We start from the raw sequence: 69,214 nt of genomic DNA on the forward strand, positions 1-69,214 counted from the left end.
TAAATAGTATGTGGGCTATCTCATTTTCAAGTTGTCATTTCGAATAACGTCATGGACTCATAGGAACAATGGATTGTGTGTAGATTGTTTTTAATTTCGAATACGGACTATATCCAATGATATCGTGACTGTATGTTATGTCTCTCATTACTGCGATATGACATTCAGCAAGATTTGAAGCTATTGTTTACAAGAATCAAAGTTCCCGGACTAAAACATAAATATTGATTATATTTGTTAACAGAATAATGGATATGGAACTTTTGGTATCTCGAACCGTATACGAATCAATGATTGCGAGTCATAAATAACGCAATGTTTGATTACCCTGCTTAATAATTTCCTAGTTTTAATACACTCTTGCCCATGAAGTTGGAATGTTTCTATCTTACCTCTTTCTCTGAAATAGTTGTGACAACGTATTGAAGTCTTGATAGATAAAGTTACATATAATTATTGAAAGAGGCTCAGAGCTTTAATCAATAAAGAATTCTGATCAATAAAGTAAACCATAATGTCACAGTCCTTCATAAAAAGAGGTAACAACAGCTTTGTTACCTCTTTTTACAAAATCAACTTTTTGATCAACAGTGTATTATAATTGTTTCGTGAATGTGTGTTCATAAGAAAGGGACTTGGCATTACGTGCAATAAAACCAATACATGTTATGAACACTGGTTGAACATATTGGTCGTAAACTACTCGCACACCAAAACGCGGGATAGACGAGTCGACAAAAATATTCCTCTTCGACGATCTACATCGTATGTGTAAATATAACTTTTAGTTGGTACTTATAGGTATGAAATGAGTTTCAAGTGAAGGTCAAGACTTATTTCCGTTGTGGAGTTCATTCTACCACTACAAACCCCTTCAATTTCTTGTTTATCGATGTGTACACAGCGGGCATTCCTATGAGGAGATGAAGATCCCTCTAATTTTGGTTGAACACACGCCATTACATCCAAATGCACAATGACATTATATTACAAATATTGGTCGATGATAACTAAAATATTGGCAATTCAGGCAAATATCCCCCATTGGATGTTCGTAGTTTATTAAGGATAATGACCCATAACAGAAAGCTATAAACCCAGATAAATGTACATGTACACTGTTCTAGGATATGTACAACGAAGCTTAACATAATTAAACTATGTAAGAAAATGTTAGCCTACAATGAAATGATGATAAGAAGCGTATAAGGCAGATGAAGAAAGTGAAAGTTGTAAATGAAAAACCAGTACTCGACCTTGTTGGCGAAACATCAGGTGCGAAATTACTGGATCGAAGACCTGCAAGCAAGGTGCCCTGGGCGCTGAGCCCCATTTCACAAAGCTTGTCATCAGTGACAAATGACAGTTTTTGTTATAAGCTAGTGAAATCCTTGCTTCTGATTGGTTATCAGCAGATTTGTCCCCGATTTATGTCATTTATCTTTGAAAAAGGTTTTGTGAAACGGGTCCCAGGATTGCTTTTGCAAGACGAAGATTTTCAGTAATCAGAACTTGGGATCCTCATCATACAAGCCAATCAGGGCGTTGATTGGTAAAACGTGATGAATAACATCTGCTATCTCTCATGAACAGTTAAAAATGGTTACGATGGTTGGAATCAGATCAACATATACCGAATTTTATATGGTACACTTTATGAGATGTTGATTCAGTTCTTCTATAATTGGAAAGGCGATGAAAGATGTGTGTGGTGATGAAAGTATAGTTGTCAGCATCTGACGAGGTATGTCAGATGATGAAAGTAGCGTAACTTGAATATTTGTTCTTCTTCTTTAATAAAAAAAAACAAAACGATTTAGTTACAGTAAAAGTAAGCAAGTTAAATGCATGGATGTTATTTGTCTCTCCGTATTCTGCCCTTTCCGTGATGACTTTTCATCATCAGAAGAAAAAAAATAGAATGTCACATACCTGACACTCCGGTTTTGATGTACATTGTTATAGCTATTAGGATTTCCCGGCCAAATTCGCGTGTTTGTCATTCGAATTCATTTACTTTGCATTTAAGTTAGCGCAGATCGGCTTTGCCATGCCAATTATCATTCAATTTTCCAGTTTTTGTATTTAATTTAGGATTTTGGTCGAAGGGTTTCATAGATCTGTCATTCAATTTAAAAACTGCTCAACTAGCATTCAAATTAATATTCACTTGTCGAAGCGTAATTTTTATCATTCAAATTAACACCTGTCATTCGTATTCTTAATATTTTTATTCAAGTTATGAATGTTAGGGGGAAGAATTGCAACAAACTTTTACAGTTTTTAAATAATGCAGTTAAAATGCATGATTTGCTATTAGGGTCTAAGCTGTTATTCCATTTATTTATTTTCAGGACAAAGCAGATGGGTGTAGTCAGACATAAAGTAAAGAAGGGGCGAAATCAAGGGATATGGCATTTCTGCACGGACATATACCCGGGAAAGGTGGGGGTACCCTCAATCGCCCCTTTTTACTACAGACTCGGAATTTTACAACAGTAATTCACATCGTCTCTTATACCCAGCACACCCCTCTGTTTTTCTTAAAGAGTTTCATAGTTTACTTGCCCGCCAGCAGATCGATGGCTAAAGACATGGCTAAATAATGAATCATGTTCAAATTGTTGACTCTAGACCCTACCCCAGTCACAATATTGTACCCTTCTTCCATAATGAAATTATGATGAAATTATGATAAATTTATGACGAAACATGAGACAAACAACTCTCTTACATAAACATTTACAAATATACTGAGACCATCAGGTCCGTAGATGCAAGTCGTTTTTTTCTTCAAACAATCAAACTTAAATGCTGATGAATATCAGATAAATCTAATAAGTATAAGTGTATAAATGCAAGAAAATGAAATATGATGAAATACACATGAAAAAACAATCTTGGAAGAAAAATAATGAGCTATAAAAAGTGTGTAATAGACGAGAAATGTATATTGACCATCAATTTAAGTGCACAAAGTGCTACTTTCAATGCTACAAATGAATTAGAATGCTAGAAGTACCCCGTCGCGTTGTCAGAAAATCGTGTTGCGCCAAATCGAATGACCAAATAGCGAAAGAAGCACATTGTTCATTAATTTGAATGAAACATACGTAGATTCTAAACAAAATTCCATAGATTTGAACACTAGAAAAGGGAATATAAATCCGAGATATACATGACTGCACTAAAACCGTCGAATTTGAACGCAAGACAAATTAATTTGAATGACAAACTCGCGAATTTGGCCGGGAAATCCTATACTAAGATGACATGTTGTATGACCGATTATTTATTTCTTTTGATCACTTACGTACACGCCTCAGCTGTTGCTAGTACCACCTGTATATTCCCCAGGACAATGCTGTCGGATGAAGCTGTTGTTTGTATGACGATTTTGCTTGTTTTTAATGATATGTACCTGCTGTCTATTTTAGAATTGTAGTACTTCGTTATTTTTATGATGCAATCGCAGACACATGCACAGCCCAATTGAGTTAACTTTCTCTTTATAAGTGAACATGCATTCCTATACTTAATTCTCTCCTCATTTTTTTCCTTCTCTCTTCCATTTACTATTTTTTTCTTCCCTATCAACTTTCTGTTATATAAAATGTAATTTTCATAATAATATCTATAATGTTCTCTCGGTAACTTTGTTAACTTATTATGGGCGTTCCCAACTCACGCTATGCTTTCCGGGTTTTCGCCTCCTTCCGTATCTGAATTATTTACTGTATACTCTATGTTGAAATAATTATTACATATATCATTTATATACATTGTGTTTCATATTGTACTGTTGAGAAGGAAATAAATGTTAATAAATACAAATACAATACAAAGAGTATAAAATAACAAGATAACAAAAATATCAAAAATTATGTGTTATTTTGTCCTCATTTCTGCTCTTTCCATGTTAAATTTTTATCACTAGAAACAAAATATTGTCACATACTTGACGCTCCAGTATTCATGACTTATTATAACTATCACTTAGCGTGTAAATAACAAGAAAACATTATCGATACTACTTGTATTGGCAATCTTTTTTTATAGACCCTGAAGAGCGCAAGGGCTAACGTCATGCAGCGGGTGCTTTCAACAAGACTCCTACAAATGCCCCCGTTGACCAAATCTCCTCCCTCCACTGAACGATTGCGACATGAAAGATCCCCGGAGATCCGAAATGGGATGATTACCCTTTCCTTAATCAACCCATTAATTCAATAAACAAATACAATATGTCCTACGTAGGATTACAATATCAGTTAGCGCATATGTCACGAAATGACCCTCGCTCGATGATACCTCGTATAAATATATGAGCAGTGGTCCGTCTCCAAATATCATCTCCCCGGCAGACAATAATAAGATTAGGCAGTCAAGTGGACTATGACGGGTCATTTATTTTCTTTCGTTACGAAGAGCCGAACCCAACCCCCCCCCCCCCCCCACCCCCTCCCCCCCCCCCCCCTCCTCATCCCATGTATTAGCTTATCTTTAATATCGTGTCAAACATTATACCATCATTTCATAAATGGGTTGCTCTTGAATCATCGCGCCAGTGCGTCGTTGACGTTTTTCTTTCACTTTGTAATAGTAATGGCACATAAAAGCTCTTACGTTCTGCTTCTCCATGGCCATGACTTTCAAGTTCAAGAGCATTCACTTGTGTCGGAATGTTCGAACAGTGTGTATGAACTTGTCAAAGAGAGAGAATCCTTTGAAGGTCACATGTACTTTGGAAACTTTTCAACCATCTATTTTTCTGTATTTTCGTATTACACAAGAGTCACAACAACGAGACCAACGCCATATCGCAAAGCAGACCGAATGAAGAATTACACTAACCCTTAAAGCCAACATAAAAAATGGGTCGGTATGGAGTCGGTGTCAAAAATTACAAGGATTTTATACAAAAAACATAAATATTTTCACTTATAAAAGTAATACATCTGACTCAGGTTTACCATGCGAGAGCCAAGTAGTGTACAAACGTTTACCATGTGCTACTGCGGTCAAATTCAGAGTATACAGTCAATGATTTATAAAGAGAAGGTCATCAGAAGCTGACCCCTCCGCCAACGAGACAACATCGCAGAGATCAGTCAGTCTGGTACTTCATCTGATGTTCTCTGCTCTCATCACTCATCGAGATGATCAGATCATCGGTGTATGTATCATCCACCCCGCATCACCCCTTCTTTCTCTTCCTCATCTCTCACGGCTAAGTCAAACTAATAAACATTAACCTTAACATTGGCAGCGTGTAACATGCACCGCGGGATGCGATGCATGTAGACCGCTGTGTTTATTACATCAAGAATTTGGGCGGTTCAGTGAGCATCAAGTACTTTGTTGGTTGCTAGTCAGGTCTTATGGAAGTCGGATGTAATTTGGGTTACGGTGATGTCGGAGTGGATAAGTGGGGTATGTGTGTGGTGGTGTGTGGGGGAGTGTATGTGGGTGTGGCAGGGTGTGTGGAAGTGTGGATGATGGTCAGGGGAGGGGGTTGTGAAATATAAATATTTGTTAGCTGAAGTCGTGAATAATTGTCCAGAAGATTTTGAATATGGCTGAGATGCAGATTAAGATGATAGGGCTGATAATGGTAGGAACTGGTAATCATGCTAACTAGCCATCATAGACCATGATTGTAGAAATTAAGGGGAAACGAAATACTAGAAGGTTGTATATGGCAAGGCAGTTCATGGAAACATCTCTGTGGATGATTATGAACTGGATGAAAAATTTAAGTACACCAAACTAAATATTTAACCCTCGAACCTTCGAACCTTCGAATCAAATTTCTACTAATCAATATAGAAAGCACCAAATGTACAAAGCACGACGTAACATCTAATAACTTTAACAAATCAAACACCTTTTAAGCGACCAATTTCACTGGAAGATGAAAGGAAAGTTTATCTAGTATCTGCCAATATCGGTTCATCATTAGCAAGATTTGTAAACAGCAAGCATATCTTCAGGTGAGATAGACTTGTGTAATTTCCTTAACCATCTCTACACCCAAGGGTCTTGCGCTAAATGTCAACACTAGACGCCAACCGGTCCCTCCCACACATACACACACACACACACACACACACACAAACACCCACACCCACACGCACACACACACGCACACACATACCCACCCACACCAATACCAATCTCTGATCATGCTCTGATAAGAACGCGCCAGAGCATGTATAATATATCTCAAACTCCCAATGGAGAGTCGCTCAGGGAGTCTTATACTTTCATAATTAGACTTCTAAAGGGGGCTATATGAATTAAAAACAAACACTAAGTGCCGAAAAACATGATCGGAAAAATTTCCAAAAATTAACTCTAAGGGTAATCCTATTGTTTAATCCCATAGAAATAATGATAGGGTCACGTTAGCCGTCATTATAATGTTCGTATATTGCAATGGAGGACGGACAAGACTATTTGTAAGTGATTTTTCCAAACGTCATTTCCGATATTTTCAGATCCGATTTAAAATAAATCAGACGAAGCATAGGGAAGTTACGAACCAACGATTGAAAACCTCTAGTTGTGATAACAGGCATAGTAATTATGTAATGGCACCTAGTTGGACTACTTGATCACTTTCTTGTGAATAGAACATCACTGGGATGAGATGGGAATAAGAGTCCATTGCGACGTTCCATCCGTTCAGATTATGTAACTGCTATCATGCTATGCCTACTTTTGTCCTCACAAAGTCACATTGCCTTAGTAGATAAGGCGCTTGAAAAAAATTCTTCATAATTATCCGATGGAACCTTTGGAAGCGTCTTGACCCCTCCCCCCCCCCCCAACAAAAACACACACACACACACACACACACACACACACACAACAACAACAACAACAAACAAACATAATAATTCGTGTAACCAGCCGAGAGACATCGTGCGTATAGAGTTAATATTGCTTTTTTTTTAATCTAGTAGTAGTACGTTCATTAAATGTGTTTCAAAACTCCATCTTCATCACATCTGTCTTCATTTCCTTTATCGTCTCTTTTTTGTAATCATCGTCGTTTCGATATTACTGTCGCCAAAATTAGGTTTAACTTTGCACTTTATCTCTCTTGACTTTGTTCAATATTTACTCCAAGTAAAGGCGTTAAGTATTTGGGGAGGCTAAGAACTGGGGACTGGGGGCTAGACCCCCTTCAAGAATTTGAATTTACCAGTAATCATGCAACTGCCACGGTCTGTTCAGTCGTCTCCGTTAAAACGTTTACTTTCTTAATTACCTGGTTACATATTGGTTTACATATTATATTCGTTATGTTAGAAACACTCTTGTCCATGCTATTAAATTTGTGATTAAAGAAAAATAAACAGACAATGAAATTTTAAAAAATTAAGTCCATTGAATGTAAAATCGTAAACCGCTAGGGCATTGACCTCTGAATGTATTAACCCCAAATGGCCTTTCGACCGTTTTATCAGAACAGACGAATCTGTCACAGATCGCTGCGAAAATATAAGATACAAACGAAAACTTCATTAAAGAATTGATGGCCAGATCATATTAATAGGGCATATATCCTGTTCCAAATTTGAAGTCACTGACTTAACAGTCGAGACGATAGGTGGTATTCTTCAAGGCTCAGTAGACCTACACAGGGGCGTCGCTATAGGGTTTGGAATTTGGGGAGAGGGTTTCGGACAAAAAATTGCCGACAGGTTTAATACTCGGAATTCACCCAAAAGAAAAGTAGAAGTCATCAATTTCGGCAATTTTCCAATAAAGAAATTGCAGACGAAAATATTAGAATAGAGGCTGTTAACCCCCCCCCCCCCCCCCCCTTTCCCTGGCAACACCATCAGGGGCTCCGTCTCATAAAGAGATGATTTTTTTATACTATCCTTCAATCTTTTGGATAGTGCATTGACTTGTTTGGGACTCAATTTTTTGTTAAATATTCATTTCAGTCTATATTATATGACTGAATATCAAGACTGTTTTTGTTGTTTCTTTATTTAAGACTTCATCTGCATTTTATTTTCTTTCGGTACAATAAAAAGATTTTGGGAGAGCATTTACATGTATATTGAAAAAATGGACGTAAGGTTTACAAAATACCGCTGCGGTATCCCTTTAAAAGAGTTCTTTTGCCTTAAACATCCGCGAAATTAAATATGGATTCTGTTTTGGGAGTATTTGATAATTCAGCGTACATATTTTCAACCTCATTTCAAATTTCTCCTCGAAAAGCAGTAAATATTTGTAAATTACCAAGAGTCCTCTTTAAAGAGCTACAATAGAGTACTTGGAATTTACATTTCAAGTTGAATGGAATTTAATTCCGTAAAAATCCAATTGTTTTCTGCAAAATAGAAAATATAGAGATCGTGAAACTGTCATGCGTTACACTTTTCTACACGTGACAAGAGTAAAAAAAAAAAAAAAAAGAGTCCTTTTCCAAGTTATTGCGAATTGACGGTAATGGTTTGTGGTGATTGGGTAAAGAAATTTTCTGTTCAAATTCCAAAGTGATGCTGTTTCCTTTGAGGTAGGAGAAATAGATGCAGACGACTGGAGAGCACCAAAGCAAAAAGGAAACAGAAAAAGACGGGAAATGGAAAGTGGGGAATGAAGATAGAAAAGAGCGAATAGGGAGAGAAGTGTCAGAGAGAGGGGAAGACAGGGAAGAAGAGAAAAAAGGGGGAAAGGAAGAGAAGAGACACAGAGAAAGTAAGAGAGAGAGATAGTGAGAGGGAATAGAGAAGAAAGAAAGAATTGAGAAGAGAGAAAGAATTGAGAAGAGACAAAGAATTAAGAGAGAAGAAAGGAAAAACAGGGTGGAAAGAGAGAGAAGAGGAAGAGAGAAAGGGAGAGAAAAGTGAAAGGAAATAGAAAAGAAAGAAAGAATTGAGAAGAAAGAAGAAATTGAGGGAAAAGAGAGTGAGAGGGCGTAGAAGAGAGAAGGAGAGAGAAGAGAGAGAAAAGAGAAAAAAGAAGGAAGATAAAAACAGAGAGAGGAGTAACGGGAGAGAGAAAATTGGAAAGAAGAGAGAGAGAGAGAGCAGGGGAACGGAGGGATGAGAGAGAAATAGAAGAGAGAGAGAAAGAAGGAGAGACTGATATCGAGAAACATCTCAATATGAAAGCGATATAGGAAGAAATCTCTCTCAGACTTAAACGAAAATCATATCACTTTCAGACGAGACGGATTCATTTCTACTTCTCCTTTTCCGTTTAGCGTCGCCATACTAAATTAACTGCTGCGAAAATATTATCGCGTTCGGATAATTTAAAACCATTCCAGTATCCATAATGATTTTTCTTTTGCTTGATTCGATTTCGCTTCGATTTCGCTTTGAGCAAACTTATAAACCCATCTGCAGAATAATCGCTTTGCAGCATGATTTTGATATGATGTTTATTGAATCATTATTGCAGACCTAGATAAAGTGGTCAATGACACATTCGAGTTTGTTTGTTTCCTTGATTTTGTTCGGGTTTGTTTTGTTATTGTATTTTGTCTATTTGTCTTCTCTTCATTTTTCTTGGGGGGGGGGTCGTTTTTGTTTCGTATGTTTATTTCTTTATCTCTTTGTCGTTGTTTTTACAACGCCTATTGCTGCTGATAGAATACACGTATAAGATTTTGTCTGTGGCTTTCACATTTGTTTGGAGGGGTCAGCTCATTACAGGGGTTCATGTTTAAAATTTGGCGTGAGAAGAGTGCCCCTCCCCCTCCTTCATCACGATTGTTTTTAAATTCTGGATACACCTCTGAGTGCTCTGACGATAGATAATGACACCGTGAGCCTAGACTTAAGGGCATGACGAAAACCAATTGCCCGACGCTTGTGCATTGCATGAACGCGTCGATATGAAGTCGTTGACTTATGCACTTTGAAAATAGACGGTTTATACAGAGGAAGATAGTAAAAAAACAATCACTTTTCTAATATAATTATCCTCTATAGTTTATTTATCTATTCATTTAAGAATTGGTTTCCAAAGGGGGTGAAGTTTATTCCATATATGAAAGAGAATAATAAAAGTACATAATATCGACTGAATAGCGAGTTCAAGTTTTAAAAAATTGATATATATATATATATATATATATAAATGATACATACATTAAGTTGAAGTAATTATAGAATATTAGTTCTGAATGTACTGCTGTTATCTGCTATTATCATCGAATACACAGGCAGGTGATATAGGCCTTTTTTATTATTATTTCAGTATGAAGAGCTATAAGCCTAAGTAAATTTTTAAAAATCCATTATTAGGAGGGATAAATTCACGTCCAAACCATTTACTTCCCTGATCGCTGGAATGAAATCGAACAGTTTATGAAATAATTAAAAAAAGCTATCTGAACACTATGGAAAATAATAGTGTCATTTCTTTCCGCGTGTAAAACTCAAACTTACAGACACTAATGGTGTTTGGCAGGCATTTTAGACTCGAATAACCTCAAAGGCGTGGGGCATGATTTTGCTGAAGGGGGGGGGGGGGGGGTGTAACGTTTCGAATATCAGATCTGCTACAAAAGAAAACTATCGAGAACATTTGACACTCCTAAATAGAGTCACAGCACACAAGGCACCAACTTTTACTGCTGATGCACTGTTTTTCCTTATAACATTTAGTTGTCACTGACATTTACTAAACAAGACGGGAATGTAGCCATACGATCATCATGCTGCCTAAATATTAATTATATATATTTGCCCAAATATTAGTAGTTTTCTAATTCTCGGGAGCTGTATCCGCCCGTTCCCGGGTCCCCACCTCGTATATACATCAATAAATAAAATAACAAATGGGTTGCTTCCAAAGTAGAATACTATTGTCCAACTCCTACCAGTGCCACCCATCAATTTCTTCACCATTTGTCAAACGAGCTTCGGGTTTCCTCGTTAATTTAGACGGTGTAACCCGTGCCACATCTCGTTACAGTGGTGTTTACCCCGCCGCATCCTTCTCAACAAGAGGAGATTGGCTGTTTGGTGTATCAATAAGAGAGGGTGATCTTTCACAGTGGCGGCTAACCTTGCATGTGTGCTTAGAATATGAGCGGTCTCGCCCCAAATACCACTGTCACTTTCGGTGATATTATTCACAGGCGGATTTAAAAATGATAGTGATGACGTTGGTAATAATAATGATATCAATATCAATGATAATAATTATGATAATAACACTAATAACATAATAATAATAATAATAATATGATCGTAATAATAATAATAATAATAGCGATAATAATAATAATAATAATAATAATAATAATAATAATAATAATAATAATAATAATAATAATACTAATAATAATAGCAATAATAATAATAATAATAATAATAAATAATAGCAATAATAATGATAATAATAATATAATAATAATATAATAATAGTAATGATAAAGATAAAAAATAAAGATGATAATAAAAGCGCCAGCGTATGCATTTAAATCGCAAGGGATGAACCAGGCGCCTACAAAGTACAGTTATTGCACTGCTTTTAGCTAAAATGCCCCAAGGGATTGACGAAACATTCAGGGAATTCAGTAGTTTGTCTTTACTAGGAGACGATATTCTTGCTGCTGTCCACTCGACCACGACATTGACGATACGACCAGTGGCGTATAACTTGGGTCCAATCATTGTGGGGGCACCAGCCTCAGTTGGAGGTGAAATGCGAAGTTTAAACAGTACCACTTATTAGGGAAATTTGTAGTTACCAGCGGTGTGGAAACAGTAGACACGGGGCACTTGCCCCAAAATGGTAAGGTGAAAGAAAAAATAAACATAAATTAAAACCAAGAAAAGAAAAAGGGAGAGGGGAAAGGGAAAAGGACGAGGAAAAAAAAATTAAGTCTGGACGACCAGCTACACCCTCCTCTTAGCAGTAGCCTTGTAAATTTGCATTTCACTTCCAAGTAAGACCGGTGCCCCCCCCCCCCCCACCTCCCCTTCCTCCCCATTGTTCCAGTACCCCATCGGTGGGTCCCCGCTACGCCACTAAGGGTGAAGGGTTAAGGGTGTGTGGCTATTTGTCTGTGTGGGTTGCAAGGCTTTCATCTTGCTGCTTCAAAATGCGATTTTCACAATAATTTACGATGCTCATTACGATATTGGCGTATATGTTCTTGACCCAGAAACTTAAACACATTTTTCATACATAACTCTCTGACAAATTGGCCCAATAAAATGCCATAATTATTAGCTATCAGTACCCATTAATTTCTTCTAGAGAGATAGCGATAGAACCCATTGATTGGAAGGGGATTTACGTGCGGGAGAGGTTAAATAATTGAAAATACCAAGGATAATTATTCATATATAAATTTTCAACATTGCATCAATTTGCCACCCCCCCCCCCCCCTCTAACATGAAAAGAAGAAAGGAAGACTGTAAAACAGCGCATTAGCATTTTCAAGAAGGCTCGGGTATCTAAGAAGCCTAATTTTCGTGTTTCGAGGAGATTCATAGAGGTTGAAACCTCCCTAATTGTTATTATAACACAATTCTTGTTCTTTTAAATACTCCTATTTTCATAAACGCGGATCTTGGCACATTCGGATCCCTTATTAAACATTACCGCGGTCAGCGAAACACCGATCTGCCTAAAGAAATACCCTTTTGCTGGATTCTGGAACAGTAATGCATACACAACTTGAGGTTGAGTGAACTTCCCTTGACTGGAGTTTGTTTTGCTTTTCAGAACGCCTACACATAATGACTCGCGGTAAAGGCCCGGTCACACAGCCCTTTACGGGCGTATCGCGGCCGAATCACGGCCAAAAATTTCTGCCCGTGAAGCAGACGCTGTTGGACGCTTTGAGGTCGCGATAAAGACGCGATACAGCCGTACTTTACCCGTCGTTACACGCGGTAAGAAATTCACACGCGGTTGGCCGCGCGAAAAAGTTTTGGGCTGCCCAAAAATTTAGACCGCGGGTAATCGCGGGCGGTACACGTGGTACACACGCGGTAAAGACGCGGTACAGACGCGGAACGAACGTGCTAGGACGTGCTACGGCCGCGGTTAAGACGTGGTTACACGCGGAATTGGACGCGAAATTTTAGCGGGTAATCGCGGGTGGAGCACGGTCATAGCACGTTTGTTCCGCGTCTGTACCGCGTTGTTATCACGTGCATTAGCGTGTGTACCGCGTGTAAGCGTGGTAGGCCGCGGTACCGCCGCGCTTCACCCGCGATAAGGACGCGGAACAGTCGCCGGCGTCTGTTCCGCGGGCATACCACGGGTAAACCGCGGGTAAGCCAATTTTGCACATTTTTCCACCACGGGCAACCGCGGGCAAAAAAAAATCGCGAAATTTTACCCGCGATACAGACGCGAAAGGCTGTGTGACCGGGCCTTAAGAGCAAATCAGAGGCGACACACTTCTGAATGAATAGATTTAGGTTCTACCGGAGAACGAGAGCTAATTTCAGGCCGGACTTTGAACGAAAAAGCACGGCCGATGTCAGATAAAGTTCCCGACGAATTATCGGTGACAAGAAGCTATCAAGCCATATCCTCGAGAAGTCATTCTGAAGTAGTTCTCAAATAAGAGGATAATGAACATACCCTCATTGTTTCAAAGGTCAAGGGTTGTACTTTCGTCACCAGCAAAATTAAAGGTAATTCCTAGAGTGGGAGATCGTTTTGTGAAATTGTAGCAATTAAAAAGGCGCCCAGTGTTTTAAACGAAAGTTGATTAAAACTCATCGACATGCTAAAACATGTGTTTTCTTCGAATTCGAATCCAGCACTGCCAGTTCCATTCACTTTTACTTCAGATGAATTTGTCATATGGCGCGTTTTGATAGCTATGCAAATGGATTTTTTTTTATATAATTGAATGATTTACTGTAGCACGCATGGCTTGAATATTCAATTCTAAGACCATATTGATATATTCGTCCTTGTTATCATAATTTAAATATATGTGTGTCCATTTTAATCAGCATTTTTTAAAATCCCGAGTAATTCACATTGCAAATACTACGACATCCCAAGACTGTTCACATTAGATTATAATCATCAGGTCCTATTCTGCCGTCATATCCCTACTTTTAACTCAATCAAGTCAAGTAACGAAAAAGAAAAGAAAAGAGGAAATAAATTCAAATGAATATCAATAAATTCTATAATAGTTTTCTTTATATTTCTATTATTATTATATAAATTTACATGTTTTTTTGCAGAGATTCGAGCCCTTTCAATCACTCTGGAGTCATGTGAATGAAATAGTATGCCACGAGTCCACGACACCTCCATATCTTGGTAAAAAGTTTACAATTTGATGGAGGACCCCAGAATGAGTATCCTATATGCTGGGTCTAGGATAATTTAGTTGATGGTACGATGTATTGTTGTTTAAATGTTCAATCATTAATGAAAACCAGAATCAGAATTACTTCAGGTTATGCCAGAGAAGACGACCTAACCTCTTGTGTGCAAAATATCAAATTAATAGTATAATTGCTACAAAATGTATTACTGGGTAATATGCAATCCTGAATAGTCGCAATGAAAGTATTTATACCTGTCTGCATTAATTGCATCTCTGGAGTGCGCCAAACGATGAGATGATCAAAGGAATATGATCGGTAACAGTCTTGCTCGGATCATCCCAATGTAAGATGACAGGTCGGGATATTAGTCAGCCCATGACACTAAGGCGGATCTTCAGGGTAGTATGGCCGTAGCTTTGACCAAGCCATATACATGATTTAACTTTGTTATTTCCCATCGGGTTTTTTTTTCCTTCTTTCTTTTTTTTTTTTCATTTTAAACCAGGGGCACATACGATTCAACGGTGATTAGTCAGGGGTTGTTAACATTTGATCCGTAATTATTTCTTTTTTGATCAAACTATTTTTTCTCTTTTTACTTCTAACCAATGAACACATAGTGATTCAACGGTGATTGGCAAGTTATGAGCTCTTTTAATAGCATTTTGATCCACAATCACTTCATCGCTTTCTCCCTGACTTTTCTTTTTATTCTAAGCTGGGAAAACATAATTGTAATTCAAGATTAGCTAGCCATGAGGTCGTGAACATTAAATTTTCAATTTATCTAATGATAAATCAGGATGGTTTTTAATTCTTAAAAGGTCCGTTCTTCAGGATACAATCCCTTTCCCATGTTTCCACTGAGGTATTTAATTAAGGTCCCACTCGTTGCTCAAATGAATGCATGAAGAACTACATGTATTTTTTTCCTAAATGGTTACATCCGAAGCCTATTTCGAAATCTAAATATACTTAAAATAGATATTAAGCATTAAATACATTCGTCCATCCATTTTTGTAAAGCAGTTAACGTTAAGGAAGGGAGGAAAAGGAGACAATCGGGCTCCCCCCCCCCCCCTCCTATCGTGGGCGCCATTTGTGTCTTGATTGTAAATTTCAAAGTACCTCTACGCAGGAAGCGACTATGGCTGAGGCTAGGTCAGGTAAAGTGACATCTAATCAGAATATTAATGTTGGTGTAACTCCATCTGTTTACTTCATCTCATCAGTGACACGCAATCATCATTACATGTACCACACCGTGACCGCCCTAGTTTCCAAACACAAACCCTTGCCAGTGGTAACGCGTAATACAATGTCTGAACTTTAAGACTGGAGAGGGAACCACCGTACATAGCATATATACTCTAGCTGCTCATTTTACCCCCAAAAACCTATGCAGAGGCTGAAAGGGTAAAGCTAGGCTCACGAATATGTATACTTTTTGTAAGAGTATAAAGTGAAGTATATGGCTGTAGACTATGACTAGCCTATATCATCAGCTAGGACACGTGTCCAAAGTACTTACATCAGCAATGCATATACACATTGAATACACGCAGCAAGATGGCATGCAATAAGGGGCATGAGACAGGATGGAGATATGAGATGGGGAAAATATGGATAGATGACAAGAGAGGCGAACGGGGAAGAAAGAGGGGCAGAGAGAAAGAATTAAAGGCTTTCTGTTCTATAACTTGAGGGAATGGAATTTAGGTGAAACAAAATATTGAAATATGCTTTGTTTTTAGCCATTTGGAGGTAACTGAGCATCTCTCAGGCCATATAATAACACTATTGAGAGATAATTACAAATGTACAAAGAATCGATTATAAGTATAAAAAAAGGATGGTTATCAAAACATGCGATGACATACATTTTACTTTACTTTATAAATATAAATGCAAATAAAGCCATGAAACCTTGATCATTAAGGACATAAAGAAATGATAACCAAAAACTAAACGAATATTTGCCTAGCTGCCTCATCAGACAAACATTGTCATTAATAGCAATTAATATATATAGATATATACATGTATATATATACATTATTTTAGGGGGTTTGACAATAACATTCATACTTGGTTACAAGATTATTTTATAAAATTGCTTGGGTAACAATATTAGAATGGAATACATCACATCAATTTAAAAAAAAGGACCAATGAGAAAGGTTGATAAGACTACTACCGAATGTTGGCAAAATGACTTCGGGTACATGATTGGAAACAAACCAAAAATAATACAATCATAACGATGGTGAAAACGGTGATCAATTGAACAATAAAGCAATGTCTTTTGGCTATTTTTATTGTGTTCGTTTGTTTTTGACAAATATATAGCCAGTCATTGACATTAATTCATTGACCATTCAAATCATACACGATATAAGAAAATATAAGCCCTTTTCTAACTGCTTTCAACCCTCAAGACGTTGTTCTCTTGAGTTGCAGCCTCTGTGAAAACACGTGAGTAATCCTCCACTGTTCACCCTCAACTTTATAGGGTAGCATTTTATTCGGCTGCCCCCCCCCCCCCGATTATCAAAATTGCTATTTAATCCTGAGGACCTAATCGGTTTTCCTCTGTTCCTTTAGGTTAAGTGAGAAAAGGGCTTAGCACTAAATAAAAAGATACTTCATTAAGTTCATACAAAAATGTGGTTAACTGAAATTTTGTAGACAAAGAGATATACACAAAAAGGTTCGTTTTTTTACCATTACAAGGAGATATACACAGAAAAAGTTCGCTGCTTTTAACGTTACAAGAATATATACACAAAAAAGGTTCGTTGCTTTTTACCGTTACAAGGAGATACACACAGAAACGGTTTGTTGTTTTTATACTGTTACAAGGAGATATACACATAAAAAAAGGTTCTTTGTTTTACCGTTACAAGGAGATATTTTTTATACACAGAAAGGTTGGTTGAATTTACCGTTACAAGGAGATATACGCAGAAAAGATGGGTTTTTTTAACCGTTACGAGATCTACACAGAAAAGTTTTTTTGCGTTTACCGTTACAAGGATAAATACAAAGGAAAGGTTCGGGTTTGTTTACCGTTACAAGGTGATATACCAAGAAAAGGTTCGTTGTTTTTACTATTACCACAACTTAACCTTTGGTAGAAAACAATACACAGGAATAAATAAAATTGCGGTATGCCACGACTCCACTGAAATATTTCAAGTGACTCACTCTATCAGGGAAGACAATGGGTTATTTTTGTGCTCTATGGAGGGTAAAATAAAGCACCCGTGTTTCACTCAACACCAGTGTGCCGTTTCTAAAAGGAAAGATCCTAAAAAGGAGATTAATATATGGTGTGGGGTTCGTGCGGCTGAAAGGATTTAAAAAAAGAAGGTGAGCTATGGAAAAATAAAAACACAGACTACCAACAATCCTCAGTCAGGACCGATACCGACTTTCCACCACCGCGAAAAATTGCGCTTAGTCGCTACTAGTGTCTCGAACATACACAATTTTGTATACAACGAAGTTGACTGATCCGAATATGATATTTAGTCCAAAATATGACACATAGTTTATCATATGCACCATGTGCCACCACGAGGGGGTGAAATCCACTTGATAGAACACACATTCTTCGTTGGAAATGTTATTGCTTGATCCGTAAAATATCAAAATATTTAAAAACCCGCGTAATGATATTAAATCTTCTCTTTTCTTACTGCAGGTGAAAATACGCGACGAGGATGCGCCCCCTTTTTGCAGTGTTCTTCCAATTGCGGTAAAACACTTAAAAAAAAAAAATTGTCGATGGTGGAATGTGGATATTGGTCCTACCTGATCATTTGGAGGACGGATGAATTTTCAATTCCCCCTGCGGTGAGTGAAAAGGGACCGGGGTACTCACTATCCCGAAGGTTCATTGATGTCTCGAACATACATAATTGTGTTTACAACGAAGTTGACTAATCCGAATATTATATATTATAGTCCAAAATATGACACATAGTTTTTCAACCCAAACAATTGATACATTGATCTCAATTTTGTTTTACCCATTAATTTGAATCATCCATTTATTATTAGCTTTTTGGAAAAGAACTAGCATTCGCATTCTCGAACCTTCTGAACGAGAAACCTTATACTGAACCTTCGCAATAATGTCCTGCATACCCACAGGCTAAGCACTCAATATCGTTGGTCTAAGAATGCATCCATACAATTTGTGTTGTTGTTCATTATTTTTTTGTTTACATTATTTTCTTTCACTGGTTCGAGTTTCCTCATTTAATTAGGAATTAAAAAATCATGGTGCTTTATTTCGAGCAAAGCAAGGATTCTAAGTTCGTTTGGAAAAATACATTTTAAACCTAGGAATATAGAAGTGTAATATTCAAGCTTATGTCTTCCTTGATACACTCATGAACAATAAAAGGTCAGAAATCTCTCGTTTTATGGAAAAGGTGTATGTGTTCTAACACCTGATTAACGATTGTGTTAACTATTGACATATTTGCTTCAGAACTGTTGGAACGTTTCCTCAAAGTACCCCCAGATAATGGATTAAGTCTCAGAGTCACATAGACTTACTTCTTTGGTTTGCTTCCTTGTTTTGAGTAAGGAATTCTGATAATAACAAATTAGGATATATCTTTATTCGGACAAAAAAAAATCTTTACTTTTCCCTACTAAATTAGAATTGACGCTGTTTTATTATTGCATCGTTTTACATCATTTAGGACCCCCGTGGAAGAACAGCTGTTTATTTTAACTACAGCCGAAATGGGCGATCTAATATCTTTTTAGTACAGAAAAATAATCAAACAAACAAAGCACCTATGTTGTCCTTACTAAAATATATTCACTATTTGTATTTGAAATACCAATTCACTTAACAGAACCAGGACGAAAAAACCGTATGGATGCACTCTTACAGTATTCTTCAAACAACTTACGGATCACAGATATTTCCGGTGAGCATTTGCTCAACCACTCGATTCCTGAGAGATATGGCAGGAGAGAACAAGAGATAGTAATCATATCATTCGGTTAATTAGGTCATGATGTTATATTCATAACTAATATACATACAATATTTTGTTCTATGCTCATGTGGAATGAAGGCAATATGTTGCATATACATCATTCAATAATACAAAATGTGAAACCGATAATTAGTCACGTATAATGCAATGATATATGAAATACAAAAAAAATATATTTTCATGAAAATTTGTTGCTGAACAGTACACTTTCTACGTAGTGATTATCGGATTAACACATTCATTCATGATCATAGGTAAATTTTTGAAAGAATATCGTAAAGGCCTGTTTAGGGAAATTTGAATTTCATCATAACAGTTATCAGGTAATTATTCATAGTCATGTAATTACCAATTCAAAATTTTCGAACGGAAACAATGATAACTAGATGGAATTCGACTGCGCGCAGTCGAAAATGATGCCTCCGTCATAGAGCAATTTTACAAACCGAAACGGAAGAAATTTTTCAAATTCAAGTTCAATTGTAATCCATTAACATGTTCTCAGAATATCGTGATTACAAGCAATTTCTCATAAACATATATGACCCTTTGATCTTTGACCTCATGACCCTAAAATCTACTCAGTTCATTGGCTCTGCAAGATTTCCTGAGTTAAATAGTAATCCATCTGTCAGTTCTAATGAGAATGCGTCCACAAGCTATTTTTGCATACATAATGAGCCCATGACCTTTGATCTTATGAACCATTCATTGGCTCTGCAAGATACATAAATGATCTAAGTTTGGCAGGAATCCATCAATCTGTTCTAATGATAATACGATCACAAGCTATTTTTGCATACATAATGAGCCGCATGACCTTGACCTTTACCTCATGACCCCAAAATCTAATCAGTTCATCAGCTCTGCAAGTAACATACATGACCAAAGTTTGGCAGGAATCCATCAATCGGTTGTTCAGATAACGCGATCACGAGCTGTTTTTGCATACATAATGCGCGCTGTGACCTTTGACCTCGTGACCCCAAAATCTAATCAGTTCATTGGCTTTGCAAGATACATACATGACCAAAGTTTGGCAGGAATCCATCAATCGGTTCTTCAGATAACGCGATCACAAGCTGTTTTTGCATACATAATGAGCCCTGTGACCTTTGACCTTTGACCTCGTGACCCCAAAATCTAATCAGTTCATCAGCTCTGCAAGATACATACATGACCAAAGTTTGGCAGGAATCCATCAATCGGTTGTTCAGATAACGTGATCACAAGCTGTTTTTGCATACATAATGAGCCCTGTGACCTTTGACCTTTGACCTATGTGCTCCAAAATGTAATCAGATTGTTTTCCTATAGTGATACACACTATCATTAAGTTTGAAGTTTAAATCTCCAGTGGTTCTTGAGATATCATGATAACAATCTCAATGTATGGAATTTCATAAGTTGACCTCTGTGACCCTTGACCTTTGACATACGTGCTCCAAAATCTAATCAGATCGTCTTCCTATGGTGATACATACTATCCTTAAGTTTTAAGTTTAAATCTCAAATGGTTCTTGAGATATCGCGCTAACAAACTCAATACAAGGAATTTCATAAGTTGACCTCTGTGACCTGTGACCTTTGACCTACGTACTCCAAAATCTAATCAGATCGTCTTCCTATGGTGATAAATACTATTCCCGAGTCTTAAGTTTAAATCTTAAATGGTTCTTGAGATATTGTGATAACGGTCAAACGGGACGGACGTACGGACGTACGGACGGACGTACGGACGGACGTACGGACGTACGGACGGACAACCCGAAAACATGATGCCTCCGGCACCACCTTCGGTGGCGGAGGCATAAAAAATAATAATGACAAACAAGGGGGACATTAATGAAATAAAATTGGAAGAGAGATAGAAGAGAAGATTTTACGATATTGGATAAAGTTTAAATTCATTTAATTGTAATCAACTAATTAACTATATGCAGCTACAGAATGTTACCACATGACACATGTGTGATGATTCCACAGCACCAAGCTAAGCTACGGTGTCTTTAATGCACACACCCCATCTTGAGCTATGACGTCATTCCAAGGCAGTGTAAAACAATTCGAAACATTCTGCCAAAGGCAAACTACTTAAATGCAATACATTAACATCAACACACTCTATTTCAATAACCTACAACGACATTGTATTTTCGTAACATTCCATCGCTTGATACTCAATTAATGTGAAACATTGCCGTAGTACACTGGTTAAGTCTGGTGCCTAATTCATGCCGACAGCAAAGACTGGGTGGGATATCATGATGAGAACCAAAACCAAACCGCCTGTGTCGGTTTTGAACCGGTTGGACCTGCGCTTGTTATTAAAGCATGGTATCAGTATACAGTGTAGCATTATTAATGATAATAATGCTACATTATATAATGATATAATGCTGATCTATCACTAATTCGATGATTTAAAAAAAAAACTTTGTCAATGAAATAAATTTCCTCTAGTGGAATGGTTATACATCATATCATTAGTACATTTCCTCTAAGGTAACTCCTATAAGATAAGATGATACATTTGCTAGTACACATGTATAAGAGTGATCACCTTTTACATGCGAACTGTTCGCGGATTCCGAGGAACATTAAGTAACGGAATAGCATCAGCAAAAATGCTACATTCGAGTTGGTCGTCTACGCCTCAAAAACATTCTTCTGATTTTCAATCGTGTTATATTTCAAAATAATGTACTCTCTTACAAATAAAAGACATATTTTGTTGGACTCATCATAGCAATCCATACAGGTATACCAAATCTGTTTTGTTTGTTTTGCTTTTGTCGGGGCGGTAATGATCCCTTGGCATTACGGTATTGAGGTGGCCCCTCTGGATTATCTATATACCAAAGACGAGCCTGTCACCAGCTGTCGGTCTGTATGAACTGCCTACGACATTGGCATGGTATTGTCAACAGGGCGGTCAGATCATAGAGATCTAGGGGTCATGACAGGCTTCACACCCATAAGAATTGATTAACCGACATTGACCGACATTCCTTTATCACCGCAGTGGAATGTCCCTACTAAGGGCTCACATTTAACATAAATGTTCATTAAATTTTAGGTGGGAAAAGCGTAAGATTGGTTGATATTTAATGTTAGAAGGACATTTGAAGGACCACATTCATGGTATATTTGGCAATGTATGATCATGGAAGCACTGATGTCCCTTCATGAGAATTCCATTACTCGAGCAGAGGAATTGCCCTATTATAAATGCGCGCTCACAATGGACATAGAAGTTGAAGGTGTGTAGAGAAAGGCGTAAGGTTTGTTGATTTTGGAAATGACATTTAAGAATGTCCATGGTACATGTTGCAACGTTTGATTAAAGCACTGAGATTTGTTCACAATACTTGATTAGCCTAGATAAACCTCATGTGAATCATGTACCTGATGGGCGCACGCAATGGACAGAGAAGTTGAAGGTGTTTAGAAAAAGGCGTAAGGTTTGTTGATTTTGGAAGCAACATTTTAGAGATGAAGTTGACTACTGGTCATGCCATTACCTAGTGAAAGAGGAAGTTAGAAAACGAATGGAAAGGACTGCGAGTACATTAGTGCATATGCACTGCAAACAGGTTAAGTCACAATGGGATAATGAACAAGACTTGTCGAGTTCATTATCCGGTTCGTTATGGCCCAACCGAGTGCACTGCATAACACTACTGGACGCGAGTTGAGGAGTTAGAGATAATCTTTCTTCATTGCATTCATATGAACGTATTACTAAATTGAATGGACAAAATAGACCCGATGGCAAAGACTTTCAATAAATCAACTCAAGGGCAATACCAATACCACACTGCACCCCCATAGAAATCATGTTCAGATGAAGTATGACATAAATCGTCACACTGTCATGTTCGCACTTTTCAAATAGGTTATTGACTAGGCTGTTTAAACTGCCTGAAGTTGATTCGTCGAAAGTCTTTGCGACCGTGTTTGCTAGGCACTTTTGTTGAAGTACAGCGACATTAATGTTTCCTACATTACTTCTTGAGACGCCATCTCTTTGTTAACAAACTTGAGCATCTTCGCACTTAAGCATAGAATATAATGCGGGAAGGTATTATTTCCAAAAATCCTCTTCGGAGATCTGCGCATGGGCAGATAAAGGTCATTTGTATAAAACTTTAAAACCAGTCGAGGCGACTGCTGAATACGTGTTTATGAAAGTTATGTAATCATTATTCATTGTTTGCACCGCCAGAACATTTTATGATACACAGGTAGAAGTATTCTTTTCAAGAGGGCAAACAAAAGTAATTCATGAAGCACCACCTCCATCGCTTTACATGTGGATATTTGTGGTCATTTTGTACAAGTGCTATGTCGTAAAACTAAGGGGTGAATCCGTACATCCGTTCCGAGGAGGAGGGGGGGGGGTGATCGCTACCAGGCCCCAAAATTTCTCGCGCGAACACACGCTTGAACACACGCACCAAACTACTTACACAAGGTTGTCCACACACACAATGACAGTCTAAAACATAGAAGATTGCATTATCTTATTGACTTTTAAGATTATTCATTTTTCATTGAATAAATGGGGGTATAAAAGTACAGCCACATCCTCTGGGATTTTACGCCAACGTTGGAACAGTTAAATCTATGAAACGACCTCTACACTTCCGGTAATGTCCGGAAAATTGTTGAGACGTTCGGTATCAATTTAGGAAGTATCACCGCCGCTTGGGTTCCGAAAGAGCATCTCGGATAGATCCTTGAAGCACTTCCAGTAATTCGGCCGTGACATTTTACGAAAATATCTTTAGAAATAAGCTTCGGGTTCGAAATTGCATGTCACATTTTGTGCGTTTAAGAAGTTCCGACACAATTGCTGATGCAATGGATTCAAGAAGCTACAACTTATAGAAACAGATTACTTTAAGTGTATCATTCTCCCTACACGGAGTTGACGCAAATCGGCGAGATGTATTTTGTCTGATGCCGGAGACGTACTTCTGTCATTTTATCCATCATTCATTTGGAATATCAGCAATGCAACCATGGAACGTTTTAGAACGGTTAACAAGATTCAGATAGGTTAGAAGTTGAGTAGACAAGGTTTAGAAGATCCGTTATGTACCTCTTGATGATAAAGCGAAGAATGTGTTCGTATCTAAATTACCATTGGATGCAATCATATTAATTCTTATTCAGAAGACAGTAGACGGTGAATATATTTCTGAGATAAAGTGATATAGAATTGAATATACGCAACGTATATGATCTCTCAGACAGCTTAATTCATGTTTCCGTATTCAATAAGATATTGCCCACAGTACTTTAATATCTACAGTAGAAAGGTGGTGTTATAAACATTTTTTACTCTCTTCTTTCATTTAAGCTTTACGTTTCTACAATTGTATTCATATTTCAACGTGAATTTAACACAATTTTCCGATTATAAATTGAACATCCTTTACGTTGCTAGTATTCTTGATAAGGTGAAGAATGTATTCACATCTAAATTATTAACACAAACCATAACATTACTTCATTATTATGTCAAGAGTATAGGGGCGGTACATTCAGGTCAGTTTTAAGTATGGATTATAACTATATCGACACTATATGAATTAGAAAAGTTATTTGAAAATTCCAGTTGAAATATTATAATTCGAATACTACGATAGTTTCATATCTACAGTAGAAAGCTTTCAAAGTTTTTGCTATTTTATTTAAACAATATTGACATTTCCACATTTTACATTTATGTTACCTTTTGAAATTGCATTTTACACAATTTGGTTAATTTCAAAGCATGTGTGTCTTCATAACATGTCTTCCACAGTTGAGTAATATTATATTCGAGTAGTACAGTACTTCGTACACAAAAAGTCAGAGTAAAATATAATACCTTGTGCTATTTAAGGTGTATACTCCCATATAGAGGATTTGGCTTGAATACTTAAACTAGTCGAAACACCTCAATTCTTTTTGATACGATAGTTTCTCATCGGTCTATAAATCTTAGCACAACAGCGATTATTTACAAATTAATGATCATACCTGCTACCACTATCCCTTATCCCCCCCCCCAAAAAAAAAAAAGAGAGAGAGAGAGAGAGAGAACAGATAGTTTATATCAAAGATGTTGAAATCTATGGGTTTAGAGATATGGAAAAGGTGAAATATGATGAGTGATAAAAGGAGGGGGAGAGAGAGAGAGAGAATGAAAGGTTACTCATGGTCTTTGTTCAGAGGAGCACAGCTACAATTTATGAAATATTTTAATTTCATAATTTTCCTGATATTAAAATACCCTATCTTTGGGGCTATCAACATGTAGCCAATACCTTGTAAGGGATTTTTCATGATTTCATGTCTACTTACATCCGAACAGAGAAAATTTGGCATCCTATATTCGTAGATGTATCTCAAAACAACCTTTTCCTGTAACTAAAATGTAATATTCTGTACACTAGCCACCTTTTGAACCAGGTACGTGTATACAATTTGAGAGGCAGAGATGGAATTAAAAAAACAAAAACTTTTCCTGATGTCATCTAAGCTACATGTAATTGGTATTCCACAGATGCATTCGTTACTCTTGGTAAGGCAATTATATTTGCACTAGTGCGGAACAGAAACCATCAGCTGTGCATGTCATTATCAAGGAATTACAAACTAACTTTTTTGTTTTTGTGCATGTATTGGTAATGGTAATGGTAATGGTTTTATTAACAATTCATTTGCAGCCAGATGGTTGAATTGCAGAACTTTGTACATTGTAAAAACATAAATATTTATACAACATAAAACGTATTAAGACATATCACGCAGTGAATGAATTTTCTAAATAAATCAGTGTACACATATATATACAAATTAATACAATTCATAAAATTCGCTTAACATTCTATTCCACAATCATCATAGGGCTGGAGGGAAATATAGAAGAGAGGTAGGGAGGATAATAGTGCAGACAGCACGGGAGATCCAGGAAAGTGTGAGATAGAGACAGTCAGAGAGGGAGAGAAAGAGAGAAAGGGAGAGAGGGAGAGAGAAAGAGAGACAAAGCGAGATATAATATATGTATATAAAAGATAATGCTGAGGATGAGAGTGTATATCAGGCATATCGAAAATAAGGTAAAAAGTACAATTTCGACAGAGAGAATACTGGTTGTAAAAATTAATAAATTACATTTTACATTTTCATTGGTGAGTTATGGATAACATATATTGTAAATTGATCGGTAGGTATGCAATCAGATGAGAGACATGAAGTATGGTAATTTTGATATTTTTCTTGTAATAAATATGTGGTAAGTATGTTTCAATCATCACAAGAGTGGATACTGCCTTGCTTTTCTCCGCGTGTTGATAAAGGCAGTGCAATAGGTCAACTAGGCAGTGCGTCGTTGATAATCCCTTTATATTACCAAATTGTTTATTGTCGAGTTGCGACCCGATGTACTGCATCAGCCACTTCGACACAAAACCCTCAAATACCTTCGCAAAACTATCGGTCAAGGAGATTGCATGGACGGAGCTTGTCGACACATGCAGGTGTGGTTTTAGGGACAGGAACAACTACAGCTCTCTTCCACATCTTTGGAACGACACCTTCAGCAAGTGAGGTACTGAAGATATGGGCCAATGGGGTACTAAGTTCACAAGCAAATTCTTTGATGATTCGGCTAGGTATCATATCGGGACCGACAGCTTTCCCAACCTTCACCTTCTTAAGCTGTTGGTAAACACCCCAAGGTTGAATGCGGGGAGGTGGAGAAGGGTCAGGTAAGTATGCAGGTAAGTTCTTAGCATCCATGGCGGGTACATCCTCAGCAACAGACTTGAAGAAGTCATTGATCCTGTTTGCTATTACGGCGGTATCATCTCTGTCAACTCCATGAACAGTTATACAGGAGTTGGCATTTTTCATGTTGGTCATGATTTTGATTTGTTTATACCATTCTGCAGGATTGGCCCTCTTATGTTTCTTCACTCGATCATTGTAATAGTCGTGCTTTGCTTTTCTTATTTCCTTTTTAACGCAGTTGGCAAGTTTCCTGGTAAGTTCCTTATATCACCAGTGAATGCGGCTTGTCTTTCCTTGATCAAAGATTTAATGACAGGGGTAATCCATTTATTGTCACGGCAGTGCATTCTGACCGTTTTTGTCGGCAGGAAACGGTCAATCTGGGAGTTCAAAATGGCACAGAATGCTTCAGTCTGTTCGTCTGATGAAAAACTGTCTATCACCGAACTCCATTCATACCTTGTTATCCAGGACCTAAATAGTCTCTTATCCGAATCTCTAAGTGGTCTTGTTATTCGTTCCATGATAGAATTTTGATAACGAGGAGGGGCAAGTGGTGACCAAACCACCGTGTTGTGATCACTGGCTCCTATTAAGGGACAACATACGAGTGGCTGGTCATAAAAACCAGAGAAGTTTGTCACTATCTTGTCCAGGATCCTTTTTTCTCTCGTTGGCGTCTTGACGGCTTGTTTGAAGTTGGTGTTTGCAAGCAAGGTAGTTAAGTCAAGTTGATTAAAGTCTCCCATAATCGCTATGGCAGCATCTGGATGCTGGCCCAAGATCTGATCCATGGTGTCATGTAGATGGTCTATCAGTATGTCTGTAAGCACACTGTCTAAAGGATGATACACTACCGCCACGATCAGATGCGAAATCGCTCGCGGAAGACGTTCAGGTCGTATTTTCACCCAAAGAACCTCCAGTTCTGTGGGCACTTCAATTTTCATTTGTACTGGGTTGTATGCCTCCTGGACATAAATCGCCACACCACCACTTTGCTTATGCGAACGTGACTTTGTGAACAAATTATAATTAGTAATTTCTGCAAGGTGTGTTGGCACATCGGATCTGAACCATGTTTCTGTTACTGCTGCAATATCGGTTTTCCTTTCTCTCAGAATTATTTCCATTGCATCTAATTTATTGTTGAGTGATCTTGCGTTGCATAGATAGAAGGATGGAAGGTTCAAATATATGTGTTGACTGGCTGCTACTTGGTTAGGACAGCGTTCAGTCGTTTTTATCCTCACAAGGTTTGCATGAATTGAAATTCTTTCGCGTTGACAGTGGCGCTGATTATTCACAATGACATTTATTCCTGAACAATTCTCATTGGCTTGTGGTATAATGGATCTCACCTCAGATTGTCCAATGGATGTGTCCATCGGATGGCGGAGGTTGTTCATGTTGGCCCCAGTCTGTCCTGGAATTGGCCTCCCTCTGCTGACCGATGCTGTTGTTACAACTGTTATTTTCCTTTGTTTTCTCCTTCCACCTCTCTTTCCTCTCTTCCCACGATAAGATTGTGATGGGCAGATACCAAGTGTCGTGATATCTCTCCATATCTGTTTCGGACTACTCCCTCTCTTTCCATGGTCCCACACTGGATTGCATTTAAGCAGGAATGATCGGTCATAGACGATTCGCTTAATTTTTTCCCCATTAGGTGGAGATATATCATTACCCTGTTTGGTTGGTCCTGGGTTTGGATTCACATCTCCAGACACCAGAAGTCGAAGTTGAAATGTTGCAGTAGTGTAAGGATGATAGGATATCCTTGCTCCAAAATATCTGCTTACTTTCAAATCAGGGTTATAAAGTACAGGGTGTCTACACAATGACTGTGGCAGTACATGAATAAATGACATGAGCTTTTGACATTCCCGACAGACCATTCGGACAGGCTGACAATAAGCACAATAGCAACGAGCTTCACTGGTTCCATCGTTCACACTCCACTCAATTCAAGCTGACAATACACTGTTGTATTTCAGTGTTGGTCAAGCGTAAAAGTCTAGTGCAATGGGGTAGTACAATATGGCTACTAGAAGTAAGTTAGTAGCATCTTGGGAAAATCTTCCACTCTCAGTTCTGTTTCGGTTATCACAAAATATCCAGCCAAGTTTGTCCTACAGCCTCCATGTATTTGCTTGAATGCTTAGATAACATCTATATGGATGGCAATAAGATGGTTCTTCAAAAAAATGACAAGATAGGCGGGAGCGATATGGTGGTATCAGCCTGCTAGGCGATATATATATATATATATATATATATATATATTATTCCGCTCATCCGAAAATGGAATTAAAAATCAGTTTCTTTACTACGAAAAAGAGTCATTTTATTTATATCGTGGCGGTAGACCATTCACAGAAAATAAAAGAAACTAGAAAAGCCAAATTAACATAATTTATGAAGAAGAATTCAGAACTTTTAAAAATAAACCCAGAAGCTCGAAATGTATTTATCTTCCTCTTTCAAGTAATGTCAAAGTTATTTCAAAGTATTATTTAGTTTCCTTCCATATTACAGATGCCTTAGTTAAATATATCACATTCTATTATATTGTATATTTAATAAGTCACTCATGGGAAAGTTGGATGAACCAAAGTAAAATTATGAAAACTCCTCAAATTAGTCTCCTTTAGCTAGGGGTGCGTCGCTAAAACATGTCGAATAGAAGGTTGGGATCAACTTGAGGAAAGATCTTTCAGAAAATGCTCAAACAAAAGCTGGAAAAGCAACAGTTCTCGAGGTAGTATTTTTTAGCCAACTTGGGTAACAATTTTTTTCCTAGAAATTGAAACTTGCTGACAGACTATTTTAAAAGGGGCTGTCATTCTCAATCTTCTATCAACGCCTCTGCCCATCGCTAGGATCGAGGTAATTCTCAGTGGACAGCTGCAATGTCAAGTACAACAATTAGTGTTGTAAGTGAAGGGTGGTATTGCTTTACGATAACATCAAACTATGCCTTTCCTGAGTCTCCTGACCCATAACCCCAGAGGAAATCTATCGCGTTAAACGTTGGCAGATGAAAGATGTTTGCAATTCGTCTTCCACTGCAAAGTTTCTCCCTCTTTTAAGTTAGTCCGCAAAGAAATCTGTGCCTATAAAAAATGCCTTCTTCCTAATGGCTGTAAGGTTAGGCGTGTACGGGCTACAACTTGTTTGACAAATTACCCGCAAGGTGGACCGGTTTCTAAGGCTTTACAAGACAGACATAATTCCGCATCATAGGACGATAATCATGTAGGAAGTCCAAAGTGTATCATGTAACAAGCACTTTGAAAACAAATACAATTTATTCGTATATATTCTAAAAGTTTTGTTTGATTTTGTTTCAATCGACGCCCAATCGGAGATCGTCAAAACAATTGCGTAATACGGTAACGGTGTTCTATTTTGTATCAATACAGGACACAACGCACACAAACCCAAACGCACACATTCACACACACCCGCTACCGTCTATATACACACCCACACACACAAACTTATAAGCAGAAGTATAAGGAACCCTGATTATTTGTAATTTATGAGGTCACTACCAGCGATTAAGTATTTAGAGCAAGGAATAAAAGACCCAATTCAGAATTTCCCATTTCTACCATACTGGAAGTAGATCAGTTATCATTTGAGGTCTCCAAATTTTACTTTCCGCTAATTACTTCTTAATGAGAAGCAATCGAACACTCCTGGTGTAATGCGATCTAGGAATCTAGGGAAATTATATTTAATTGACTAAATAGCCAGGTTTCTCAGTTGATATCTCCTCCAGAGCAGCCCATTGATGAACCTGTTATCTGCCATCACATCCTCATCTATAAAAACTAGACTCGTTCCAGGACGACTGAATAAAATATTCTGAAATTTAAAAAAAAAGTTTACCTGAATTCAAGAATGAATAAATTAGTTTGCAAGTGATTTTTGATTTTATTTCAGCTTACCTAAAGGTCAAACCCACAATATATAATTCCTCCTTTTTGTATAATTACACATAGAGTGATAACACTGAAATTATTAATGAATTTCATTACAGAATCCTATATGACAATCCTTAAAACAATTACTTAATTGAATATTAATATAATAAATGAAACTTAAAATTTAAATCAAACTTGAAACTTCTTTTTCAATAATAGACGCTTAAAAGGTATACAACGTTATATAGAGTAAGGTTAAAGGATGGAAAAGAAAAGAAAATAGCATTAATGCTAATCGAGTCCGGTATCTGTAAGCGTTAGGAAACCTAATCTCGACCTAGAAGTTATTTTTTTAATTCATGGCACTCTGAGGACTCGTGAGGAGGGAAAGAGTACCATTTATAGCACTACAAAAAACTATTCCTACCGTCTACATCCTAGCAATAATTCCTTTTGTTAGCATGACATCGACAGTAATCCGATATTAATTAAGAAATAGGACCTGGAGGCGAAACTACTGAATTCAGCACGGAGTTCACTGTTACACGCACGCCACGAAATCTCGTTCCCCACCGTGAATAAACTCGGTACTGGGGTTATTAAAACTGATGAGGACGTGTCGGCAAAAACCATTAACACCAAATTCCATCAGTTGTTTTTCTATTTCTATGAGATAGATAACGAAAGGCTGGAATAGATTTAACAGACCCTTATCTTAAATGAATCAAATGCTCAGGGGTTAAACCTGAAAAAGCCTACGCGAATTGTACAGCGTATGCAGCAGCACTCGAAACAAGGTATATAATGTGCGTGGCGTCATTGTACTTATCACATATAGGAACTTTTCGTTCGAATACGAACGATTGCTGTTATGGTATACATTAATATATGTAAAGTTATAGTTAAGCCCATATTAAATATAGTATCAACCTTTTGCTGATTATAAAATGTGAAACTCATCAAGTTCAACGGCGTGTCGTAAATGTAATTTCATATCAACGACATGATTATAAATTAAGCCTACAAAGAAAAACCGTATTAACTGAAATTTTGATTGAATTACAGGGAAACTATTTGAGAACACATTCCGTAATTATCTTTTGTACCTTGTAGATGTATGTTATTATTGTTTTTAAGACCTATATGCTAACGTATTCACCTAATGTTAGAGAGAAAATACAGACATTCTCATTAGAATTAGCATTATTAATTGCAGCACACATTGCTATGCTGCTAATACCTCAGTCACAACGCCAAACCGACTTTAGACCGACTCCAAACCGACCAATTCTCGGGGATAGACGCAATGTAATATTTTCGTTCGATCTGTTGTCGGTCTGGTGTAAGTCTTATCGGTGTGACTGAGGCATCATGGCATCTCAAAGCGCTTTGACCTATCCAGTAGAAAGGGCGCTTTATAAATAGCAACAAGTATCATGAAGCCTATACCCAGTAATATAAGATCTAGTCTACATACTGATGTGTATATGAGAAATATGTAATAACTAGTTAGAAATGTAAAGTGAATACAAATATTCACACGGGACGGTGAGAGTCCTGGATTAATTGAAAAGGGAAAAACAATTATAAGGTGATTCCGCAGTGCAGATTGTGCTTAATCGCGCACGAGTACCAGATCGAAACTCTGCGCAACGAAGGAGGAGATAACAGGAAGCGGGCCGACGATCGACCTGTTCCTTCTGATGAGGCCCAATCAATTGAATCATCTTGTTCGTATTTGTTCTTCTTCTGAGTCTTTGATGGAGTGGCGAATACTCGTGTTTGAACAGCGTGAAGGTTATTAGCCAGGTCGGAGCTAGACGTCATGATAAAGGAATTGATGGACATAGGAGTAGGGGGATGGTTCGTGTTGTGGTTCAAATAATATTGAAGGAACATTGCATGGAAGATGAGTTATTTTTTTAGATATGATAGCATTTATATAGTACTATAATTTTACTATGTGCAGAATAAGTATTTTGAATAGTTCAGCTGTGAATATTACAGCGACTTTTGGGGTACAGTATATTTCTTAAAAAGACATGGCGATACAGAACTCATGATCATTTATAGACCTATCTTTCTTTTGTCAGTTTCTGTTTGTTTGTTTTTTGTTTGCCTTGGGTTTTCTTTTTCTTATGACAGTCGGTGCTTCCCAGCTATTGCAATAAAGCGAGTTTAAAGCAGTTTTTAACTTTTAAATAGTATATACCAGACACTGAAACCAAAAATGTCTTCTTCAATGATAATTAGATTGTATGCATTGGTGTAGTTTATAATCCCCGTCAATCTGTTGGAATTACCCTTGAAAAAATAATTTCCTGACCACGTTTTCATCCATCTAGGCTACGGTATGTACAAAGTACATTGCCATTATTAAGATTGAAATTGTGTCCTTACATCTGATTAGTCTGCAGGCACAGGCTCTAATTTTATACTTTACCACAATTCCTAAAGTCTTGAGCAGATACTAGCCCTGCCAGTCTCTGGTTGTGAGCAGCAGTATGCTATTAGCTTAGTCTCACAAGGCAGACACTGTTACTCACAGCGACTGACAAAGACTTGTGCCTGCAAAGTAGCATTTGATCACGAATTTATTTCAAAGAGTAACTGTTAGCGATACACGTCTAATTTTCTAAGAAGTGTGCAATAACCGACACGGTTTTCTATTCCTTTCAATCTCTTTGATACCTTCAAGTAGAATCCAGATCACGTACTGCCCGCCAATCCACCCTGTATCTTCTCAAAATTGATCGCATTTATTTAATTAGCCCAATTTTTAGATACAATCCGCTCTCGTTCAAGTGGATGATCACTTCATGTGGTAATTACTCCCTGATAATAACGGAGAAACTATGTTAACGATGTTATAATCTCAGTCCATGATCTTGAAACTTGAACATCTCTCCTACACCCGACTTCGAAATTGCAATATCAGAATTAAGCGGATCTTGAGTGTCGAGAGGGATGCTGTTTTACCGCATCGTGCATTTGCATACTACATGTACTTTGTAACATGATAAGGCCTTCTCATTTTGGCTTGGCTGTTTTTATCGTGCTTTGTATGCTTATTATATGTATCGCATCCAGGAAACAATGTGCTTAAAGGGAATATGTAGTTGTGTCAGCCTATGTCACAAATCTTGCTCAAGTTCAGAATAATTAAATGATCTTTATTATTTTCATAAAAAGTCCAATTGGGAGATTATTATATGCCATTTTCTCTCATCAGTTGAATATTATTGAAAGATCTGGTACGTGTAGGCCTATAGGCTTAACGGATAATGGTTTAAATTGGCAAAATTAACCATCGTTTGGTCTTGACTGCAAAGGAACAATAACCCGTCTATACTGATTTGTCAACTTGATAAGTCATTTTATTGTTGGGTCTCGTAATCAACAAAATTATATGAAACTGACTCGATTTTTATGAAAAGCACACGCGCAGCACACAGAAATTGGTAAACGGGACTACACGTTAGTCACACATGTAGCTTGACTGTTTGGTCCAAAAATTTCGTCTATTTATTGTTATATTTTGAGTAAGAGGGCACCTGAAGAGCAATCCTTTTCATTTAAAATTTCTTACATGATTTTCCTTCTCACTGACATAAAAATAAGGAGAACTTTCACAAATTAATTTCATATATCTTCACCAGAAGTCTTTCTTTTTCACGAGAATATTGGAATTAAGATAAGAAGAGACAAAGGATTGTGATACACAACGCTGGACATCGGCCGTTGGTGGTAATTCAGAGGGATGGATGGGGCAAGAGTCGCCAGATTAATGATGCAGTACACCCCCGCGGGCTCATTAAGGGAATATAGATTTTTGAATAATGCCTGAGACACAAGTTATTTATGAGGTTCGACTTCGTTCCAGTGTACTGATGTCCGGGCCATAACAATCATAGGATTCTGATGATGCGACTGACCTGTGATATTTTGTCCGATCGTTCTTTTGATTAAAAAGTATATACAGAAAGAAAAAAAAAGGGGTGTTACTACAGGAAATACGGGCCAATGCACTGCATGAACCTGAAAACTTGTCAAGATTAAACGACTAAAGGTAAGATAGTGAGAGCAGAGGAAGAGAGCTATAGAATGAGACCAAATTAGAAATTGCAACCCCTCCAATAAAAATGAATTGAAAATAATAAATGACAAGAGTCATTACTATTGACGAATATAGTCATGACAACTAAAATAATGATATGACGATGCTGATGATGATGGCAATGATAATGATTATAGTTGGAGAAAAAAAACGAAAAAAGTCCTTTTGATGATGACAATATTAATATTAGTCATAATAATAAGAAAAAGAAGAAGAAAAATAGATTTTTTATAAGAAATATTTGTTAGGAATTTTAAAAGCAATGATAATCGATACTAACGACATGGAGAATAGAGAAAATAAAGTGCAGTATTGATGATTTTTTTTTTTAAAGAGATCTTTCAGTTTGTATGCAAAGGATACGTTGATGAAATGATAATGACCATAAATAGTCAATTGAAAGAGATCTTAAATTTATGCATAATTGCTGTTTTTTCTTGCTGCAATGACAATGCGCCTTTTTCCCTTTTGAAACCAACTGTATTATTCATGGTGTACATGACTAATGGGGTTTCCGTGCTTCAGTTCTTAGAATACTCGCTCATTTGCTGGCAACAAGGTTATTCTGAAATTTCTCTTCAATTTGTTATGCTGTGCTGCTCTTTGCTCTATTATCGAAACTAAAACTAATAAAATCAAAATATTTCCTTTTATTTAGTTCATAATTTAAAAGTCAACTTGAATAATTATCGAATGGGTGTACTCGAATCCTTCGTAAAATAACTCGCAAAACGTGCTAATTTTTACGGCGTGTATTGCGTTCCAAAGAAAATGTGACAGATATAAACTTAACATGTTGGATAAAGAATTGATAATTTGTTTCGTTTCTTAAATATAGACTACCATAAAATGTTCAGAGATTACCCATTACATTACGATGTCTACAAGATCATTTTCAATAAATTTTTTCTTTCTTTCTTTATAATGTTTTAGAAAAAAGTTCACCAAAGAAGATAATTTAAATACCATGGAGATTAACATTTCATTCAATCACTTTATTCAATCATACTATCTCGAAACAGCATCCTTCTCGGTAAAATAAGCTTTGTTTACCCATATTACATCCGTCTTGTATTACCTTGTTATAATAATTTTCGATTACCTACTGGTCGCAATTACTTTGCTCCTCTGAATTACACCTTGTCATGATGAAAGTAAGAACAGTTATCCTGAATTCTCTAGAGATCCAACTTCAATCATGACGACAAGAGGACCGTGAGCTTGAATATGAAAAACTCCCTGCTGACTCGGCGTTCAGCCTACCAGAAATTATCGTATAGCTATGCGATAAGTACATGTAATTGCCCTTTTTTGATACTGGTCTGAGCGTCGTATACAGAAACGACATTTATATATTGAAACGCTTATTATTTTGAGCATCCTTTCGAGCGAAAAGTCGATAAAGAATCAGTGTTGCGATCTAGTCTGAACGCCGTTTCGTACGAAAATCGTTATAACTGGGCGGGGCTTATCGTAAGCCAGTTGTCACGTCAATTTTCCTCTTCCAAACTTGCTTCTTTTAACGATGTTTTTATCTAGTCTGAACGCCCCTTCCGTTATACAACCATAACAACGATTCTTCATACGATGTTTCTTTATACGAGTTTCGTATAAATTTTCTCTAGTCTGAATGGGCTATGAGAAGATGGGGGAAACTCCGAATCGATAAACTTACAAATGTAAAGAGAGGTGGTATTCACTGACAAACCCGCATACAGGGAGTTGTCCCTTTCTCTCCAAAGTGTCTTCACTGAGTAGATTATCGGGATTCGAATCCATTACATGCCAGATGCAGAGACATACAGTACTACAAAAAATATTGTACGCACAAAGACCAACGGTAACATTCGAATCAAAGCTTGGGTTGATGACTGGATTGGAATGGTATTGTGATAGAAACTTCAGTTTCAATCTCCCATAATTATATCCACCTAAACTTATCTCCTTCCCATAATACCCCCTCTCACTTTGCGAAACGTTTGCCAATGACCCCATCTTTCATCTCTCATTAAAAACTGTCCAACAGATGCCACAGAAAATGTGTGTCGTGCAGGTTTCTCTAATCTACTTCTAATAGGTCCACTGTCACGTTATATCATCCGCTTCACAAGTCCAGCAAAGAACAGACCTGAACTTTTACCAAGCCTATACGACTATACAATTTCCGATCATCGAACGTGATATCAACACTGCACTGATAATGTTAAAGGGAGCTTGCTCATATTGCTTATAAGTTAGACATCTTCACCATTCATGGTGTGTGTTTTTTTTAGATATAACTTGTGAAGTTTTTGCAGGTGGTCTCGAATGGGTGCATTTGTAAACTTAGTACATACAAGTTTAGTTTACAATAACATTTCATGCATCTCAATGGTGGTGATCTAGAGATGGTTGAATTAAAAAAAGGTGTTCACAAGCTTTGTTTCAAAATCTAATATTAGTTAAACCAGTTAGTTTACAAAGTCCTTGATTGATTGAGTTTCCTCACGTTTAACCTATACCATTATTATTATGAATTTCGATTTGATAAAGTTACCTTCCAACTATGAATGTATAATAAAGTGCCGTTATTAGAGCGACAAGTCTTATGATTTTATGATTTTAACATAGAAATTGAAGGCAAGTGAAGTGCAAGTTTTACAAAAAGCAGATGAAGATCACAGACACTCATAATCCAACGCTCCGCTGGACAAACAAACATACACGCACGCACGCACACACACACGCACACACATCGCACGCCACTCGCGCACACTATTCTTGGCGGGGGTGTGGGCATTCACTATGACGTGAAACAGTACGCCATCGGGCACTCAATAAACACGAGCTATGGGGGGTAATGGAGTGCCCTTCTAGCATGAGAACCGGGAGCGGCAGGGGGGCAAGGATTCACGTCATTGGTGGAAGGGTGTCGAGTGACCACCATCCTTTTATTAAAAGTAGGGCTAACCCCTCACCTAAACACCCCCCCCCCCCCCCCCCCTCTCGCCAAAGTACGCCAAACCATTTGTAATTTATCATTTTACAGTTTTAAAAATTACTGTAGGCCATCCTCCCGTCTCAACCGTGTATGACACCTCACTCTCTCAACATAGCCTTTCCATGGGGAAAAGGTGAAAATATTTGTTTCACTAAGAAGAGCAGTTTAAAATAATTAAAACGCCTTTCTATTGGACGACCGTGATATATTTTTTAAAAATTCACTACATTTGAATAAAACGAATACAATTATTATTTTGTGTGGAAAAAACTTACGAGTTACTAATTAACTACAGTACGAAAAGCAAATGCAATCAACCGTGTGGGGACTGACAAATATGTAGAAGAAAAAAGCTTCACATGACATTTAATCACATTGTATAAAATCAGAGCCTGTTAGTAAACATGAGCCACTTTATTGTGAGCTTATTTAGAATAAATTTCCATTTACAACTGCTCTTTTTAGAACTCGGGATATGGCATGTATGGTAGATACACTGGTTTGTTTGTGTCTTCAGATCACGACAGAGGAAATTGCGACCATAAAGATATACATTGACTTTATGATGTTCATGTTCACGTCAGGCTCTTTCATGTAGTCACGCAATGTAGACAGACTGCCATAAATATTGATTTTGGCAAGATAATACCTTTTTAAAGATTCAGATCGTCCGCTGACATTTTGTTGTGAAGCCACTATCAATTCAAAAAGCAATTTGATACGCAATGAGATTCATCAGAGTACTGAAATACCTCTGCTTATGTCGGATTATTTTCTTGAAATGGGCAATAGTTCATCCCCGAAAAGCCTAAATTGCTGCGGTGCACGGGACCTTTCTCAAGTAGCGTCGAGCAATTTACTAAAAGCAGATAGACATCGGCTTGCATCTGTTCTGTAAAGTATGCTAATGTATAAACCAATGGCTTGCTCTTTTTGTGCCCCCCTTTCGGTATTTGTTTAGATTCTAGATTTCACTCTTTTTACGATGATTATATTTTCCCTTTCTTCTCAATCAGCATGTTCATCGACATTAAATGAAGAAGCCATTACCATTTCTACAAATTTCTTTTAACAGATTGAGGGAAAATTGGGTACACTTGTGTGTAATGTGTACTTAAAATATGAGACATTGGTGATTTAAAGGAGGAAATCTTCAGTTATATGCTTCACCTACAATGCTACAACCCCCCTCCTAATCTGCCAGTATCTGTTACATGACGTATAGGAATCACATTAACAGGGATCAACTAGGCCTCCCAGGACACTTCTATGAAAGATTGCAATTGTCTTCGCGAAGAAGTCCGTATGCACTTCGCCATGCAGCTGATACAACACGTTATGAAAATAAATTGCAATTAAGCCTTGCCTGCGTGAGTTCTGTTTATTTTAAGAAGCAGCCTTTGACGTTGTCTGTACGAGAAGGAGGTGATGGGATTAGCTGCTAGATAAATGGAGTGTATACAATCTAATGGAATTGGTGCTACAACGAAAAATTACTTGCGAAAAAAGTTGTCCTTTATATAAAAAAAAAACCGTCATTCATCCTTATGTTTCTAGATAAATCGTCCAATTTGAATCCCCCCCCCCCCCCTCAGAAAATAAAATGGTTTTGGTTAGCACGATTTACTTTATCGTGAAAACGCCCGTCTACTTATTTAGATATTCTTTTATAAATATAGTTACAGAATAAAGCAAAACAAATATTCGTATAATATAATGATAATGATAATCTAATGTTATCAATCCAATAATCGTATTGCTGATAAACCATAGTTTACTTCTTCAACATAACACTTCACTGTAGTCCTAAGTATTGTACTCTGCTGTTATATAGCTGAAGTAGGGGGCAGAGTAGGGATGCCCCCTCACTAGAAGTGTATAAATTACATACTTGAACCGCCAGGTAATGCCAATGGCATGTAAAGCTACGCCAAAGTCAGGGTCATAGCGGATGTTTCTCCGTATCATATGCATGTATACACGAGTCGTAACATATCCGTGACATTCAGAAAAACACATTTCTCATCTTCTTGAAGACCATCCACTGTCTTTGGCTTGGAGGGTAAAATGATGGAGAAGCTTTGCATGAAGACATCTGTTATTTTTCTCAATGCTTAGTATTATTACAATCATTTTATAGTGAGTTATTGTAATGCACCATGTATGTCAAAAGTCCAACTCCTCGCGGCGCCAATGTGAGAAATACAGGGTAACTGAGCTAGGGGCAAATCACGTGTTAAGTAAAAAAGACAAAATGAAACGCAAATAACTTTAATTTTTTAATAATTCTTTGAAAATAATTCTTGACATTATCAATACTATTGCATGTGAAAATATATTGTGCTTGTGTTCGTTTATTGTCTCTGCCATCATAACAAGATATTGATTATTCCACAAAGCTTGCATTTAGTTGGTAGTCAGAAAACTCAAAACAACCAATGTATGAAAAGATATTTTAACTTTCAAATTTGACTGGCTACATCCGACTGTATTCATCATTCATTTTGTTTCAACCACTAAAAACTGAAATAGAAACTGGACATTATTAGGTATTTGACAGTTATAATTAAATAAAATGTAGTAATTTAAAGTGATATATCCATCAACCCACTAAAAGTTAGGTACTTCTGTTTGTTTAGTGTTTAATAAATAAAGAAAGTTTGATATCTTTTGGCGTTACCCAGACCATGTCGACTGAGACAATCTAATGTCAACACAAGATAGATGTCGGGACACGTTTAATATACTTCCCAGCTCTCCTGCGTTTCGCTTTATACAGTATATGGCTCCAACAGACTTCATTCTTTCCCCAAACGATGAAGAAACTCTTAACTTGTTTTATCATTAACCGGCACATTGTTTGTCTCACCATAGTAAAACCTGTCTCTACGAAGTTGCCGTTTGGTACGTGCAACAGCTGTTGGAGCGTTTTTAAAAGACCTACTAAACTATCTGCCCTGCTATTCATTGCGCTATTAAAAATAGTTCTTATTGTTTCAGAAAGCGTGTTTGTCTATTCCTTTTAAAGCGAAATCAATATGAATTCATATCGTGCTCAAGCTACACATCGATAATAACCTTGCATTCCGCCCGTTATACTGGGTTGTTATAGCACAAGTGTATTAGGGTTTGTGGTCCAGGCCTATTCATGGAGTAATCTAAACGTTGGTCACTCAATTGCATCTTCACATTGAGGAATTTCACATGGAAAAGTATGCTTTTAATAAGTTGATATAACCCAGGAGTTATACAGAGACATATGATACCATCTTGATCTAACATCTATGAATAATACTTGATTTGAAACTCAATGTGATGTCTCCATCACACTGGACATGTACGCAATGCAGAAGAAAGTTTTGTTTTTGTTTTGTAATTGTGGTTTTATTGCATCTTTTAATTCCAAATACAAAATAGGATATACTTAATACCTGTTACCAAAATCTTGTTGATGTTTAGAGCCCTACAAGAAATTGTCAATTTAAATTAGCTAAAGAAGTCTAGTGTATCACATTCCCTACACATGTTATAACCATCGGAAGAAGCTATGAGCTATGACAGAAATTACGTTGGTGTAAGTTTAAGGCAATGTTTTTTCGCTTGTAAGTTATGAGCTATGTGATCATTTCAATACCAATTCCGTCGAAGGTGTTAACTAAGAGGGTAGAGAGTTATATATAAGCTACACGCGGACTCCCGTCTGGGAATTTATTCCCTGAACTGCGAGGAGCATTTCAATGTTAAGCTTCCAAATAAGTGTTAAATTTGATTTGCCATGATCTAAAATCAAGCTGGTGGAGGTGGCAGAATGCTCCGACCAATGATATGAATGTTAGAGTTCAGTTGGCGGCGAGAATGGGCAGGTTATACTCTGCATGATAATTACAATTTGCATGACGTGCATGACGTTTTGTATATATGTTTTTCATGTATGTATCTAAATACTCAAATGTTTAAACAAAAACTTTCAGTACGGCCGCAGAGTGATATCATTTCTTAAATAATAATAAAGACATTTATAATGCGCAACATATCCACCCAGAGGATGCTCAAGGCGCTTACAAGAGTTATAAACCATACTTAGATACAATCATGCTCACATTGCATCATACATGATGAAAAAAGATGATATAAGTTAAAGTAAGCCATTGGATAAGGTTTCAGACTGGCCTTAAATGATCTACTGATAGTTTAAAACTTTAACATGCAGTATTCAATAGTTATACTTTTGAATCTTGCATGTTATGATTGTGAATCTACCATTTTGAAAATAGTGTCACTCCTCGGGCCCTCCTCGGCCATTTTCAATGGTGATTGAACAGTTAAGTTTTTAGAGTGTATTGTAGTTTCAACTACTTTTTCATGAATGGTACAAATCACTATTTTGATCATTACAACATATCGTTTGTGGCAAATCGAGTTTAAATGATATCATCATATTATAACATTAATTGCAATATTACTTGTTTGATTGATTGATTATATTTCTGCATTTCTCAACATGATAAAAAGTTTTCATATACAAACTAGATACATATATATATTATTTACAAAATTCCAAATAATATATAATCATCTCATGATATAAATCAATTTAATTAGTATACCTTTCAAAAAGCACAGAGCTGACAATTTTGTTTTAATTAACAAAAACGCAGGAGACCGCCGTCTTATAGCTAAAGCCTGAATGTGATGGGGGCCTCAGGAAAGAAACTGTATATATGGCTGACCAAAATTATTTTGTATAAAATCAGTAATAAATTTATTTTAACAAGCCAGAACGAAGGAAATCATTTTTTAAAGTTCAAATGTGTATATTATTTAAGTGTTTGGCAGAGAATCGTGTTATTTATGTTCTTATGTATGTATGTGCATGTGCAAGACTGTGTGTGCGAGCGATTGCCTTTGGAGCGCTTATTAACTTGAATGCTATTACTAATTTACGCTTCATGGCAGCCTTGAAAGAATATATCGTAGTACATGATTTAAAGCCCCTCAAAATTAGCGTTGGTAGCCCCAAGTTGGCCAAAGATATGATGGCAACATTTCATATTAATTGTATCGCAATGTAACAGATGTCATTTAAGATACACTTCTGCAAATACCCCCCCCCCCCCCACCAAAAAAAAATTGTTTGAAGATTAATATTGATAAAAGAATACATAATTTGATTTTCTGTTGTACGCAGAACCCAAATTGCCATAAAATGTTGGGGCTCCCGACACTTTAGAGGGGCTTTAACAGTTGTTTGGAGACTATTCTATAGGTCAGGCGATAATGTAAGATAGATTTATGCGCAATAAGCAATTTGGGGTTTATCAAATGAAAGTTATGAGTGTTGGTATATTATCAAAGAGTTCTGAATGGAAAATGGCCATAAAATCACCTGCCTACATTATAAAACGAGGGTGAATATTTTGAGAAAGAGTCCAAATTGAAACCCCCATCTTTGAGGCTAATTGAAATAACCATCCCCCCCCCCCCTCCCCACACACACACATGCAAAGAAAATAGAGACACAAATGGGCCGTATACTGTACAATAGGGATCTATTTTTTTGGTTTTAATTTCGCTCTCCTCTGGTGTTTTTTAATCTCCATTTATGCATCTGAAATGAGAATGTCGGAAACCTGAGAAATGAAAGTGAACTTGCTTTCAACGCAGTAACATTAGCTTAGGAAAGAATTTGCGCTTTTGATATAAATTTACATAAATTTACATTAAATGTTGTGTCGTGGCTTTTAAAATGTTAGTATCAGTAGGTTTTCTCCAATTTGCGGCCAAAGTGGGTAATAATAATGTGGCACACATTTGCAATAATGAATTCGCGCTTCACGGTTCCTCTCACTCTTTTTCAAGAATATATAGTCTTTGCGATAACTTAACTTTTTTATTACGGATATTATATTCCACCATATCATTTGCAATATGTTTTAGTTCAATTTCAAGTTGTTTTTATTCAATTCATATTCATCGTCGCTCCAGTGTTTGCTTTAACGTGGAAAATTGGTGAATATCAATTCAATATGCATTATGAATACTGTATAAATCATGTACACAATGTATATACAGGAAAAAGAACGTCAAACATTTACAAAACTGAATATAGGAAACGTTTTTAAAATGGCACATTTACACGTTGTTTTGCATTCATATCTCTGACTTTTGATTGTGCAAGAAAAGCTTTGCTTTGTAAATGAAAATCTACATATATGTATACATATAGATATACATAATAGGCCTATATATAAATTTGTGTGTATATATAACGCCTCTTATCCATCCACTGTTCTTAGACACCAGTCACCGCACTCAAGGCTACGCTTTTAGCAGTCACGTAATGACGAATCAAACGTATTTGCAAAAGAAAAGATTTGTGGTATTGTTTGAGGTTGTTGTATCCAGCTCAACCATCTGTTCCCACGGCAAGGTGAGAGGGAAAACTGTTGATGCTTTCGTATGAGACCGTGAGCAAGGATCGAAGCTAATGGACCAGTTTACCAATGCTACGGTCACAAAGGTTCGTACGAACGATAATTTCGTACGAATCTCCCTGTTTTTCCATTGTCTTCCCGAATTTCTATTGTCTGAAAATCGTTCGTACGGCGTTCGTAGCAGTCCGTAATGGCATTTGTGACCGAGACTTTATAGTAAAATGTATGGATGTTTCTTTATTGCGGACCTAGGGACGGGTTATTCCATTAACCTGCTATTAATTCATTAACTACAATACTCGGAATCCAGTATGCATATATTACTTGTTGATATGTCGGACACACCTCGGAAACGCTTTAGGGTTGTCAAGAACAACCTTTGTTTAAAAAGTATACAAGAAATTGTTATTAAACCGGTCTCTATTGCATATGTGTACTGAATATGCGAGTTTGCCTTCACTCGCTGATTTATCACGACATTGAACAAATAAAATGTTTTTTATTCACTTTGGAAGGCTGTTATTTTTGTTCTACTGAAGCGGAATCTCTTTTATGATTCCCGCAATAAATGTAAGCCCCAAAACGAACATAAATGCAGAGCTTATATTCAGTACTGTGAGCTAGAAGAGGGTAGAGTTCTCTAATATTTCATATCATTATGTAACTAAGTCAAGGAAATCCCTCGAGGGAGAGTATTCCACAGCGAAGGCCCTGCATAAGCAAAGGTTCTTTCCTTTGTTTATAATGCATATACTTTGAGTTGATCTATTTTTTGCTTTTGTTTCACCAGTGCACCTTGAACATCCGATTTCAATTGGATTCGGTGCCTTACACGTCTCATATATATTGTTATTACTATTACCATTATCATTATCAATTGTCATTTAACAATAAAAGATATATACCTGTCTAAACTCTCTTTAAAACAAGGGGAACTACAAAATATTAAATAATTCTGTTCACCTTGCGTATATTTAGACTTTACTGGTTTTAGGGTACATTCTCCAAACTAAAGTCAATATTTAAAAAGACAGACGAGTAACAGCGGTTTCAAAATGGTAGATTAAACACAAACATGCTGGATGCAAACATACCTCTTGAAAACACTGTCACTCCTCAGAAGCCTTTTTAAATGTTGATTTAACACTCCACTTTTAGAGCGTTTGTGTTTGTTTTTACAGTGTTTTATAAAGAAAAACAACTCTTCAAACATTTATCATAGGATTATCAAATTTGTTTTTGCGTTTCTTTTAAATCTTACCCCCTAATATAATGTGAATCAAATGAATGCCATTTTCTTGATTATTCATGATTCATGTTTTTTTTCTGGACTATCCTTGAGAAGGAAGATCCTTCAACAGACCCTTCTTCTCTCTTGATATTTGTAGCTTTAGGATCTAACGTCTTCTCGTGTCTCAAGTACCACTACGTGTATTTTGACGAAATGTATAATCTACCAGTGCTCTCTAAGATGCAAATATGTCACTACGTTCCTACGTGAAAAAGGGAAAAAGGAAGCAAGATGAAATCAAATCAAATCAAATCAAATTGAGTCAAAGTAGACAGAAAAATAGTAAAGATACGTACAGTGTATTTTAACGCAGACAAAAATACAAGTGTGGTGAAGAGGGGAAAAAAACATATACAGGCGTGAAGAAAAGATCGTAGACAGCAAAATAACACACGGGTTGACACACATACAATGAAGCCTAGAAAGTTATAGTGATGATATTCTCGGTGATATCAATGAATTATAGCTAACTAGTGAAGATACGAAAATATTTCAAGCATATTTGTTAAAGATGCCTTACCTCGAATTTGAAGGGTAATATCCAGAATTATGAAGAGGGCGCAAATATTTTTCAATTCCATGGTTGCCGAATGGTTCAGATGACGATCCCGGAAAGATTTAGAAACTTAAAACTTCTTCAAGGCATGAAGGCATACACATAATCCAACTCGTCGAAAAGCTCCTCACCGCTCCACAACAAATATTATGACATCACTGACCAATCACAAACACCATGAACGAAACTTCATGCTTTTCGTTCCTCTCCTGACTTCGCATGGAGTGCGAACAAGTGATTGAGCAAAGCAAAGTTCTGAGCAATGGAAAAAGCGCGCGCTGGCGTTATCTATTGCACACAGAGAAAACACGAAAAGTGCGTATGTGTAGCACACTGTGGCGCGCCATCACAAAAAGAAGACGTACTTCCCCGAGTGCAAAATGAGATCGAAAGGCGTTGGGCCGTGCATGGCGACCTTATAACGGATAAGCGTGTACTATTTGCCCAAGACATGGTATAGTCGTATTACCGTAGCGGGGGAGTTTGATATGGCGTCAAGATACGTCTGGTTTATCGAGCTAATTTGAAACCACAGCCCGACCGATAGCCTAACGACTTAATTACTCTACTGAGATTTCTAAGGGCTCTTCACAACACAGCTAATGCCATAGATGTTTTTCTTCAAACAATGTTCGAATGAAGTTATGCTCAATGGCTGCTCTGTTATATTCTGATTACGCGAAAACAAAAACTGTGTTAATAGGATATCATATTGTTTAATCTATTCATAGTCATCATTAGGATAAGTGCAGGGTAATTCAAATTAAATCACTTAAACAGCCAACTCCAAAAATCTCTTCAATAAATAAATTGTCATGCCAGTAATGTAATCAACATCCCCATCATCGTTGCTATTACCATTACTCTCATTTGACATGATTTGTGTTATTGATTCATCAATTCATGATTAGTGGTGGTGCTGTTGATGGTGGTGTCGTGGTTCCTGCTGTAACTATTGTTGTATGTTTACATTTTTAAAAAATTATATTCAGGAAGAAGATATATAAACCATCGACTTGATAAAAATGTTTATCTTTGAACGTTTCATTTATGATGTGAGAATGAAAAGGACTTCGTATTTACTTTGAAAGGGCTTGAAGAAACAAAGGTTGATATTAATGTGCTCCATCCCATGATTATACAATACCCGGCAGGGATGACAAATACAGGTGCTGGTATAGCTTTCAGACGTTCAGGTAAATAATTGTTTGCAGTTGGCCCACCTAGTTCAAAACCTGAGAGAGAAAGAGAGATAATGAGAGAGTAACGGTGCGTTGATGCTCTCCTTTCCTATCGTCTTATAAAAAAGGCTTCAAGCATAGATATTTTAAAGGCCTCTGTCGGTCACCGAACCCGAGTCTGTGGCTTATAGAATGCTAATGTCTTCAGAGACCTCCCATCAACAAGGCAACGCCCAATTTATGTATACAACTGGCCCAGAGATAATTCGTCCAGTCCTGCGTTCAATTCCTTTAAGGTGCAAGTTAGTATTGAAAATTGATATACAAATTATTGTCTTTTGTCGCAACATATTAATTCTTTTTAAAAGTTTGATATTTTTCATTTCCAAGAATTTTGTTTACCCTTGCATTGAACGGTCACATTTCATTCACCTAGTGAAACAGGTGGCGCCAACCCCCCCCCCCCCAAAAAAAAAACCACCCCCCAGTATTCCATTGCCCCTTAATTCGCTGGATGTACGCTTTGCCACTATCTTCACTCTTACACGAGTTCACATGATTTGAGTGTGGTTGCTGAAAATGAAAGGCAAGAGAGTGATGATTTGGAAATAAATAAGGAAATAAATCAGCTCCTTCTTGACTAGAGGCTGCCTCGTCGCTGTCAACAGGAAGCCTGATCGGTTTTTAATGTCACACGAGGATGTCCCAGGTTAGGACGCGCTCAGGTTTCCCGAGGCACTCAGTTAGGAGATGATGGAACCAGGCGCGGTTCTTGAAGAATGATTGTGGGGGCTTGGGGGTTCTTGCATTTATTGTCTACATGTGCCTGACTGTTTCACTCAAACTCACTTTAAAAGTTTTTACAAATATGGCGAGGGGGCTTGTAAAAATTTACTTAATCTCACCCCTCTTACTAGATTTTTCTCTCAATTCTCATTTTTTACCTTTTCTCCTTTTATTTTGTCATTTTGCCCAGTGGGGTTGGCACGGCACTGCCACCACATGGTCCCTTGTATTGCCATATTATTTAAAGATATACAGACCTGTTTACTCATTTGAATGATTAGGGATAGCACTCCAATGCAATTGTCAGAGACACGAAGATAATCAAGAAACACAACGAGGACAATATTTCCTTCATGAAATTTCCTTTCATCACGATCGCAGAGACTTTCAAGGAATCAACTCAAGAGAAGTCCCAAAACCTAGTTGCACTACTTGTAGAAACCATGTTCGGATCACGATATGCATCACTCTGATGTAAGCACATTTGAAAATTTGATGAACAAGACGATTTCCTTAGGTTGAAAAGAAGGAAGTCTTTGCTACTGTGTTTTTTTCAAATTGTCAAATTAATTTAATTAATTTCAAAATTAACCGATAATACACTAGACTGTCAAGGGTGTGAAGTAAAAAAAAAGGGGGGGAATTTGTTTTCTGCTTCTGTACACTAGGTCTAAATGGTTTCGATTTTACTTCACAGCTAAAACATTCGCGAAGTCATATATCAGGGATTTTGGTTTGATTTGCTTTGTTTTAATTTGTTCGTTTGTTTGTTTCTTCAGTTGTTTTGTGATCGGCTGTTCGGAAAATATTGCTTCAACGCTTTCGCCGGTGAATAAGGACAACATCTACTCATTTTCCCAAACTGTTAAATCTTTAACACGGAGTAAGCACCCCGGGCCTTGTCTGTTTCGTTGACGTGAGTTATTCTGAATAGGACGAATCAATATTATTCGCGAAAGCTTAATGGCGCCTCCAGTGCAATTGCCCATTATCATGTTGGGTCCCCCTCTCATTGTTCGTATAGTATCTAAAATTAGAACAATGGACATGCGATAATGCAGCTCCCAAAATCAATGATTTTTCCTTGGCCCTCATCGCTCAAAACACCAATACCCATAAGATCCATTAAGAAAGAAAAAAAAACTGTTCTTTTGTTAGCTGTTCTTTTGTTTGCTTATTTCTTTGTAATATTCTACCTGTGCCAGATCTTTTAACCAAATCGGTTGGTCATCAATAAGGTTCGAACCTCTTTCCTGACATAGCGTGGATAAACGTCGAGTAAGACTGTCTTTTGCAAAAATAAAGGTAAGCGTCGATCTGTATGCCTGACGCACGCAACATGCGTCATTTGCTGACGTAAGAGTGCGCCAGCGGCTGTCGTGGTCTTTAAGGCTGCTTGTGAGAGTGACATTGTATGCATGGATTTCACGTATAGCAGTATAAACATTGCCATAAATTATTGGCGCAATGGCGCATGCGTTAATCAAGGATACTCACCGCTTTGATTAGCGTAAGTATTTGCGCAATCAAAATGATTCCTCGCATGCAGTGGGTATTACGGAGTACCATTTAGCAACGCACTCAGTGTTCGTTCAGATATGACGCGGTTAACCGCAGCGCCCGTGTTGTTGTTCTTGTGAATGATAGACAACTGCGAGCAACAAAAGTCCTATGCGTATTCACTTTGCTGTGAAGCTTTTGAAGCGCATAAACTTTACGTCAAGATAAAACCAAAAAAAGTGACCGTCACGGTTTTACTACCTTATATCTCAACGTGGCTTTAAGTATAGAGGGCGTAATAGTTTGGGTCAGTCAAGTACGGCTTCTTAACCAACTGCCTATCCTGGAACCGAGTGCCCCCTGTATTAATCCAATGAAGATGCATGAATTCAGCAGTCAAAGGGTTAATATGTGAGTCAACGTCAGATAATGAGCTTATATCTACTTAAGATCACAGTGTTGATGAATCAAAGACACAAGTAGCTTTCCATTCGCTACTCCGCGCCAGTGCCAATCGAGTACGGCGAACGTTAATTTGCAGTCGTCGTCCCCGCTCGTCCCGGCTGTCAGCCCGCTCCGGGCCCGCTGCTTCCAAAGTGTGAAGATTTGATGAGCCGCAGACAGCTGGTCGTGTCGCCTAAAAATCTGTCTGTTTACCCGCTCGTGTGTGTCCTTGCCTCATCGGGCGTTCTGTTTTCTTTCGTTTCTCCATTTGAAAAGTCTTTTCAAAAGTATCCCAAATGTTATACCAGCAAAAGAAACAATGAAACATTGACATCCTTCACCATTATCATTTATATTCTCCTATTAAACATGTCATTTTACCAGCATATTAGCCTATTTTGATTTCTGGACGTATAGTTTGTTTAGTGGTGATGTCCTATTAAGCAACTTGAAAGTAATCATTAAAAATGAAGATGTTTTGAATTCTATAGTCATCTTGTTTCAAAATGTTATGGTACTTGTAACAAACGAGTTAATTCTGTCATTGATGAGTATTGTAATTTCTAAACTACGCTACATTTTTACTTTTAGTTAAACTGGTAAGGACTAAAAGGTAGGAGGTTATGATGTATCCTACCCATGATGGCGCTGTTAATGTCGTGGCTGCGTTCTGCATCACGGAAGAAAAATAGTTTGGTGTCATAAATAGTCAACGGTATCTTTGTTGAACATTATAATGTACAGAATTTTATAGTCTATATTCTTAGAGTATTTCCTTTTTTGTTTAATGTAGAAAGAGTTTTAACCACTGGACGAAAAAGGACAAACCAGACAATTGGGTATTATGTCCCATGCATCATGGAGTTACAAAAAATAAATGAGGGGTAAATAGTTGAGGTAGGAAGAGTCAGTTAAATTGTCATGGTTATGGAAAGGATTATGCAAAGTACAGAGGGGAGATTGGAAGGAAGAAAGAGAGACGTTAAATATCAAGAGACGTTGCATAATCGATCTTCGACAATATGTCAGAGAGGTGAGGGTGTAGGGAATTGTGAGGGGTGAGGCGTCGTGGTGTAAAAGTGAAAATATTGAATTCCGATAGTGGAACTGTATTCTAAACAGCGCTGAGGAAATATATGTTCTAAAGTTGAGGGCTGCGGGCACGTCAATCTACTTTGCTTATTTCTGTAGCCCTCCTGCATATAATGTATGTTAATTATGTATTTAATATATTTGTTTAATTTCGTTTATCTGTATAAAATTATAAACACTTAAAATATTGTATCAAACCATATTATGTTCATGAAACAAGCATATGCCATTAAAGACAAGACGAGTGAGAAAAAACCCCTCCCCATGGATGAATAGTGAAATACTTACTTTAATGAAAAAGAGAGATAAAGCAAAACTGAAAGCCAAAAAGAGAAACAGTGATGACTTATGGAAACTGTACAAACGCATGAAAAATAAAGTTACCACCGAGATAAGAAAATTCAAACGTAAACACATATGATAAACTGTCTGAAGTCACCAATAGAAATGAATCTTGGACAACACTCAAAAGTTTAATGGGTAATTGTAATTCTTCTAACAGCACTTTTCCAAAATAAAATTCAAGTGTAATAGCGAATGAGTTTAATAACCACTTTGCAGATATAGCGACAAATGTATGCACAAATAACACAAGGGCTAATAACCGGCTTTATGCCCATGGTGAAAAGGTTTCTGACAGAAAATTTAAATTTGTTAATGTATCTCAATCTTATGTCTTGAAACAAGTAATGTCAATGAAAACAAAAAAGTCCGTCGGGTTAGACGAAATTTCTATGTATATTCTTAAAGAGTCAATATCTTAAATGATTGAATCTTTTACCTTTTTAATCAACAAATCTTTATCGGAAGGGGTTGTGCCTGACAAATGGAAAGTCGCAAAAGTAATACCAATACACAAAAAAGGAGATAAACTTGATTTCAATAATTATAGGCCGATCTCACTGTTGCCTTGCGCCTCTAAAGTTATGGAAAGAGTCGTTCAGCGACAATTGCTTGATTATTTAAAGTGTCATTCCTTGCTCTCCCAAAATCAGTCAGGTTTTCGTCCAAAACACTCCACCGTGACAGCACTAGCCGCAGTCACAGATGATTGGTTTTTCTATCGATAAAGGTAATTACGTTGGAACAATTTTCGTAGACTTGCAAAAAGCATTTGATATGGTTGATCACCTAATCCTTGTATCTAAACTTGAATCTATGGGTGTAATTGGTGTAGAATTACAATGGTTCAAACACTATTTATCAAACAGAAGAATAAGAACTTCGGTAAATAATGTCCTTTCTGATGAAAGATTAACTACGAAAGGTGTGCCGCAAGGTTCTTTGCTGGGGCCCCTGTTGTTCATTATTTTTATAAATGACATCAATTCTGCTTTCAACACCTGCAAGGTCCATCTTTATGCAGATGATACAGTCATTTATTATTCACATAAAAATCCAAAAGTGGTGGAAACTGTTTTAAATAAAGAAATTAATAGCCTTGATGCGTGGATGAATAAAAACAACTTAAAGATCAATTACGACAAAACTGTATGCATGTTACTAGAAACACATAACATGCTTAAAAAACAACCGCTTTTGAATATCAAAATCAAAGAACAACAGTTGTCCCAAGTAAAGAGCTTTAAATATCTCGGTGTACATGTGGATGAAAAATTAAAATGGGATGTTCACATTAAACAGACGTGTAACAAACTAAGTAAAATGGTTAGTTATTTATGTAGACTAAGACAATTTGTGAATATGTCTGAATTGAAATTAATCTATATTTCCATCATATGACCGCACTTTGATTACGGGGATGTAGTATGGCAATCTGCCTGCAGTAACAGTTTAATACAACTCCAAAAAATTCAAAATAGGGCCGGTAGAATCATACTTAAAGTTAACCCTTATTCGCATACTTCTACCAGTCAAATTCATAGCTGTCTTGGTTGGCAAATGATACGTGAAAGGCAACAAATCCATTTATTACTCCTAACTTACAAAACATTACATAACATGACCCCTGAATATTTGAAAGACATATTTGAGTTTAAACCCTCTCCATACTCCCTCCGTAATGCACATAATCTCTCTTTACCTAAGCCAAGAACTAATTATTGTAAAAGAACTTTTGTGTACAGAGCTTCTTTTCAATATAATAAATTATCCCTTGATTTGCGTCAACTACCCACTTTTGCCACCTTTAAGACTAACCTAAACAGACTATAATCTCCTTGTTGTAGTACCTCTTTATGTATGTTTATATGATGTTTGTTTTGTTTGTTTGTTTGTTTTTTGTTGTTTTTTTGTTTTTTTTTTCCTTTAAGTATTTGTATTAAGTTTTCGACTGATACTTTGTAATTATTTTTTTTTTTTAATTTGTAATATTATGCATATTTTGTATATTGTAAACTGGCCCCATGGAAGACCAGCAGCAACAATTATCGTTGCAGCTGAATATGGGCAACCAGCCGTATATTTGTATTTGTATATGATTATTTTTTATACGGAAATAAAAACAACAAACAACAACAATGAAAATGTATGATGAAGAAGACAAAAAAGATGCAGAAACCAATAAATCAAATCAAATCAAATCAAAGAACCAAGGAGAATATTGCGCAGGAAAAATTAAGAGAGAGAGAGAGAGAGAGAGAGAGAGAGAGCAAACTGAGAAACGGAAGTAGGAAATAATGAAGGGTGAGGTTCTAGCGGGAATTGTTTATTCAAGCATAATTTGTATGGAAACATCTGTTATTTAGGCTATTCAGAACCAACTTTATGAATGGAAATAATATGGCGCAGACGTCTGTATAATGACGAAATATTCACACGAGAGTACGAATAGCTATGCTTGGTTTCCCCCTAAATCAATACAACGCAATTCATGAGATTTCATTTCAAAAGATTACAACATGTGAAATAAATCACGTTTTTTCCCTGACATTTTCAAATGAATAATACATTGTAATACATGTTAGACTTTTCTTTTTAAACTGCACACTACCACTGCCCCCACCCCCCCCCCCCCCCCCCCGGCAATGTTGTAAAGCTGATGAATTAAACCACTCCTTTCGGGGTGGGCTCACAATAAAGTACTCATAAAAGTTGCCCCATAACATTTTGTCCGATTATAAAGTGGCGGTTGTCTAAATACTGATTCTTTCAAAGTCTAGGAAGAGGTTAAATGAATACCTCCAGCCATCCCCCTTCCCCACACCCTCCCCCCACTTCATACGCCTTCCCCAACTCCGCCCAATTCTTGGCTACCCTTCCATACAAGCATTGCACAATCCGATATATTTCGCGCCATCTGCTCGCCTAACTGATTAAATCGATACGACACCTAATAAATATTTCAAAAATAGACGTATGCAGAAAGTTGTTGTTTACAAACATAATATACACAGAATATCTTGCTTTTAATTCTACAGGCCATGTGGTAGTTGCATGACCGGCGAATCGGTCATTTATTTTAAAGATGGCGTGGCTGACGTGTCTGCTTGTAGTAGCTGCTCTTTATTCGATTGTCTGGATTATACTCTTTATTTTTCCAGAATTGCTCCACAAGCCAAAAAGGAATAAAATTCGAGCGAAATTAATAGCACATCGAGGAGGTTCGTATAAAAGAGAATATTCATGAATTTGTTATTATGGTTGGAAAGATATTATACTAAGAAGCCGAGAAAAGTATTTGTGTGTGTGTGTTTGCTTGTTTGTTTGTGTGTTTGTTTGTTTGTTTGCTTTGTTTCATTTGTTGTTATTGATCATCATGAATACATTTCATTTGATACAGGTGCTGGGGAAGAACTGGAAAATACCATCACGGCGTTTACACGGTAATCCACGAAGGGCTCATAATTTCAGATTTGTAGAATAGCATGTGCGCGCCCGTAAAAAAGGCTACTAGCTGAAATGCTCCCCAGGGAGTGGAGAATGTGCACTGTAATGTGCAGAATATTAATTAAATCCAGTGACCTGGGTAATGATAGTAATGTAAGCGCATTGGTCAGGTAATGGAAAAGCGCTATATAAGAAACCGGTATTATTATCATCATTATTAGTAGTAGGTAGTAGCAGCAGTAGTAGTAGTAGTAGTAGAAGTAGTAGTAGTAGTAGTAGTAGTAGTAGTAGCAGTAGTAGCAGTAGTAGCAGTAGCAGCAGCAGTAGTAGCAGTAGTAGTAGTAGTAGTAGTAGTAGAAGTAGTAGTAGTAGTAGCAGCAGCAGCAGCAGCAGTAGTAGTAGTAGTAGTAGTATTAGTAGTAGTAGTAGTAGTAGTAGTAGTAGTAGTAGTAGTAGAAGTTGCAATAGTAGTAGCAGTAGTAGTTGGCCTAATAGTTGTTATAGCATGTTTAATGTCATAAGCATTTACAAACAAAGAATCGTTTATGAATGTTTCATAATTTGTGTTATTGTTCAACTATTCTGTTCTTATTTCCTTCACTCCCTTACCTCTGCTCTATGTTCCCTTTTACAATTATCTCATAACTACTTGTATATCTATTTCATGGTATTAGTACAAATTAATTCCAAGCACACCCTGCTGATTTTAGGAAACAACACATGCCTTCTTCTATTTATTTGTGTAAATTTTATTTTATGTTATATATGTAACCGGAAAAAGAGAACATATTTGCTTTCAGTTAATTTGAATTGAGAAAGCCTTGATAGAAGTAGTAACTGTTTGATAATGAACTTATAACAATACAAGCAATTTCTTCCCAATCACAGCGCTTCGCAGAAGGATGTTCATATGCTCGAGCTGGACTGCTATTTGACGAGGGATAATCACGTGGTGGTGTCACATGATGCTCATCTCCTCGCTCTGACTGGTCAAGATGTCTACATTCATGACGTAGATTATAAGGTGCCGCCGGGATAAACAAAGCCTTATTGGAAAATGATTTTTTACTCACATGCGTATGGGATAATGGGAGGACGGGGTGAACTGGGTGACATTTAGATAAAACTGACAAAAAGCATATCAGTGTGTTTCTACAGCGAGTTTGTATTGTATGGTTAAGATAGTTTTACAAGCGACTGTGCAAGTTTCCTATTTGAAAGCGCTTCATTACCTGAACAATCACCAGTAAACAAAAAAGAATTGTGATTCTAGCAATTTTTTTTAATTAACTCTATTAAAGTACATGTAGGTCCCAATATATTAATAGTAACTTTAAGCTGGGATTCCGTAACATGTTACTAGAGGGGATAAAACAATACTATTAAAATACACATTCTCCCGAAATCTTCATTCTTCAGGATCTTCCGTGCCTTAAACCTGTATTGGAAGTGGAGTTTGCAAAAGGTAAGTTCTTATGAGGACAAACATATAGAAATTGACGGGCGACTTTTATGGCGGGTTTCGGAGACGAACAAATGTTTCTAAAAATATATATTATTTTCTAACATAAATTCATCTGACCAATAATGTATTCATCATAACTTGCCTGTTTATCAATAGCAATGAGCACAACGACAATAATAATAACAATACTTAAATAAATAAATGGAGAGGAAGAAGAGGGAGTAGAAGAAGAAGAAGAATTTGTTGTAGCAGTAGTAAAGTAGTAGTAGTAGAAGAATAATAAATGAAGAAGAAGAGGAAGAAAAAGAAGGAGAAGAAGAAGAAGAAGAAGAAGAAGAAGAAGAAGAAGAAGAATGAGGAGGAGGAGGATATAGTAGAAGATTGTTTTTTGATGGGGATACTCTGAAGGACAGAGTTAAACGATTTTCGAAAATATTTCATTTTAAAATCTACAGGTCAGACATGTTGCGGGAATTCTAATGACAGGAATATTCCTTTGCTTCGAGACGTCTTCGAGCGATGTCCAAGAGTACCTATGAATCTCGATGTCGGTACGGACAACGATGTCCTCATTGACAAGGTAAGAACGATCTCCTTTTGTTGTTGGTGGTGGTGGTTACTTACTTATGTTGTTGTTTTGGTAGTAATTTCTGTTTAAAAGGGTAGCTTTTGGATAAGAAGCTCAGTGATTATCTAGTAGCGGTCAATTTCTCTTCTCAACTGTGCCAGACTTGTATCGAGGAAAATTAGGGACTAGGCTTGTTAATTTTATCATAGTAACTTCTGTTGTTTGGTTGTTGTTGTTTTTTCTTATGTTGTTATATTTTTTTGTAATTGACTGATGGGAAGGTAACGATGGGAATTTAATGAAGGATTCATATTTAAACTAAAGTCTCATAAATATCTACAGGGTAAGCCTTCAGGCGTCTGATCCAGGGGGCACATGGAGAAGATCCCCCAGCTGAAACAACTTTGCCATACCTTTGAACCATGTAGGCCTACTCCTATGCCCCCCCCCCCCCGAAAATAGTATGAGCTCTTCTTCTTTGGGGGAGAAGAGGGGGGCTTTCAGCATTTAATCAGACCTTCGCCTTCTCCCCTGTTGGTCAAAGAATACTGGCTGGATATGCCACCGAATATTATTCAATAAAGAAAAATCCCCCCTCCCCCCCCCCCCCCCCCCAAAAAAAAAAAATGTCGAATTTGTTCACTTTTTACTTTACTTTTGTTTCTTATTATTTAAATACTGCGCCCATACTGTGAAAAACAAGAGATTAATTCTTGAATTTTAGTAATACATGTATGTGTTGCTCTATTGAAAATTGTATTAACGACTTAATGACTTAATATTGTTGTGGTATCCCTTTTGTATGCCCAGGTGATCGAAATGGTGGTCGAATTCAAGCGAGAGGACATCACAATACTTGGCAACACCGATGAAAACATGACACGAAAACTACATGCTAAGGTACAGCATAAAATCCAATCCATAGGTTATTTCATAATAATATACAGCCTTTTGGTTGCAATTGAAAAGCGCTTCACAATATACTGTAAGTTCCACACGTATTTGAGTCACTCAACAAGATTCAACACTTTTAGATGCTGGATGTAGTGTTGAATCCAGCAATTTAAAGACTGCAATTAAAGAATGAAATAAAGACTGAAATAAAGACGACATCTTGAATATGTTACTCATCGGCCAATTCAAATGTTGTTTCAACATTTTAGTTATTAGAGTGAAAAGTCATTCATGCCGTAATTATTAATATATCTTTCACTTTCTGCAGGCACCTGAACTGTTGTTATTCTTCAGTGAACAAAGCTTTTATCGTCTGCTCAAAGTTTTCTACCTGGGTGTTATCCCGTTCGTTAGTTTCAAGGAGAGTTTTTTAGAGATACCGCTGGGATCTGTTCTGAAAGATGCGTAAGTTCTCTTCTAATACAGTTCCACCTAACTCTACCCATAACTGTAATTATACTTGGGCATATACCATAGCGTATACTGAGAGATATAGTTGTGACACGCGCACATATTCGATCAAAAGTCAATTCATGGAGCTCCAAATTGTTTCATCCTATAGAGATTGTACATGTAGCTTCATGAATTGGCCTTTGATCGCGTACGTATATGCTTGTGTCCCAACCATGCAACTATCTCTCTCAATACGTTTTGGGCCCTACTATTCCACTTGTATTACTATTAGGACAATATGAAAGTGGTTGAATTATCTGTTGTAATTAAATGTTACTGGCTGAAGAAAATATATATATATAGAAATATATAAATATATTCATATATACATATTTGAAAGATTCAGCCAAGATAGGAGATGAAAGTTTTCAGTACACACTAAGGGAAAAAAAATCTGCTACAAAAGCAGCACCCTCTGCCAAATACGCGTAGGTGGATGCAAATCTGATCCCAATTTCTTAGTGTATAGTGGCACAGTAATATGGAATACATTTTTAGGGAGGTTACCACGTGAATTAAGTTCTTGTACCTCTGCTGAATCATTCAAGAAGTATCTTTAACAAATATTTACGTGGTAGATAACTGTGTTACATTTGCAGTATTTTTTGCATGTTTTCACATAATAAAACTAATCTGTAAAGCAACTTTGATCAATTTTAAATTGGATATAGCATTGTAAAAGAGATAATATTTCATTTCTTATCAATTATGCGGTGTTGAAAGTTATACAAACTACCAACAAACTACAAACTGATAAAAGCAACTATCATATTGACGATTCTCAATTAATTTCCCAAAAATATGGCTTGGCTATTCTTTCTATACAGGGGCATGGAGAACTGGATTTTTACCACCTTTCCACGACTCTACGATGCCGTGGTCTTAAATCCTCTTCTCGTCTTCCATTTACATCGCAGAGGAATAAAGGTAATTGCCATCAACGTTCATCCATCTTCATGATTTCCAAGGAGCAGGTGGGGGGGGGGGGGGGGGCAAGTTAGTTTTTGAAAGTGTAAGCTGTATGCATTTGATACAAATATAGTAAAACCTGTATATAAAGACTGCTCAAAGCGAGAAACAATATGGCTTTTTGTATGCCGGTAGTGTTTATGTTAGAATCACTATTCAAGGGAAACACAGATGGTATATACACAGACAGGTGGTCTTTCTAGGTGGCAACTAAAGCAGGTATCACTGTACCAAGTTCCGTGGTAATGGGGTATCCCCCGGATTGACATTCATTATGCTTCTATTTGAAAAAAAAGGATATTTTACAATATATACAAACAGGATTGGATGTCGCACATTCAGGAAAATTCAATGGTTCAAGTGAGAAATTTAACATTACTCCGCTATTCAAAATAAACTAGTAGTAAAATAGTTTTAAAATAGTGGGGGGGGGGGGGAAGGGACGGAAAATCTTTTTCAAATCCTTAGACTAAAAAAGGATTTTTTAGGATTTTTCATTTCTTAATTAGAAAATACATGTATAAGTAAAATAGTCTACTTTTCTAGGAAATGCCATAAACTTGCAATATCTCTTTACAGATGTTATATTTCAATATTTGAAGCTAATATTTGAATATAGTATTATGAAATGGAACTACTAACATGCAGAATGATAATAATTCCCTGAAAACAGCCATGCATCCTCGATGAATATGTTTCTTTTATATTGTACTTCTCAAAGGTTTTCATGTGGGTGCTAAACACAGAGGAGCAATGGGAACAGTGTTTTGCATGTGGTGCTGATGCAGTGATGACAGACTACCCATCCAAACTGAGAGACTATGCCAAGGAGAAGAAGTTGTGAATGAAACACCAACCTTTCAAACTTTGACTGAAAATATCACTTCAGATGAACCAATTGGAGCAGATACAGTCTAAAGTTTGAAGGGAAAATAAGCATAGACAAAAGGAAACAAAAGATTTTGCTATGGAGACGAACATGCATGTGGATGAATGATCAATCTTTGTGACTGATAATACCACCTTTATGAACCTTCCTGACTGAACGTACCACTTTGAATGTACCAATTGTAGAAGGTATAATCAACAAATTAAATTGAAGGATAGAAAACAGGACAAGAACAGGGAAGTATCTGCACTGTAAATCTTGTGTATGGGCCTACTTTATAGCTGAATGTTGCCTTCTTAACCGGACCTCTTCTTAGTGAAGCATTATCATTGGGTCACTCTCCAGAGGCTTCAGCATACTTCATGTGTGATGGTACCCTGTGTGAAGGAGTCCACTGGATGTTTGTTGACTTTTTAAATATTTATTATTACTATTATTAAACAATGAAAATGTATATTCTCTATTCACCAAGTATGTTATATATGTTGATTTTGATATGCAGAACAAGTCCAAATGAACACAAAGTTGGTAAAACTATAAGGTAACTCTGTATACCTGGGGAGCGTTTCACAAAGATCTTAAGCTAAACTAATATCTCTAAATTGGACTTAACAATTATGGAGAGTCTTTAGCATCTATGAAAATATTTTGTAAAAGTTATTTCAAAAGGCATAAAATATTGATTCAAATCAGTCATATTTTCTATTATCAAGGAAATTTCATGTTCTTGATGTGAAATTTATAAAAAGTTTGAAATATTTGAACCTGCTCTTTTGAATATATTTTATTTTAAGGCTACAAATGGCTCTCTTTAATTCTTAAGTCCAACTTAGAGTTAAGTTCGACTTATGATCTTTGTGAAACACCCCCTGGAGTGCTTTACAGCTTGTAATTGATCCCAACTCTTTCTTTATTCTTGGGAGTGGGTGTCTGTCAATTTTCATGGAGTAGGGTGTACTATTAATTTGTTTGTTGGTCCTAAAACAATGCTAAAGCTAAGAAATTACAGAATATTGGTAGTCCCTAATAACTTTGAAATCACTATCCAAAATTAAACAAACCCAATATTTCCCATGTATTTTATTTATTTGAAATCATATTTCAATAGACTTTGTCTCATATCCTGTCATTCCTATTAATAATTGCCATCATGTTTTTGCTATTTTTTCTTCTTTATTCTACTGACCCTTATATGGGGCTGGCACATTATGAATACTTGATATTATCATATTATTGTAACATTGCACTGAGAATTATGTACCGGTATGACTAATCCTGGAGTTTCTTAGAACCCTTGCAAATAAATAATTTGCTTGAACAGAATCAAAATGAACAGAATTCACTTGAATTTCTTGTTTAGTTGATCTTGAGCATTTTTTAATTTCTTGAAAAATACATTTACTAGTACAAACAATAATGATTAAAGTTGTATTGATACTGTCAGTTTGTCAATAATCAGTTAGATACATAATATTATAAATATATTTATTACTCTACATGTAGGTTATATTCCTTTTGACAATGATTCAAAATATCTTCATTCAAATACCATCTTAAAATAAAATATAAGAAATATCACAATGTATTTAAAACGTTTGTCATATACGATTATAGTAAGTACAAAATGTCAATGAATACATAGTACAGAATTTAAAAATCTTTATTGCAGTCAAATAGTTTTATGGCAAAATATGATAGATATTTTGATTTATATGAAGTACATTTACATTGTAAATTGGATCAATACACTACATATCTATAATATATTTTTTAGTGGAGCTCACAATATCTGATAAACTGATTAATGTACTCAAATTTTATGTGGACAGCATGTTTAATAATTCTAATTTCTTGAGATTGTAAAACTTTAAATTGACTTAGGAATTGATAATCTATTCAGTAATATTCCAAAGGTTGATCAGAAAGAGCATTTCATTTTTAGGGGGATCAAGTTATCCTTTTATTCCTTCTGCTTTTTCCCTCTTTTCTGATTCTTTTTTTCAATGCATTTAATCTTCTGCTTAATCATTACTCCCTTCCTTCTACTTCACTCTGTTTCCCTTTTTCTTCTTTTCTCCTTGTACCTCTTTTTTTTGTTACCTAAAGATGCTTCTTTTTATACCCGTTTTCTACTCTTTCTGTTGCATGTTTCTTTCTTCTTTTCTTCTGTACACTTTTTTTCTTTCTCCTTCTTTCTTTATTTCCATTTCTTCATATCATTTTTGTATCCCACCAACTCAACACTTTCTTGTTTCATCATTCTCTTCATTGAGTTGAAAAATTCTGGCTCCTACGTGACCCACACATCTTTCTGATACCTGTGTGTCTCCTCCAGCTCCTTGATGTAACCTAACGCACCCTCTTCCGTCATGCATCCCTCTGTCTTGATGGCAGATAGCATGGCCTGGTGAACATCGGCAGCCATGTGCTTGGCATCCCCACAAACATACACATGAGCTCCACCCTTGAAAAGTAGAGAGAAATAAAATAAAAATAACTTTTCATCCCTTAATCAGCTTGAAGTGAGATTGTCAGTGCTCCAACCATTACTCTAGCAACATTATGTCTCATTAAAAGGGTAACATTAGGGTTAGGGTTAGAGTTAGTGTGGCAATTATGTGTAATTAGGCCATTATTAGGGTTATAATAAGGATAGGTACTATGTTTGGTTCAGAGTCGAGGTTGGGAATGTGTATAACGTAAGATATTGACCCGAAATTAATTGTCACCAGAGCATGTATTGTAAGATCTATTTGAGCACGTTTTACACAATAATTGTGAAGCATGTCCCAAACATTTTCCCTAAGAAGCGATTGGGTTGGTGCTGAGTGAAAACCTGTAGTATTCTATGGTGAACAAGGCCTGCCCCCCCCCAACTCCGTGAACGAAGGGTTACCATGCGTGTTACCAAAATGTCCGGTAAAGGGGTACTTTTCATGCACCAAAGTACGGCTTGTACATACACAAACAAGACTTCACACACCGGACTTAGGGGCTGTTTTCAAAAGGAGGGAACACGCATATATATGCGTACCGTAAATAACACTGAGTGGGGGGGGGGGCCGGGGAACAAGGCTGCAGCTCATCACAGGTTAATGAAATTTTCATCATCTCTTGCACTCAATATAATGGTGGCTCTTGAACTAATTGTATAATACATGGCCCTCTATACTAGGATAACATCAATCATTGGCCCATGCTTGGCAAAAAACAATTAAAAATCTGGTTAAAAATTTTGTAATTTTTGTCTCTATTAACCCTGTGTTACATCTCTCCTGGATACAAAGAGGCAAATGTATATAAAATGACCATTGGCATTAGTATCTCAACTTACCTGTATCATATTCCACATCATCCGACCATCTTGTAGAATGAGATGCTGAACGTAGACCTTCTCCTCTTCATCCCTTGAGAAAGCTGTACGCAGTTTAAGATGACCCTCCGCCACCATTTGTTCTGTCAATCAATATCAATTTCAAATCAGTATGTATCACAGTCATAGTGTTTGGTTAGTCTTCATGTTACAATAAAAAGTGAAAGAGTAAAATTTAAATATATTTCAATTCTCCTATGAGGATAGGGTGGAACATTCTACATGTTCACTTTGTGGAATGCATGTATTTTTGAGAAATGATGTTAAGTGTTGATACAGGTATGTGGATAAATATTCAGTTCTATGGATAGCCTGCTTCATAATAATTATGGTATCTCAGCAATAAAGTTGATATAAACATATTGAAAAGTTGTCATGTCAGATTGTAAATATAATATTGCTGTGAGAAAAATAGTTTTGCTTTTCTGTGTGTGTTCTATAATGGAGTGTAATATTTTGAAGGTTGACATGTACATGAGTACAGAACATTTCCTGCCTTCCTGGTATAAGGAGATTCCATACAATTGACATGCACATTTGAAGATTATTGATGATTTATAAATGCAACAATGCAGAAAATGTCTAAATGTGTGAGTTTCTTTTTAAAACATACCAAGCTCTTTTTGATAGAGGAAATCCTTGCCTTTGTGTCTACATCCAAAATAAAGCAGATTCTTTCCACTTGCACCCAAAAGCACTGTGAGGATATATTAAAAAGGAATAGAAGAATAAATACATGTAACATCAATTTACTACACCGCTGATATTCTTAACTTCATCCCTGGACCAAATGCTATAGCCTACACCTAACCCTAACCCTAAAACATACAACACAAATGCAACCCTGACCTTAACAGGTTTGGATGGGGGTGTCCAGTTAAAGGCTCAATCTACAACCATACCCATTTTTGAGGGTCGTTTTTGGCAGCATCAGTTAGGACTTTGGATGAAAGGGCAAAGTATTTCCAATTATTTTTGCATCTGGACTTTGCACTTCAAAGACAATAATAACCCATGTTTAAGGCCAAGATCTAAAAGTGGATGGGGTCATTTCTAGGGATTTTCCAGCACAAATCCCCAGGTTTCTGGATTTTCTTGCAAAAAAGCTACCCATTACAATGGCACATCCCCACATATTATATTAGGCAAGCTACAACCCCCCCCCCCCCGACCTTGACCCTAAAAAAATACAGGCTAGAGGAACATTTGCAGAAACAAAGTACAGTGTATTTAGATCCCTAGCAATTTACCTCTCTCTTGAATAAAAGCCCTGAATGGAGCTATACCAGTTCCTGGTCCTATCATGATGATGTCCCTGGTCCCATCCTGGGGTAGCCTAAAGTCTGGATTCGGACTGATAAAGACAGGGCAAAGGTCCTGGAGGTGGAGCCTGTCCTGGAGGAAGGCTGTTGCTACGCCGACTCTGGATCGACCTCTAGAAGAGTAGCGGATGATAGCGACTGTGACACAAATCTTGTTTGGATCCTGTATTAAAAGGAACAAAATCACTTTCAATTGAATCAAATTCACAGTTTAAATTCCTTTTGTCTAGTACATGCAGTTTCCAAGAAAGGAATATCAATTGAATAAAACAACATATCAGTAGTGATAGCAGCTATAATTAATAATAATAATAATAATTAACCGTTCTTGTATAGCGCATAACACATAGTATTAAAACAATATAATCCTTTCTTTTATACAGTATGTATCTTTCTCATGGTTCACATTGGTTCAAAATTTAGCAGTATCGTAATTCACAAGTCATGAACCTATCTCAAACTTTAAAACAAACATTCTTTTGTCCCAAGTCATGAATATGAGATAGAATAGAGGAATCTAACCAGTTTGAAATGTTTATGGTACTACAATGTTTAAGAATAGGCTTTTCAATTTATTTGCACCTTAGTAATGCAAGAAAGCGTTCATGGACCAGAATGTACACTCACTGTGACTGGGGAGGAAGAGATGGAGTAATAGCGGGGCTGAAGGGGCCGGAGATTAGCCAAGAGCTCTGTTTGAGGTAGGTTCACAGGGAAATGTTCAAGCACATCGCCAACCTCAGCTGTTTCCAGGTACCCCATGAGTGCTTGGTTTGACCGTGCAGTCTGCATTTTTTAAAAGTCAGATGCAGCAAAGAAATTACTCACAAGGGTGCAGGAAATATCTGAACAAATGTATTTTTTAAATTTCAATATTCATGAATTGAAATTTCTAGGGCAACTATTTCACTACAACGTAGAGATGAGCAAAAATAACTTTATTTAATAAGCTTTTTTGGCCACTTCAAACACATGATACTGTTTGTTGAATTCCATTCCTGATATTCTTGTGATGTTTGCTCCTAAATGTGCACAAATGGTATTTTGGGAATTTGAAAACAAGTGTACCTCTCACCTCATAATAGATTAACAAATCAAAAGGAACATAACACTGCTTTTTGCCATGCAAAAGCCCCTATGTAGAAAATCAGTCATATCAATGAAATAAAACTCACAATCATCTACAAAAATATCTAGTAAAGTGCAAGAAATAAAGATGAGAGAACAATCATTTGTTGCTGAAATCTAATTAGTTCTTCATTTCTGATGTTCTTGTTTGAATTAACTGTATTTAATCTAAGTGCCAGTGTCTTACCCCATTTTCCAGAAGAATCTCCAGCTTTTCTTTCACGATGCCAACGGAATGTCTCAGCATAGATTGTAACAATGAGACTCGGACATTCTTGAGGTCGTAATATTTACGTAGACTCTCTCGTAAGGTCACCTTACTCGCTGAAAAGTAAATAAGACATGATTAATAATTTAGCCCCCCATAAAACGAGAAAGCATAATAACGGGGAAAAAGGGAGGTTATAGCTTAAGATTTTTAAAAGAATGATATTCTACTTCATAAATCATAACCTAATTTGTCTCAACGTTAAAAACATTAAAGTAATATTTGACATTCAACAAAGCCATTATTACAAACTTTTAAGAGTCAAATTCTGGATTTTAAATGTTAACATGTTCAGTTGTGAAGTACAATTTCTTTCTTATAATCAACCCATACAAATACATGAAAATCACACATTTCAATTTTATTTATCGATCATCCGACAATGTAAAAAACACATATAACAGTCATAAATACATAAATTGGTAAACGTCATCATCGTTTAGAGTCCATTTGTCCCACTTTGTGGGGTTGGACATTTCATTTCTTTAATGGCCGCCTTCCAAGCTTTCCTGTCTGTGGGATCCACACTGTGGTAAACAATAGATATAAAGATACCTTTTTTTTAAAAAAGTTTGTAAAACAGAAGGCACCTGAACATATCATATAAAATGATAACAAATCAAATATAAATATTTATTACCCTATACATGTATTTTTTCTTAACAAAGAAATATATTTTGTTTTTTTTAAGAATCTCTTACAAATATGTTTCTTACCTGGCTGAGGTTGATAAGCTGATGACGGAACAGAGCACATGTCTTCTCCCCTCAACCCACTAGCTTGTATCACCCATTCAACGTCTTCCATCCTATTAGTGGGATAGATGCCTACAGCATCACCAGCCTCGTACATCAGCCTGCTGCCCTCTATTGAAAATTCACAGTGGATTGTTTCCTTGTCAGCGGGGACATTGCAATTTGTGAGTGCTTCTTTAACCTGTATACATGAAGAAAATGACAAAAGAAGGTACAATACCTAATAACAGCGTCTGAAGTTAATTGTATACATTATGCAGATGGAACTACACATTGATACCTTCATTTTGTTTTCTAGAGGGGGCAACCCCCTTCAAATTTGAACTTTTGCTGCTTGTCTGAGATTGTTTATGCCCATGCGCCTCCCCACATCTTGGTAAAAATAAATTTGGTAACCGGTTTTCTGTGTGTAAAAGGCTGGGCATAATATCTGTTTGAAGCCAGACAGATCTTAACTTAAATACACAGTTAATGCCCTTCTGGCTCCAAATATATAAACTTTAAATGGAAGGAAGATGGTGAAAAATCATGCTTTAATGCGATTTCATCTTTTGCACTAGTGTGCCTTGAGCGTTGATTTTGAGTAACATTACAATTATAAAAATCTTGAAAAAATGAAATAGAAACAAAGAATCTAATGAAAGACAGACAGTGCTAGAGACTTGGAGAGAAAAAAGGAAATAAGGAGACAAAATAACCTGGAAATAAACAATGTGAAAAAAAAAGACAAAGAGAACATTTTGGAAAAGAATGAAGAAAGGAATACAAGCTGGTCGTCACTTACAAGAAGGGTAGCCATAAATGGTTTGAGGCGATGAAACCCCTGTTCCTCAATATTTAGCATAAGGAGCGGAGACAGATAATCCATTCTGTCATCGAGGTTGATGTTATTGTTCACAATGTAGTCCTGGACATCATCCATCCAATTGTTGATCACCGTCCAGTCTTCCATGTCCACATCAGCTCGAGGCACTAGAGGGCAGGCTCCTAGATCACAAAACCTGGACAAATCAAATGGACCATCAAAAATATGTCACTATGACAATGGCTTCTGGTAATGTATAAAAGGGAAAAAAGAACTCCTAGTGACTAATTGAACTCATACCCTGTCGATAAACTTAATTGATACCAAACTTACAAAATGTCTCCACACTTTGATAGGACATTGTTTCTATTAAGATGTGTCATGTAATAAAAAGTCCATGTCTTAGAACTTATAAAACCTAAGTGTCTGATGATACACAATTGAAAATTGATGGTTAATAAATTGAATTACAACACATTCAAAATAGGTGTTCCTTAACCTTTCATAGACTTTTTGTCCAGCTCTGCAGAAGTGAGGATAATTGGTGTCTCCTAGAGCCAGGACAGAGTACCGGAGGTGAGATAGATCCATCTCGGAAGACATAAAGGACTTGTACCAGGCCATGGCAGAGCTAGGCGGAACACCTGGAGAAGAAAAAGTGATTAAAGAGGAGGAAATTCATAAAATCAAAAATTCCTGGCTCCATCTTGGAAGAAATGAATGAGTAAAATGGGCACAGCATAATTTGGAATAGACTTCGCAATGCATGTTCCCATTTCTATTTAAGATAACTGAAGTTAGCCTTTATTCAAACCAGGTTCGTTTCCAGTGCTTAACACATTTGCTGCTAATACCAAACATGGGGAAGTCAAAAGAAAATATACAAAGGGCAAATTCTTCTCAACAAGGAAATCAACAAGGGTGGTAAATATACTTTCGATCAGTAAAAATGTTTTTGTCCTCCAAAATGACTCTTATGGGATGCTGTAAAGTGATAACTTTAGATCAATGACAATTTTTTTTTTAAATCCTGCCTAGAAGCGAGGTTGAAAC

At 36.7% G+C, this 69,214-nt stretch overlaps 2 protein-coding genes across 2 annotated transcripts in view; one reads left to right on the plus strand and one right to left on the minus strand.

Moving 5' to 3' along the window:
- Nucleotides 1-29,150: 29,150 nt before the first annotated feature.
- On the plus strand, nucleotides 29,151-60,465 carry LOC584772 (lysophospholipase D GDPD1-like). The gene is made up of 10 exons (XM_030990996.1): nucleotides 29,151-29,163; nucleotides 54,927-54,986; nucleotides 55,166-55,208; nucleotides 56,101-56,236; nucleotides 56,632-56,677; nucleotides 57,133-57,257; nucleotides 58,056-58,145; nucleotides 58,468-58,604; nucleotides 59,480-59,579; nucleotides 60,343-60,465. The coding sequence occupies exons 1-10, from the start codon at nucleotides 29,151-29,153 to the stop codon at nucleotides 60,463-60,465; spliced, it is 873 nt and encodes a 290-aa protein (XP_030846856.1).
- Nucleotides 60,466-62,664: 2,199 nt separating this feature from the next.
- LOC581212 (NADPH oxidoreductase A-like) overlaps nucleotides 62,665-69,214 on the minus strand; it is an 8,382-nt gene continuing 1,832 nt past the window's right edge. Inside the window, exons 4-12 of the mRNA XM_030990997.1 lie at nucleotides 68,661-68,805; nucleotides 68,141-68,357; nucleotides 67,318-67,537; nucleotides 66,521-66,657; nucleotides 65,833-65,991; nucleotides 65,134-65,368; nucleotides 64,497-64,580; nucleotides 63,845-63,966; nucleotides 62,665-62,974 (exon numbers count right to left, since the gene is read on the minus strand). Coding sequence (XP_030846857.1) covers nucleotides 62,801-62,974; nucleotides 63,845-63,966; nucleotides 64,497-64,580; nucleotides 65,134-65,368; nucleotides 65,833-65,991; nucleotides 66,521-66,657; nucleotides 67,318-67,537; nucleotides 68,141-68,357; nucleotides 68,661-68,805 — 1,493 coding nt within the window. The 3' untranslated portion in view covers nucleotides 62,665-62,800. The remainder of the gene's footprint in view (nucleotides 62,975-63,844; nucleotides 63,967-64,496; nucleotides 64,581-65,133; nucleotides 65,369-65,832; nucleotides 65,992-66,520; nucleotides 66,658-67,317; nucleotides 67,538-68,140; nucleotides 68,358-68,660; nucleotides 68,806-69,214) is intronic.

The sequence above is a fragment of the Strongylocentrotus purpuratus genome, unplaced genomic scaffold (genome assembly GCF_000002235.5).
Source record: "Strongylocentrotus purpuratus isolate Spur 01 unplaced genomic scaffold, Spur_5.0 spur5_scaffold_2, whole genome shotgun sequence".
In the NCBI taxonomy this organism is placed as follows: domain Eukaryota; kingdom Metazoa; phylum Echinodermata; class Echinoidea; order Camarodonta; family Strongylocentrotidae; genus Strongylocentrotus; species Strongylocentrotus purpuratus.

What these genes read in the sequence shown, in the direction of transcription:
- LOC584772 (XM_030990996.1), top strand. An exon ending in TTCATGACGTAGATTATAAG is followed by an intron (nt 56,237 to 56,631) that starts GTGCCGCCGGGA and finishes TTCATTCTTCAG; the next exon opens with GATCTTCCGTGCCTTAAACC. An exon ending in CACGAAAACTACATGCTAAG is followed by an intron (nt 58,146 to 58,467) that starts GTACAGCATAAA and finishes CACTTTCTGCAG; the next exon opens with GCACCTGAACTGTTGTTATT.